The following is a 72,089-nucleotide window of genomic DNA, read 5'->3' as shown; positions in this document are numbered from 1 at the left end:
GGCCATTTGGTCTAAGTAGCTAATTTGAATGAATGTCTCAATCATGTTCAAGAGTACTAATGTTACATGTAGCCTTGATTAAGAACTAAGACAAGTTCTAGAGAGTATAAGAGACAAGTGAATACACACAGAAGAAATGAATATAAAGGCCCAAAGAATCCTTCCAACTAGGCTTTGTCTTCCATATTCATTCACTTCAGCTAAAGAACACATCATGCTTAATCTTTATGGATTAGAAAATTTCACTTCATGATGTTGATTTCCAAATCAAGATTAATCACAAATGCAATATTAAACCCTTGAAACAAGCTTAAACCTTCAAAAGGTTTTTGAAAAACTGAGGTTTTTACAAAAGACACAGAACACACACACAAAACACACAAAAACACAGCATTCACTCCCCCACACTTGATCCTTACATTGCCCTCAATGCAAATCTGAACAAAAGATAAGCAAGGAAAAGTGGGGAAAGGAATAATGGACAAAAACAATACACCACACAAAACAAACTGAAAACAATTTACACTTGCTACTGGTCATGCCCCTCCCCCACACTTATTCACAAGTGAAGTTCAAGAATGATAAAAGTCAAATAAACATCGACTAAGGTATGTGAGGTAAGGAAGGGGACAACCTGAGATTATAGTGGATCAAAATTCTCCTTGTAAATTTTGAGCAGGTAGCCATTGACCTTGAAAGTCTTACCGCTCATCTCATCTAGCAACTCTATCATGCCAAAATTATACACTTTAGTGACCAAGTATGGTCCTTCCCATCTAGTGCTTAACTTCCTAGGTTTAAATGTGAACTGTGCCTTATATAGCAGCACTTTATCTCCAATCTTGAAAGTCTTCCTTAGAATTTGCTTGTCATGAATCATCTTTGTCTTCTTCTTGTAAAACTTGGAATTCTCATAGGCTTCAAGTCTCAATTCTTCAAGTTCCTATAGTTGCAATAACCTTTCTATGCCAGCAGAATCAAAATCAAGGTTACAAGCTTTTACGGCCCAAAGAGACTTATGTTCAATCTCAACCGGTAGGTGACACATTTTACTATAAACCAACCTATAAGGAGACATGACTATGGGAGTTTTAAATGCAATTCTATATGCCCACAAAGCATCATCTAATCTGGCACTCCAATCCTTCCTAGATGGTTTAACTATTCTTTCCAACACCTTCTTAATTTCTTTATTTGCATTTTCAACTTGCCCATTACTTTGGGGATGATAAGGTGTGTATGTCTTATGTGTCACACCATACTTAGTGAATAACCCTTGCAGTAATTTATTACAAAAATGAGTTCCATTATCACTAACTATTGCTCTAGGGATGCCAAACCTAGAAAAGATGTTATTTTTTAGAAATTTTAAAACAGTGGCAGCATCATTCTTTTTGGTTGCTATAGCCTCTACCCATCGTGAAAGATAATCAACTGCAAGAAGGATGTATGTAAAACCCATAGAAGGAAGAAAAGGGCCTATAAAGTCAATACCCCATACTTCAAACACCTCACAGAAAAGCATTGGGTGTTGGGGTAATTCATGTTTCTTAGTTAGGCTACCAAATCTTTGGCAAATATCACAATTCTTGCAATACTCATAAGAGTCTTTAAAGAGTGATGGCCAATACAAACCAAATTCTAATATTTTCCTTGCAGTCTTTTGAGCACTAAAATGGCCTCCACAAGTTTGAGAGTGGCAAGCATGCATGATGTCTTGGAATTCTTCATTTGGCACACATCTTCGAATGATTTGGTCGCTGCATACCTTCCAAAAGATTGGAGGGTCCCAAATATAGTGTTTAGACACACTCTTAATCTTCTGCATCTGAAAATGAGACAATAAAGAAGGGATTAGACTAGCAACTAAAAAGTTGACAATGTGACAATACCAAGGTTCCATGAGAGACAATATAGAAACAGAACAATCCTTAAACTCATCACAAACAAAATCTGAATCAATTACTCCCCTTGTAGTTTCTGGTAAGCGACTTAGATGGTTAGCCACCACATTTTCTGCACCCGGCTTGTCTCTGATATCAATATCAAATTCTTAGATCAACAACATCCACCTTAAGAGCCTTGGTTTGGATTGTGGTTTGCTGAAAAGATACTTAACAGCAGAATGATCAGTGAAAACAGTGACTTTAGAGTTAATTAGGTAAGGTCTAAACTTGTCTAATGCGAAAACAATAGAGAAGAGCTCCTTTTCAGTAGTTGTATAATTAGTTTGAGCTTTATCTAGTGTTTTTGAAGCATAAGCAATAACTTTGGAAGCCTTACCATCTTTTTGTCCCAGAACTGCACCCACTGCATTGTTAGAGGCATCACAACATAATTCAAATGGTAAATTCCAATTAGGGCAAGTCAAAACAGGTGGAGAAGTCAATCTGGATTTAATCTCATCAAAAGACATTTTACACTCATAAGTGAAATCAAAGGAAGTATCTTTTTGTAGTAATTTAGACATTGGAAAAGTCACTTTACTAAAATCTTTTATGAACCTTCTATAAAATCCAGCATGGCTAGGAAAGATCTAAGTTCCTTAAGATTTGTTGGATAAGGTAAAGATGAAATTACTTCAATTTTTGCCTTGTCTACATCTATTCCCTTTTCAGAAATTAGGTGACCTAAACCTATTCCTTGTTGGACCATAAAGTGATATTTTTCAAAATTCAAGATAAGGTCCTTTTCAACACATTTAGATAGAGCTTTTTTCAAGTTCACTAAGCATTTATCAAAATTATTTCCATAGATGGTAAAGTCATCCATAAACAACTCAATCCCATTTTCTAGAAAATCACTAAAGATGGATAGCATACACCTTTGGAATGTGCCCGGTGCATTGCAAAGTCCAAATGGCATTCTTCTATATGCAAATGTGCCAAAGGGACAAGTGAATGTAGTCTTCTCTTGATCTTGGGGTGTAATGTGTCACACCTTACTATCAGATCCACTTAGGGTTTAATTAAAACCATTTCAGACCACATTGGATGGTCTTGGGCTCAAAAATTCATGAAAAATGCTGATTTTCGGATTTTTACTGTTCATCAGGTAAAAATCCAGTTTTCTAGCCCAACTTAAAAAATTCATAACTTAATTTAGAAAAATCAAAACGGAGTGGTTCAAAATTATATAAAAAGATCTTTGAATTTTATTTGAAGGAAAAATAATATTATGAACCAATTCCATTTGAAAAAGTATCAGGTTTTTGTGAAAGTCACCTCTATCCATTTGGCAAAAATCCTTTTTCCAGATTCTGAACCTTAACTTTGAAAAATCATTAAAAATCGTGTAGTTGGCTATTTTTAATGTTTTGCCTATCAATTTGAAGCTCATCACGTGAAATTTAAGCATACTAAATTTTGTGCAGAAAATCATTCAGTAACATAATAAAACGTGGCTCTAAACTGGCGTCCTGCTTAGGGATTACAGACCAACCATTAATACTTATACATAACCAAATACAAATATTTCCTCATGGTTCATCACCATATTTATCCTTGGATTTATAGCCTCCCTTTTGATGATTCAGTGCCTAAAATATTAGTTACATATGGGGGATGAGATTTCAATAAAATTCTAGTAGCAAGATCAATCAACCAAAACATCAACATGCATCAATTACAAGCATTCCAACCTTTTGCTATTAATAGGGAACTATTTTACCTCATACATGTAGCACTCTAATATGCAATAGCCAAGACACATAAAGCAAGGAGTATAGCTACACAATCATCATCATCATCATCATTTAGTGTAACCACATAACAGCACATGAAATTGCATAGCAATCAATGCAACACTCAACATTAAGGTTAATTAAATCTTACTACCTTGATCCAATGCTCTTTGATTTTCTTGTTCTTCTTTCTTGCTTCCACAAATGCCAAACCCTAACATGGCAATCTACAAAAAGGACAGCAAGAATCATCAACCATTCCTCATAAAAATCAATAATATAACTCAAGGACAACCTTTGTCCCTTAAAGCTTCCACCTTTGTTCTTTAAATTTTAGAGTTTATTTCCTTAAAACCTAAAAAAATTCCCTCTTGACTCATTCCTACATGATTTTTCATGTAGATTCCAAATATCTACTTAGATTTAATAAAATAAAATCTCCTTTTTCAGTTTTGAACTGACCGAACCATTAGGGTTCATTATCCAAAAATTACAACTTTGATTCTATGGCCTTCAATACTTGTTCTTTAGGTTTACCCTACACTATTTTCCATTTTGAACACAATGAAAGCCTCAAAAATTTGAAAAAAACATCCTAGGGTCCAGTTTTGAAAGTGGCGGAACCATACCTCTTGGAGTTCAACCATGAAAAACTTTTCAAAACAACACTAAACCACTTGAAACCACCTTGATTCATAGTATCCTAACTATGTTTAACAACAAAACCTCCTTCCCTACACTATACCCATTTTGGCGAGCAACAAGAAGGGACAAGAAGTGATTTTTCCAACCATACAACTCAATAAAACAAAGCAAGGAACATCTTAGAATAACTTACCAAGCTTGAATCTTAGTTGGAAGATCAAATATGCTTGCTTTTGCTTGATCCCTTCACAAAATACCTCTTGCTCTCTCTCTTTTCCCTCTAGGCAGAAATGAAATCTGATTATGGGGGGGGGGGAGGAGTGTGTTGATTAAGGCCAAAAATATCTCACCAACCAACATTAATGCTCTGCCATGTGTCAAATGCTTACTTAGTCTTAATCCTCTCTCTTAACTAACTTAATGCCAAATGAAATTAATTTCAAAAGTCAAGATCCTCTCTATTGGTGGCTTAACACTTGGAAAGATTTAATTACCATCCATTAGAGGCTTGACAAGTGGCAACTTGTGGGCCAAGTAAAGTGCAAGACTCTAAACTTCACTTTATCGGTGCACTTTTACTTCGGGTTTAACTTTTTTTTCTATAATTATAGTGTTCTGGCCTCTGTAATTATTTTCTATCAGATCCATAAATTATTCTCCTTATTTTATCTTCTCAAATTTCTCTCTTTGTCTCAAATTTAATTTCCCAATAATTAAATAAAAAGGAAAACTATTTTCCTTCTCTTTAGTGATTTTTCCACTTTCCAAAGGAATTGGAAAAAATCTTGGATACTTGAGGGTCTTCTTTTAATTCCATAATCTCTTATAATTCCTTGGAATATCATAGAAATTTTCTTAGGATTTTATCCTTCTTAAAAATATTTATTTGGAATTTTCTAAGTAAAAGACGTTAAACTAACTTAAATCGCCCTTAAATTCCTTTGTAATTTCTCTAAAGGCAATTTGATCATAAAACCAATTTTATAATCCCATATAATTCTCAAGAAACATTGTCCTTATTTTTTCTTAATTTTTTGAGACTTGAAAATATTTTTTCATAATTATTCTTGACCAATTTTCCTTAATTAGTCAAATTTCCATAATTGGCTTAGAAAACTATAATAATTATTTTCGACCATCAATCTTCTATTTCTCCTTATCCTTTTTAACCCTTAATTATTTAGGAATATCCCTATTCCTAGATGCCATATTACTGGATGTGACACAATGGGAACCTGAAAATAGCCACTGAAACCATCAAGAAACAATAGTGATATTTACAAGCTAATCTTTCAAGCATTTGATCTATAAAGGGTAGGGGAAAGTGATCTTTTCTTGTAGAATCATTAAGCTTTCTATAGTCAATGCAAACACGCCAAGAATTCTATATTCTAGTGGGGATTAATTCATTTTTCTCATTCCTAACCACAGTGATTCCGGTTTTCTTAGGAACAACCTGAACTGGACTTACCCATTCACTATCTGAAACAGGATATATAATATCAGCACTAAGCAGCTTTGTTACTTCCTTTTTAACAACATCAAATATGAGTGGGTTAAGTCTTCTTTGAGGTTGCCTTATGGGCTTTGCACTTTCATTTAACAAGATTCTGTGAGTGCAAATTGAAGCACTAATACCAGGAATATCTGCTAGAGACCACCCAATTGCACTTTTATACCTCTTCAAAATAGCAAGTAACTAAGACTCTTCAAGATCAGTCAAAGAGTTAGAGATTATCACCGGTAGTCTTTCATTTTCAGCTAAAAATGCATATTTTAGTGTTGATGGCAGGGGTTTAAGATCCAATTCAGGAGGTTGAACTACTGAGGGCATCAGTTTCTTGAGCTCTAAGGTAGTGCAATCATTTTCAGATTGCTTCAAAGCTTCAACACTAAAAACTGCAATTGTGCATTCATCCTCATGTGAGCAATGCTCTTTAATGGGTCCCTACAATAATGCATTTAAAACATTTGTAAATCCATGTGAAAACTCAAAATTAGATGCAACATAGACTTGAGGAATTCCAATTTCACAAGTAAAAATAGATTGCGAAAGAACACTCCTTATACTGCATATTTCAGCAAATTTGATTGGTGTCATGTCTAATTTCCCAAGTTTGGGAGTAGTTGCACTTTGCATGATTTCCAAGAGATATTCTAGTTCTGCACAATTAAAGAAATTAAGATCAAGTACTTGTAAACAGGATTGGAATACAAAATATGATAAGAATTTAAAGAAAAATCCTATTGTTTAGAAAGTTCAACTTTATGCTCCTTGAATGGGGGTTTGTCCATGAGAGTTGGGCTAGCCTTGCAATCATGATTCTTTTGCCCTTCACCTTCCTCTTTTTGTATAGGAATTGATTCACTTTCTTGTGCTGTTGAGAAATCTACAAGCAATCTTCTTGCAAGTTGTTCATCACTTGATAGTGTGGAATTAACATCAATTGAAGACTTAATAGATGAAACTGAAGACAATTCACTCCAAGTAGAAAGCCAGCCATCAATTTTAGAATCAATGCTAGACACATCATCTAGGTGTAAAGAAAAAGAAGATGAAGGATAGTATATGGAAGAGAAAGAAACAAAAGAATCTTCAGTATCATCATTGCTATCATGCTCAAAAATAGATTCACACTCATTTTCAAGTGAAAAATCAATCCATATTAAGCCCCAACAGAGAATAATCCTCATGTGGATGTTTCATCATCTCATACATATTAAATTGAATTTCTTGACCACCAAATTCCATTTTTATAATCCCATCTTTCATGCAAATCATGGTATTGGCAGTTCTTAGAAATGTTCTATCCAAAATCAATGTGCTTTCACTTATGACCTCATTAGTCATATCTAGCACATAAAAATCAGCAGGAAATACAAGGTCTTTTACTTGGACCAAAATGTCTTCTAAGATTCCTTTGGGATTCCTAATAGACTTATCAGCTAGTTGCACTAAGACACTTGTAGGTTTCATGATTTCAACTCCCAAAGCATAGTAAACAGAACTTGGCATCACATTAATAGCAGCATCTAAATCCAGCAAAGCTTTAGAGATGTGAAATTTACTAATTTGACAAGGCATGGAGAAAGCTCCTGGATCTTGACATTTCACAGGTAATTGAGCTTTAAAAAGAGCTAAAACACAGGGTCAACTTGCACCAATTCATTAGTTTTAAACTTCCTTTTGTTAGTGCAAATGTCTTTCAAGAATTTTGCATATTCAGATACTTTCTTCAATAAATCCAGCAAGGGAATATTAATTTCTATTTTACTAAAGAAATCTAAGACTTCTTTATTCTGTTTTTCTTTTGCAACCTTCTGTCCAAACATAAAAGCTTTAGGGAATGGTAGATCTTTCAAGCTTACCTCTTTACCTTTACTTCTCGGTTTGTTGCTCATGTGAGAATCTTCAACTTTATCTTGCTCCATCTTTTCTTTGTCCTAGTTAAGCTTTGAAATTCTTGAAAAAGATTGCTCCAAGTTTTCTCCAGATAGTGTTTCATGGACTACTTTATCAATCTGAACTGAAGGACCAGCTTGAGTTGTGCAACCTTCAGTAGTTACACTTCTAGATCCGATTTCCTTTCTATCATGCAATAGTTGTTTCTTTCTTAAGCTTTCAGATTTCATACTTGCTGGTTTCTTTTTCTGGACAGAGTTCCCTCTAGTGTAGTGATCTTCCTCCAAGTGAGATTCTTCATCATTCTCATTGAATGTCACTTTCCTTCCACTTCTCAAATTTATGTCATTCAATGACTTGGGATTAATCAGTATTCGAAGGTAAAGCTCCACTTGTTTTTGCTTGGAAACTGCTAAAATTGTCTGAAAGTTGGGTAACAAAGTTAGACAAGTTTGAAGCCTTTGTCTCCCATTGTTCAACCTTATTCTCTATAGCAGCCATCCTTGCATCAGATGCAGTAGTATGCTTATCAATTATGTCCATTTGAGATGCCATAGCACTAATGTTAGCATTCATACTGTTCATGCTTTTTAACAAGAGGGTCATATCATCATTTCTTGAATTACTAACTTCTTGAGCAGTTTGGGAAGAAGCCATAGCTTGTTCTGAATGTTGACGTTGCTGGACTTATTCTGCATGAACCTCTCCTTGTTGTTCTCCCCTCCTCCCCATCTAAGATTGGGATGATCTTTCTATCCCTCATTATAAGTGTTGGAGAAAGGATTTCTTTGCTGATATTGATTGGATCTTTGCTGATACATGGCTGCCACTTCTTCAAACTGAGAAGGGCAAGATTCAGTCCAATGCATCATGGAACCACAAAAGTCATAAGAGGGAGATACCAAGGTTTGTGATGTTCCCACAGCACCACATTGTTTACTTGACAAGAGTTGCTCCATCCTAGTCATTCTCTTGTCCATCTTTTCTGACAAGGCAGCAAATTGAGAGTTGAAGTTAATAGGATTTGACCTCAAAATCTCATTAACAAACTGGTTATTCCTTGTGCTGAATTGTTGGTTGTTGGTTGTTGGTTGTTGTTAGCCATCTTGTTCAATAATTCCCAAGTATTGTGAGGGGTCAAATCAAACAGTGAACCATGGGCTGCAGCATCTATTGTGTTCTTGTGATGAGATAGCAAGCCCTCATAGAAACACTGGACTAGATTAGACTTGCTGATTTGATGATTTGGACATTTAGAAAGCATGGCTAGAAATCTCGTCCAATATACAAGGTCTCCCTACTATCTTGTTGAACTCCATAGATAGCCTTCCTCAATTTAGATGTCCTTGATGCAGGAAAATACTTCTCTAAAAAGGCCTTCTTAAGTTGTTCCCATGTAAGTGTTGTGAAGTGTTGAGGTAGACTTTGCAACCATTCTTTAGCATTTCCTTTTAATGTGAAGTGAAAAGCTCTCCTTAGCACACCCTCCAATTGAGCACCATGAGGCTTTATAGAGGAACAAACAGCATGCATGTTTTGAAGATGTCTACATGGATCATCCCCTGCAAGACCAAGAAATCTTGGTAAGGTATTAATCAAGGTACCCTTAAGTTCAAAATCAGCTTCAAAGTTATAAAAACCACATGGATCACAGTTCACACTTGAGTTATTAATTTCTCTAATGCTCCTATTCTCCTCATCTCTATTCAATTGAAGATTAGCATTATGAAGAACATTTTCAGCTTGTCTTCCATTTTGAGGTCTATTTGCAGCATCACCTCTCTCAGTTTGAGCATTGTTATTATCTTGATCCATCACAAAATGATTGTCTATAAACCCTCCTAAAGTAGATTCAGATTCAGAGAAAGAGCAAGATTCAACTTGAGGAAAAGGTTCACTCAATATAGGTTGCTTACTAGATTCAGTTATTTGTTTGGTTTTCCTGATTTGCCTTAGAGTTCTATTGATTTCCCAATCAAAAGGTAAAAAGGTCTTATCCTGGGACATACAACTAGGGAACAAGAAGAAAAACTAAAGAAATAAATGCCAAAAAGCAAATAGACAAAAGAAAAGGATCAGAGAAAAGCCAAGTTAAGAGGGAAGTATGTGTAATCCGCCGCAACACTTGCTTAAATCCGCCGCAACTCTTATTACAGAGACAATTCCTAAGCCAGATTGTGTAGGCACTGTGGCGTCTGATAAGATCCGCTGCGGTGCCTTCTTCTGATAAACCTGATAAACAAATTTCTAGCAGCTTCTGACACTTCTCACACCTCCACTCTTGCAAATTGAGCCCTTAACACAATAGTATTAGTTTTCCTACTAGAAGGAGATCTCAAAAACATAAGAACAATCAACTATCATCAGATTTAGTGGAAGAACAACTAAAAGGAAAAGGTTGCTACAGCAAGGATTCAAACAATTCACAACTGACCAAATTTTTTTTAACTCCTTGGCAACCTACGAAATGAATTTAGAATGCAACAATAAAGGAAGCAACTCAACAACAATGCAAAAAGTGATGAAAATGCAGAAACAACTCAGAAACACTAAAGCTACTTTTTATGTGGTTTTAGGTTTTCTATTTTTTTTCCTTAGCAAACCAGCAAATTGCTGAGAACCTTAACAAGTAAGGCTCCCTAGCAACGGCGCCATTTGATGAACCTTGTCCCTAGGTAATCAAAATTATACTAGGAAAATGCAGCAAGTGAGGCAATACCTAGGTCATTCTTCTCAAGGAGCCTTAAATTGGAATTCAATTCTTAACAATTCACTTTAATTATCAAATTACCAAGTTAAAAGATTGAGTTTCAGAATGGAGAAATCGAAGCAAGAAACAAATTCAAATGAAAGGTAACAGTAAAGGTTCTAAAATGCAAAAGAGATTCAGATAAGAGATAGCAGTTCCCCTAGCAATTCATCCTTCCTTCCTTGTTCAATCTTATAATTTGGAGATCTCTTAGAGTCAATTAAATGGATAGATTCAGCTACTGCTCAAATCTCTCTAAACACAGGTCAATAACAACTATCTTACTAGATTCATTGTCTTGCTCTGTAGAGAAGGAAAATCAATTGATAAGAACACTTGAGAAGCAAGTTGCAATTCTCTAAAGATGACCACAACTGTGAATCATCAAAATCATTCAATCAATTTTCAGAATTACAGAACAACAGTCCAAGTAAAACGAATTAGATTTACAAATTAACAGAGAATCCTCTATTCAACTGAATCAAAGGACACAAATCACATCTGAATGTTCAATCAGATCTAAATTCCAAGAAACATAAATCTAATCCCTCAACTTTCATTCTAATCACAAATGTTCAACTGATACAAATGAATCTTAGAATAGAAAGTGGAAATCAGATCTGAAAAGACTCCCTGTTTAGCTCCATGAACTCAGGTCAGCTTTATTGCTAGGAGAACTTGGGAATTCAGCCGCTCGTGCTTTGAATTGCAGTAGAAACAGCAAGAATCAATGAAAGATTTACATATGATCGGTAAAAGATTATGGTTTTGGATGAAAATGGGAGAGAGAGTTGAGAGAAGGCTGAGAGAATAAGAAAATCCGTGATCTGGAGGGTAAAGAACTGAATCTGGACTCCCTCGTTTGAGTGCACGACTTCTGTATTTAAATCTGAAGTTTTTTGTCATCCGCTGCGGTGCCTTATGATATCCGTCACGATGCCTAGCCTATACGGCGTCAATTCAATTAGTGATCCTGAGCTCCTTGTGAAACTTGGTCTGCTGTGGCGCCTCTGATCATTCGCCGCGATATCTTTGGAAATCCACCGCGGCGCCTTCCCCTATTCGTCGTGGCTCCTATGATAGAATGGCGAGAATGCTAGTGAAGCTCCCTGAAATTCATACCAAACAAGGATCAAAAGTACACACAATAAAATCACATAAAATCATGCAAAAAACACAAAGAAAACCTCACAACTTCCTTCACCAACTCTTATGCACAATGAAAGCTAATTATACGCAAAATATGCAAATATAAAAGGCAAAAGCATGAGTTTAGGGCTAGAAATATATGCAAATAATGAGGCTTATCAGTTACCTTTCACTAAAGTAAGAAAAATTACCACAAGAAATAAAACCCCATGCTCAAGCCAACAAATTCACAATTCAATCTACATAAATGAACATTACCACCATTAGTTTTAACACTAATTAATTAAGTAGTTAATAACGATAAGTAAAAGTTCTAAGTGATTAAACAACTAAACTAAACTGATCATTAACTTACTTAAATTAATCAAAATCCCTAATTTCTTAACTTAGAGTTCTACCTTGTAACATATCTTCAAACTTAACACCAAACATTTCCATCATTTAATGCACAACGACGATATAAAAGGCACAAGGTAATACTATCCACGATGCACCATATCATGGTTATGAAAGCTTCCCCTTAGCTTAAAATATATAATCATGTTAGGAAAAAAATTTAACCGTTAACATGGTTATAAGGAACTTGTGTTGCATTTAATGAACACAGTTAAGATAACATAAAAGATAAGTACGAAAAGAAACAAATCATCAAACTAAATTCACTTATTTGCTAAATAATGAGTAGTCGTAAGTAATACGGATCGAGCTACTCAACAAAAATCCATTTTAAACCAAAAATACAACTTGGTATAGAAATGACTATAGCCAATAAGTCTTGCAAAAATAAACGAAAGTCAACATAATCAAAAGACGTGTGAGGTAGAGTTACTTTGCCACGTGACCTCTGACCTCAGGTTCCTTTCTTGCAACAACTTCCTTGCTGATCTCACTTATAAAAAGTAATAGAGTAAGACACAATGTCCCAATAACAGAACTCTTACCCACCACACTTATAAGCACCACTACAAGGTACCCAGGTGGGACTAATAGTTAAATTAACTATTGCTTATACTCATATTTCATGGCAAGATATAGATATTAAAGATCAAAAATAATAAACAACAAAAGAAAGTCAAGCAATGAGTCATGATCGTTAATCACTATTTAATAGTTAAATTCAATTCATACCTTATATCCTCCTAATGCCTGCTAACTTAAACCTATGGGCTTATTCCTACCTTGTGACTAGTAATCCTTACGAGCTTCCCTTACAAGTGATATAGATAAGCCAAAGTCAACAGAACACATATAGGCCATAGGCTCCTCTAAAAAAGGGGTATATTGCCTTAATGGGTTTACTGTTAATATCCTAGTAGGGATGTTGCCCTTGGGGTACATTGCCTTGGGATATTTCTAAAGTGTCACAAATGAGAGTGTAATACTTTCTCTAGAAGTTCTAACTATAGTGTGCTCTATAGAGGTGAACCACATAGTGCTATAATGCGTCTCATCATGGTACCTTTCCTTAGGTTACACAATTCACTTTTGATTAGGGCATGTTTTAATTTCTCATCAAGTAGTACCAACATATTATCACATAAGGGATTCAATTGACATATCTACTAGTTTCTAGTATGCTATAGTACTATATTCATCTCACATATAAACATTACACAAGCATACAAAGGATGGAAGAACCAACATACAAACTAAGTTCTTTACTACGATGACACATGTTCTTTATTGCCGTATTAGGAACTCTCACCAAGGCATCCTTCACGTACTTTATCACAGTGAGGAAAGATTTTTGCCATGGTAACCATCACAGTGTCATGATAACAGAGGAAGGAAACAAAAATCACAATTTAAGGCTTCTATCCTGTCCTAAAGTTCTAGAAAGAGCTTTCTTTGACAATTGGTCACACAAAATTAAACTCTTGATACACTCAATGATTTTAGAAATTTTTTTATGTAATTTGCCTATTCCTTGTCATTTAATTCTCTTATTATCACAAATGGAGTTCTCAGAATTCTATAAGGTTGCCCTAGGTGTGCCCTACCAGAGAAAACCCTATCTTAGAACTTTAAAACTCTACTAATGACAACAATACAATGCTTACCTGTATTTATAGAAAATTTTGACTTTTTGCCATGGTGACCGGGTGGCATTGTTATGATGACCTCACTTTAATGATATGTCATATTTTAGGCATTCATTGTGGTGATGTTACCTCTTATTGTGGCGAACTATCCAGAAAAGTAGGTATTGCACACCCCACAATAACCATTTGATAAAAGCAGGCCAAATTAACATTTTAAACTAATTAAACTTGAAATCTAACACATACTAATATCATACTCCCTCCATTCCTTATTATAAGAGACAAATAACCGAATTACGTTGATCAAAAAAGCAGTTAAAATTAGTTAAGAACAATCAATGTGTAAAAAATATAATTTTTTTTCCCAAAAATGCCCTCATTAATAAGGAGAGAGAGCATGAGAGAGAACAATTAAATTATTAAAAGAAAGAGAAGTAGGAGGGAGAGAGAGTGTGAGTTGGAGACAATAAATATGGGTAAAATAGGAAATCAACACAAAAAAGTAGAGACAACTTTTAAGTGTCTCTTATATATAGGAACATGCAATAAGCATCAAATGTCTCTTATAATAAGGAACGGAGGGAGTAACAAAAATCTAACTCTAATATCAACCTAGCTCAAAACTTCATATAATCTCAAATCCAACAAAACTAAACTAATTATATATTTTATCTAGTCCATATAATCCATTTAATTTCATAAGATTAATTAAAAATATCCCATATTTTGAAATCCATAAAGAAACCTAGATTCTAAACTTTTGAAAATCTGAAAAACCAAGAAAGAATGAAAGAAATCAAGTTTGGGAAGCTTATTAAGTGTTAGAGAGCTTGAATTTACTCCTAAATAGACAAAAACCAAAGACTCAACAGAATCCAAGCTGTCTCTTGTAACACCTTAACTTTAGAAAATACTTGAAGCCAAAATAGCTCAATTAGAACCACTTTACATGGAATTAGGCTTAGAAAACCATATTTTGAAAAAAATTTCGCTCAGGTTACTACTCATTTGGTAACTTAAAAATGTTGACAACTTTGAAAATTCATGATTAATTATACAAAAAACAAAATAACATGATCCAAGTTCTATTTGAAGTTCATTCAATTCCCTATGAAGAAAAAAAATACTCATTGGTCAATTACTAAATCCATTCATGTTCCATTTTCTTCCCAAAAATCATTGTTCATTTGGTCAATTTTTATTTTTTAACTTTTTGTCTTAAATTCAAAAATTCATATATTTTTATGCAAAACTCCAATTCAAGTGATCTACCACTTCATCTGAAGCTAAAAATATTATCTCTAAGTCCACCAAATTTCAAAGCCAGATTCCACCATTTGGTCATAAAACTTGTAGCCCCAAACTTAGGGTTTTACAAGCCATTTTACCTCATTTAATTTTCCTAACTTGTGAAATTTGATTCCTAGCTTCTATTTTTACTAAAATCTCTTCATACCATCATGGATGTTATATCTTAATACCTCCCAAGAAGCGGGAGCTACCATCTATACAAGCATCCATCAATATACAAACATTACATCATCCACATAATTCATTATCCAAACATATAGAACTTCATAACATGTCATGCAAGATTCCCTCTCAACTTCCAAACTCTTCCTTTTGTCCTTTAATGAGCCATCTCCTAGAAGGGTCAATTGTATATAAAAAGGGGTTAGATTTTAAAAAAATCTTAGTAGCACAAAACAACGATTGTAATATTAATAATACAAGGTTACTCATGCCATACATAATCAAATTTTCTCACATATCAATTCACATTTTTATGCCATGGAAAGGGAGCATAACATCATCTTATTAACAACTCAACTATACATACTTTCAAGGCATAAATGCAAGGAGTTAAACACATATTATCATGCATAACTCAACCACGTCATCGCATAATATACATAGCAAAACAGCCAATACAAATCAATACTAAAATTGTAAAGTCATGCTACCTCTTATCAAGCTTTTACTCCTTGATCCCCTTAGCTTGTTCTTAAGCCTTCTCTTCCTCAAATCTAATGCCTATTAATCACATAGCAATGGCATTCCACATTACTCAAACAATTCCACCAAACACCTAACTTAAAACCCTAACCCTTAATCCTTGACTTTAGGGTTTTTGCATTATCTTTTCCAACATAATTCTCTTAGGCTTTTCCTACATATTTTTCATGTAGAATCCATATTTGAACTTAGTTTTATAAAAATGCAATTCCTTCCCACCTATCTTGACTTGGCCAAAACATAGGGTTAGGATTTTAAAAATTTTATTTTCAATTTTAATATTTCTAAACACATTTTCTCTACATGGCCTGACCTAATTGCACCTTTTAAACTCATTGGAAGCATCAAATTAACAAGAAGAAAACTCTAACCCTACAATCTCAACTTGGCCGAATGGTATCCACATATTTCACACATTGGAATTACTTTAAAACCTAAGTTAAAATATCAATTTCCAACCATTCTCTATCATCTAATCCATATACAGTCCTTAAATCATTCATTGCTCAATATATAACAACTTGAACAAAAGCTAGACTTAGGGTTTCAAGCTTTTCAACTTTCATCAAAACCCCATATAAAACCAACAATTCAATGGCATCATAGACTGGGTTAATTTTTATGATCTTACCTTGATTAAGTGTTTAATTCTGCCTAGTTTTTTGTTGTTATTCTCTTCTTCCTTCTTCCCCCTTTCTTGGCTGAAACTTTCCTCCCCTTTTGCTCTTAAGTTGGCCAAAAATTTTGGCCTAAAGGGAGGGGAAGGGGTATTTATAGATGAGCTTGAAAAATTCACCATATGGTAATCTTTAAGTCACCATTTACCCTTGCCATAACACTTGGCTTCATCTTGTGCTTGCTCTCTTATGATTTTGCCAAGTAAACACATGAGATGGCTTGCTCATGTACAACTTTGCTTCTAGACATGCAAACTCATGTAACACCTAATTAACCATATGAAAAAAAGCCTAATTTTTATTAGATAATTCCATTCTTCCAAGCTTAACCCCTTAACAAAATGTATTATTCTATATATGTCCTCCCCCCTATTTTGGTGCCAAACCATATAAAAAAATTGGAAACAATTTTGCTCCACTAAGTTTTTGGTTATCATGTTGTATAACTCCCTAATATCAGTTAAACTTTTCCTGGCCCTTGTTGAATTTAATACTTTTAAAATTTATTTCTTTGCACCAATAGCTTCTTTTTTATGGGTGGAAGTTTTTCTATTTTTTTCAAATTTAATTTTGACCTATGATGAAACTCCTTAATTACATTTTGCTTGTATAAAATAAATGGGAGTTTGGAAGAATTTTAACTGAAATTAATAGAAAAAATGATATTTTGAAGGCCTTAATATTGTTTCAGATTGCATTTTTTTAGGGGCAAATTGGGAAGTACAAAGCCAATTTTGGAGCAGCAAAACGTGGAGTTTTTTTTTTTAAAAAAAGAAAGTCTGAAACCAATTATACTAGCCAGCTGTACACAAATTCAACTGCATTGAGGGACACGTGGGTAGTTATTTTTTGACCAAGAATTGAAGTTGAAAATGAAGGGGGGCCGAATAAAAACTGTACGGAAATAAAAAGATCAAGTGGGCACCGAATGATGGGAGAATAGATATTATTAAAGGAAGGAGGGACCACACGGGGGGATATACATTCTTTCGCTTGCACCTTTTTCTCTCTCTCAACTTCGGATTATCTCACTTTCTCCGCCGCACCTCCCCGTTCGCATCAGTTCTGCAATGGCGAAGCAAATCGAAAGATCTACCCAAGCCATTCCTGCAGCCATGAGGAGCTGAAACTCTTCTTCCTTTGGAGATTCAACCGAAGCCTGAGTCATGGAGCTTGAAAGGGAGTTTGTTCAAATTATTTTTTTTTCTGGATTTGGAAATACTCTTCTCTGGTCAGAGCGTGTGATTTCTGATCTTATTAGCTGAGTTTATGTACTTCTTTATGATTGTTAAATCAGGATTTTGAATGTGCTATGTGTTTAGGTGTCTAATGCTCTTTGTTTTGGAGTAGATTCGGTTATGATTTTCGATTTGTTCAAATCAGATTGTAACTGAGTTGATTAAAAATCTAATGGATGCTGTTAGTATTCATCTAGGAGCTCTGAATGCATTTCATGTTCTTAATCTGAGAAGGCATATTTAGATTTATCTTTCTAATTAGTGCAAACGAAATATGAATAGACAATGAAGGCTAGGGAATTCTCCGAAGGAAGTTTTCTCAATCTGTTGATTTCAATTCTACTCTTTTGATATTCTGCTTCTGATCATTTTCTTTCTTATTCTACTCTTCAAAGAAATTTCTGAACAAACAATTTGCATAGGATAATTTTCTTCAACTTAATTTGTTGAACACTCTTTTAACTGATTTTCAAGGAATCTTAGCTCCTCAAGAGATCGACCTAGGACTTGCACAATTACTACATATTTTTTTTTGTAAACTAGAATTTTTGATAAGCTCCTACGACAGAGTCTATCAATTGGCGCCGTTGCCGGGGAGCTTTGTCTCCTTGGTTCTCAGTTGCTAGAGTGTTTTGTAATCTGCCTTGAATTTTTTTTTATAGAATTTTTGCTCTTCAATCTGTTATTAAAAAAAATTCTGGTTTCTGTTTTGCTGTGATTCTGCTTAGAGTTGCATTATTTTGGAGATTTTGATTCTGCTATCATTTAGTTTTATTGCTGCTATTTTTGAAAAAAAAAAAAGAGGAGAGAAAAGTTTATGACCAGAAATAGGGAACTTTTACCTTTAGATCCAGATCTTAATAAGACTTTAAGGGAATTGAAAAAGAGCAAACACGTTAGAACTGTAGGTTTGGAAAATAGGGAGGAAACATCTCACATAACACCCACTAGCCAATCAAGTGATTCTAATAATTTTTCTGACTCAGATTCTGCTGCAGGTGAATTTATAGACAACCATTTCATTATGGCTCAAAGAAACAATGCAAATGAGGATGATACTAGAAGCATCAGAGACATAAACAATACTGCTGCCCATTGTACTCCTAGAGGTTTCTATGCCAATGCTGCGAATTTTGAAATCAAGGGATCTTTGATTAGTGCTCTTCCAAGGTTTTATGGCCTGGCTGGGAATGATGCTTATTTGCATTTGGATACTTTATATTCAGTGTGTTCAGCCATGAAACCTCCTGAAGCTAAGCTGGAAGATGTGCTAATGAAGGTTTTTCATTTCTCACTAGAGGGAGGAGCTAAGGAATGGCTTCATACCCTACCTCAACATTATGCTACACTCACATGGGAACAATTGCAGAAAACCTTCTTAGACAAATATTTTCCAGCCTCACGTATCTCCAAGCTAAGAAAGGCCATTTATGGGATTTCACAAAGAGACCAAGAATCCTTGTATGACTATTGGACAAGGTATTTGACTCTAATAAATCGCTGTCCAAATCATCAGTGTAGTAAGTCAAACCTTGTGCAATATTTCTATGAAGGCTTACTGCCCTCTTATAAGATGAGTATAGATGCTGCTACAAATGGCTCTATTTTTGCTCTTACACCTAATAAGGCCTGGGAATTATTGGAGACTATGGCTAACAGCAATCAACAATTTTACACAAGAGATACTGCAGGTGTTAGTGAAGTTACTACAGATAACTCTCAAGATATGCTGGTTCAGTTGTTGTCAAAAATGGATAAAAGGCTAGAAAGGTTGGAAAATGAAAGACAACCGAAGGCTTGTAATGCTGTAAATACTTCCCAAGCTCTAGTGGGACCTTCTTGTACTCACTGTGCATCACCTATGCATACTAGTGAGACCTGTCCTGCACACTATGAAGACCTAGTAGCCATGTATCCGAATAGACCAAATCAGTTTCAACAAAGAAATCCCTTTTCCAATACATACAATGAAGGATGGAGAGATCATCCAAATTTGAGATGGAGAGAAGGAGGGGAAAGGGCATCTCAAGGGCTGAATAGGTTTCAAGAGAGTAGAAATTCTGCAGAAAATCAAAGGGCTATGGTACCTCTACAAGGAGCTTCTTCATCAAAGAATGATGAGAATTTGACCAAGATATTGTCAACTATGGAAGAATTGGGGTCTAAATTGGATTGTACAAATGCAGTGAGTAATTCTAGGTTTGCTGCCTTGGAAAATAAGTTTGAGCAGTGGGAGACAAAGTCATCAAATCTGAATAGTTTTGTTACACAAATAGCTAATACACTCAATGAAGTTCAAGCAAAAATAGGAGGTGCACTGCCATCTAATACTGTAATCAATCCAAAGTCCTTAAATGCTATAACATTGAGAAGTGGAAAGCAAGTGAAATTTGCCACTGATGACAAGGAGGATTATAATTCTCAAGTTGCTGCCCATTTTAATGAAGGAGAGAGTGATTGTGAAGAAGGGTGTATGAAAGAGAATAGTGCTTAAGGACATTTATTGAAGTCTGAAAGTGGGAAGGAGAATCAATTACGACCAAGGGCAAGAAAGATGATAAATCAATCTGATATGGATGAAGTTGAAGATTCTGAACATCAAACCTGCACACATCACCACTTTAGTAAGGATGAGGGAACTGTCAAGGAAGAAAAGGAGCAGCAACTGAAGAGGAAAAATAAGGAGCAATTAAACTCTACTGCATCTGAAGCTGTCCAAAATCCAGAAAAAGAGGTAAGAATTTCAGAACTTCCATTTCCTAATTCCTTTCTGCTTAATAAAAAAATTTCAAATGAAAAATTAGAAAAAGAAGCTTTGAATTTGTTTAGCAAGCTAGAAGTCAATGTTCCATTGCTGGATTTCTTGAAAAGCATGCCTAAATACATGAGATTCTTGAAGGATTTGTGCACTAATAAAAGAAAATGTAAACCTAATGAGATGGTGCAGATTGGTTCTAGTGTTTCAGCTTTATTCAAGCCACAAATTCCTGTAAAATGTGCTGATCCTGGAGCATTTAGTATTCCTTGTACCATAGGTAAATTGAACATTGCTAGTGCCCTTTTAGATTTAGGGGCAGCAATCAATGTAATGCCTATGTCTATCTACACATCTTTAGGCATTGATTCTATAAAAAATACTAGCATGATTGTTCAGTTAGCAGACAGAACCACTAGAAAACCTTTTGGACTGTTAGAAGACATATTAGTAAAGGTAAAAGATTTGGTTTTTCCAGTAGATTTTTATGTCCTTGATATGTCACGTGAGTCAGTCTTTGAAGGACCTTTAATCTTGGGAAGGCCATTTCTTCGAACAGCAAATACAGTCATTAGCATGAAGGATGGGTATATTACAATGGAAGTAGGTGATCATGTAATCAAATTTAATGTCTATGAAGCTATGAGACACCCTTTTGAGGATTATTCTCTTCTTGATCTAAGGGTTATTGATGTTTTCATTGATGAATCTGCTGCTGAACATGCATTGACATTGTGTGATGAAGATAATTTGGAAATAGTAGAACCTGAATTGACTACAACTGAGATTGATTCCTTCTTCTTCTCTGATTATTTTTTGGACAGCAATGATGACGTGTGTAGTATTAGCCAATTCTCGGTTGATAGCTCACTTTCCATCTTGCAGTCTTTTTCTTTTGATACTACTTCTTTTATTAGTGCCACTAACTCTTTACTTTCAAGTGATGATTGTGGAAGACAAATTTTAGCTGAGTTTGCAGAGGCTGAATCTATTGCAAAGAATGAGTTGAAAGACTTTAAAGCCTCTTGTGATGAAGTTTTAAAAGATGCTGTCATGGATGATTTGGACAAGGATAAGCAAGCAATTGTTTCAACAAGAGATGATGTTAATGACAAGTCTACATTGCAGCTACCTCTAGCATTGGGTTTAGAGAAAACCCAATCTGATTTAATGCTTGATTTAAATTCTAAAATTTCATTTCAAACTATTAAACACTTTTATGATTTACTTTCTGAATTTGTTTTAGGTCCAGAACAGTTTAAGAACAATTGGAGTTTGCCTCTGATGAAGTTCATTCAAGAAGCAAATCAGTAGCAGAGGCATCAATAAGAAAACTAAACAAGACCTAAGTGTTTTAAATTGGTTACATTCATTTGAGTTTGATTCCCCTCTAGATCACTCACTTGCTGTTTCTGATCTGAACAGGGTGAAAAAGTTTCCAGAACAGATGAAGACTTGGGTAGGAGCTTTGGAACTGCAAGAACTGATTCCATCAGTCATCAAACCACCAGATTTGGATCTTAAACCTTTACCTTCTAATCTGAAATATGTGTTTCTGGCTGAAAACAATAAATTGCCTGTTATAGTAGCTAATTCACTATCTGAATTTGAAGAGCAACAATTAGTCACAGTTCTAAAAAAAAATATGAGAGCTATAGGCTGGTCTTTAGCTGATATTCCAAGCTTAAATGCTTCCATTTGTACCCATAGAATCTTATTAACAGAAGGTGCTAAGCCTATAAGACAGCCACAAAGAAGATTAAACCCCTTAATTCTTGAAGTGGTCAAAAAGGAAGTGACTAAGCTACTTAGTGCAGGAATTATATACCCTATTTCAGATAGTGAATGGGTTAGTCCAGTGCATGTAGTACCCAAAAAAAGTGGCATAACTGTAATAAAAAATGAGAAAAATGAATTAATACCCACTAGGGTGCAAAATTCATGGAGGGTATGTATTGACTATAGAAAATTAAATGATGCAACAAGAAAAGATCACTTTCCTTTACCTTTTATTGACCAAATGCTTGAAAAGCTAGCTGGAAAAACTAACTATTGTTTTCTTGATGGATTTTCAGGTTATTTCCAGATTCCTATAGCACCTGAAGATCAAGACAAGACCACTTTTACTTGTCCCTATGGGACCTTTGCCTATCGAAGAATGCCCTTTGGGCTATGCAATGCTCCGGGAACATTTCAAAGGGCTATGATGGCCATATTTCAAGAGTTTTTGGGGTCATCCATGGAAGTTTTCATGGATGATTTCACTGTGTATGGTGATGACTTTAATTCTTGTTTAGAAAATCTGGATAAGATTTTAGCTAGATGCATAGAGAAGAACCTCATCTTAAATTTTGAAAAGTGCCATTTTATGGTTGAACAAGGCATAGTGTTAGGGCATCTTGTTTCTAGGAATGGTATAGAAGTAGATAAAGCAAAAATAGAAGTTATATCATCTTTACCATATCCTAAAACCTTGAAAGAACTTAGGTCTTTTCTTGGTCACTGTGGTTTTTATAGAAGATTTGTGAAAGACTTTAGTAAAATTGCCTCTCCACTATCCAAACTTTTGCAAAAAGATGCTGATTTCAATTTTGATGAGGAATGTAAATTTGCATTTGATAATCTGAAGAATATGCTTGTTTCACCACCCATACTCACTGCACCAAATTGGGACTTTCCATTTGAGTTGTCTTGTGATGCCTCTCATGCTGCAGTAGGTGCTATGTTAAGTCAAAAGATTGATAAACTATCCAAAGTAATTTCATATGCTTCAAAAACTTTAGATAATGCTCAAATGAATTATACAACAACCGAAAAAGAGCTTTTTGCTATTGTGTTTGCTTTGGACAAGTTTAGAGCTCATCTTATTACTTCTAAGGTGGTTATATATACTGATCATTCTGCTATTAAATTTTTGTTCAAGAAACCACAATCAAAACCAAGGTTGTTAAGGTGGATGCTTTTATTGCAAGAGTTTGATGTTGACATTAGAGATAGAAGTGGAGCAGAAAATACTGTTGCTGACCATTTAAGTCGTTTACCACCTGGAACTCAGGGAGTTTATGCTCCTGACATAACCTGTGATGATTTTCTAGATGCTGTTTTGCTTGCTTTAGCAGTTAACTCCTTCTATTTAATTTTTCTCAAAATCAGCCTTTTATCAACATAATTTGGCTTTTATTATTTTAAAGCTAACCTCTATACTTTCAAAGGTCAAGAACAATTTTAAAATTTATAATAACAACTCGAAATAATTTTTCTCATTTTTTCATGAATTATTGAGGCCTCTAGATTTTTAAAATAATTCATTTGGGCCAATTTTTCTTAATTAGCCAAAAATACTAGTAATTACAAAGAATTCTAAAATAAATTATTTTTTTACTCCATTTTTCATGAATTTTTGAGAATCTATAGAAATTTTGGGCATAAATTTCAGTTTTGCTGTGTTTTGACTAGAACTTTTCAAAATGACAGTCCGGTCCTTTCCTGGGTTTTATCTCAAAAATTGTTTCATCATTGTTTCGACTACACTACCTAACCCTTGCTTAGTCCTAACTTCCTCATCTTCTAGGTGACAATTAATAGGATATGACATTTCTCCTACATTCACTTTTAGAAAATTGTGTTCTAGCCAGATTTTATAAACCAAAGCCCAATGTGTGCCTTAGCAAACCTATAGTGAATGGCACAGAAAAAGTGGTTATTTTTCAATACAAAAAAGAATTACCTAAATGTAAGATCATTTGACCCTCTAAAACTCCTAATTTCCCAGACTGGTCAAAAGGTCTAGAGATATGAACTCCAATTATCAATCTTAGTGATTTCTAAATTCAACCACTTAATACCTCAATTTTCTCCCTAATCAAATCTTAATTACCTCTAAATCTTGAGATTAAATTCTTGGATGTCACACTCTTGATGACACATAGCCTATTACCACTTTCTTTGCCAGTGCTTGAAATCAAATAAAATATGCATCAAATTTAATATATTGTTTGTGCATGGAACATTAGGTTGCTAGCCAAGGACTTTCGTACTTTTGTGTTTTCATGCTAGATTTTAGAAACTATGGTTAAGGAAAATTATAACTCCTTTAATAATTATTGCAACCAAGCTAATTATGCTACCAAATCAGTCAAGTCATGATACTATGATTTAGTACTTGAGTGTGCTTGATAAAACCTTGATATAAGGGCTCTCAAAAATTCTAGAATTAAGCTATGTAATACAATGGCTTAACCCTATGTCAATTCTCTAAGAAGGTTAGTTTCTTGGGATTTTAGTCAATTAAATTCCAAAGACAAATTATTGAAATAAAAAGGGTATGTAGATTACCTAAGTAACCTAGTCACCTAAACTATTGTTTATTTCATTTTCTGATTAACATAAATAAGAATGACATAATATGAATGAGATCTTCCTGAGATTAGTACATAGCTCTCACTGCCTTATAGAATTTATGGAGTTTATACTTAGTTCTTAACCTAACCAAGACACCAAAGCAATTATCAATCAATTCAATCCCACAATCAGGTTTAAATGAGCCATAAAGCACAACTGAATCTACTTTAGATCAAGCAGCATTAGACACGTAAATGCACTATAAATCATACTTTGAGTTCAAAAATCTAAATGGAGAATATAATCTAAATCATGCTTAACAAGACAACTCAAACACACATGAATCATAAATCTAGAGGAATGAATTTGATATAAAACTCCTGATTCTAGTCGAAGCTCTAACATCACCTACTCCTCTTAGGAAGAAGAAGACAAATTACCATAGATGGCTTAAAGATGTCCTCCTCTGAGCTTGGATACTTTATCAGCCATGGCTGATTTGGACACAGAAAACTAGTTCGACTGGAAGGAAAGGTGGGTTAAATCAAAAGAGGTGATGATAGAGAGTAGAAGAGATAATGAGACGATGATAGTTGAAAAGATGATAGAAGTAATGATTTGTCAATCAAAGATAGAGTACACAAGGTGAATCTAATTTAGAGAGGTTTAAAGCATTGCGTATAAGTTGGTTGTTAATTTTCATTTTTGCAAGTCTTTTCAATTCTCCATATCCTTTTCATGAAGAGTTTTCAGAGTCAAGCCCTTAGACTCCTAGAAGTGGCCCTACTTCACTCTTACATAGGTAGACTCTATTAAGAGCACCACCATGATTAATACGCCAATAAATATATGCTTATAGGTCCATTAAGAGGCAAATTAAATCTCAACCTTTCCCTTTTGGATCTCATGGTTACCAAGTACTCTTCAACCTTGGGATGTATGAAAATATCAAATACTTGTAATTGCTCTAATAGCGTACTTTTGCCATTGAACTTAAAACTTGATATGATGGTCAAGTGTGAGTTGGGTTTCCACTATCGGTGATCAAGGGTTATAGGGCTTCAATTCCATCCCCTTCGATGTTTTCATCACTATTCCCCTTACTAGGCCTTTCGTCAGAGAATCTACAAGATTTAATTTAGAACTTATGGATATTACTCCATTCATTATTACATCCTTCACAAAATTATATTTCAATCCAATATGTTATAACTTCACATTATAAACTTAGATATTTGACTATTGCAATGAATAAGCATTAGTACAAACTTCATACCGTAGTCAAATAATGAAGAAACATAATAAAATCAAAATTATTATCATGTCAAAGGTATACAAACAAACCATGACACATTTTCTATTAAATTTACCATCACAAATAAAATATGAATTTTACCTTTATTCTTTCATCTATTTACCAAAGTCTTACGGACCACCCTTCCTCCGCTACTTTTACTCTCTCATAAGCGTTGGCTAGTGTCTTTCATATAAACTCATTTACCGAGTCCATCTTTTTGACAAGATGATTTCCAAATTACTCAAGAGAGAATCTTCTTTCTCTTTTTTTGATGCTTTGAGACTCTTTCCAAAGTCTCCTTGTGAAGGAGGAAGTTTATCTATGATTGATGAGATAATAGTAGATTCTCCCATATGCGTATTGCTTTAAAATTAATCAAAACATGCTCAATTTCACGCATATGTCTTACAATAAAATTTTCACCAATCATTCCAATCAAAATTAGAAAACAGCATAATCACCAATTTAATAAAATCAAAATCTATCATGTTCCTTTATCATGATTAAAATTGCATGATTTCACACGCAAAACCCATATGATTTAAAGTAAAGTAATTGCGTCAAACCAGATCATGAATAGACTACATGAATCTATAAAATACATTCATTTATAAATCATATGAAATAAATAGAGGCAAACCGAAACTTATCTGTTTCTTTTGCCATTGAGCATATAAATTTATGCGATACAACTCCGCTGTAAAGTCGTTGGATCTAACCATCCATTTCTTCTAGCAAGCAAGATCACACCATTTCATCAAAAAGTTTCCTGCTTCAAATCTTTCCAACTTCACAACATTTGTAGTCAACTCTTTCAAAGAAGCAATTTGTACTTGCAAATACTAAGCCTAAAGATTGTTAGCAGGACTAGTTCTCTAAAGAGTATAAGAAGAAGAGATGAAGAAGAATGTCACGCAGAATGTTTTCAAGACGTGGGCAGTACTTTTCTTTAGGTCTAATTCATCTCCACCTATTCTTATCTTATAGGGTACAAGTTGTATTGACCAGCAAATTTCTTTCAGGATACAATGAAGATCCTTGAATATATATTGCACTTCCAAGATTCAAGCAAAGACAATAATGACCTTTATAAAGTGATAATTTGACTTCATATCTGCGTACACTCAAAGACAAAGGCAATGGATTTGATCTTAATATGTTTGTGTTTGTGTTGTATTGTGTTATGCGCAAATAAAGTGATGGTGAGGGGTTTATATAAACCATGGAATGATATCTTGAAGAAATGCCTTTTTGGAATAATACCTCATTAATTAAAAAGTCACAAGCATATGTTGGTTCATAAATCAAGATATTTAAATAAAGGGAGAATTGCAATTAGGTCTCATTCAAGGGAATTAAATGTAAAAAGGTCCTTTGAAATCATGAAATTATTCTGAAGTCCCAAGAGACCTTTTTGCAATAAATTTTATTTGTTTAATTACCAAATTACCCTTCTTCTTTTTTTTTTAAATTTGTATTGACAACTGAAAGAGCAATGGTTGACAACTCAGGATACAAGGATTGACAACTATCGCGGCTGGTTTGACAACACATTTTCTCAGCATATCACACCATAAGTTGTCAAACCAGTCGCGATAGTTGTCAATCCTTACACCCTGAGTTGTCAGCCACTGCTCTTTCAGTTATCAATGCAAACTTTAAAAAAAAAAAAAGAGAAGGGTAATTTGGTAATTAAACAAATAAAATTTATTGCAAAAAAAATTTTTGGGACTTTAAAATAATTTTATGATTTCAAGGGACCTTTTTGTGTTTAATTTCCTTGAGTGGGACCTAATTGCCATTTTCCCTTAAATAAATAAAAGATATTTAATTTGTAGAATTTTTTAGTATTGTAACTTTCTACATAACTCTTCGTATAAATATATTATTTTATATGAAGACACAACCTTCCAAATAAATTTATTAAATTATATGAAGATATAACCCTGTATACAAATTTACTAATTTAATAAATTTACATAAAGACATGACTTTTTAAAAATACATCTCTTTGTTTTAAAAATATTTCAACAACTCGCATGAAATTTGAGATTGGGATGCAAAAAGAGTTTTTGAGTGCAAAATGTAACTCATATTTGCATCGTGCGCGGGGTTTGTACTGGTTTTATTAATAAATAGTGCGAGTAATTAGTTATCTTCTAATATATATAATTCCAATTTTAGAATATTCAAAGTATTAAAAGAGTTTTATCTCACTAGCTAGCGCATCTACCTTACTCAACCCCGGTCGGTGGGATCTGATTCTGCTTTTTGAAGACCGAAAAATGCAAATTCCCCAAAAAAAAAAAAAATCATAGACTTGCATCATTTGTTTGGAAAAGTAACAATACCTTTTTCCGATGATTTTTCAGAATATATATATATATATATATATATATTAGTTTGGAAGGTGCTGCCGAGGTACAGCGTGTGCGTTTTTCTTTCTTTTTCTTTAAATGTTAAAGACTTATTAATAGTTAATATAACAAAATTATTTAAATAATAATTAATATCAAATTGATTTCGTAATTTTAAATATTTTTGTTTGCCATATATTGTTTTTTGCCAAAATATGAGATACAGTAGTACTACCTCTGGTTTTAATTATAAGACCTCGTTTGTAGACTATAAACAAGATCTTATAATTAGGACTGGAGTTACGTAGTACATGTTGCTGTTTTATCTGAAAACTTGTATGGATATTCAATACATTATGCAGTTCAAAACTAATGATATCGCTTAAGGCTAATGAATATTGTGATTTGTTAGAACATTTATATCATACATGGATATGTTTTGGAAAATTTATCATACACGATATGTTAAAAATCTATTATATATGTTAGAAAATTTAGTTATCTTATATCATTTAGTTATACTCACACATCAAATATCATAAAAAGTCTAATAATATTGGGTTAGATATTTGACCATTGGAGTAGTTTCGTAAAAACGTGTTCTACATTAATTAGTCATAACTCGTTTTATTAGGATTTAGCTCAAGCCAATGCGTATTATTAAAATCTTGTGATCTATTTTACTATCTCTTGTTTTTAATATAAGATCTAATTGACTAATTTGAAAATATTAGAAAAACTAACCAAATTACTTTAAAATATTTATATTAATTATTTTTCTTCAAACTAAGTTGTTACAGATTTATAAATTGATATATAATCTAACCATATACATAAATATTTCAAAAAAGATTATATAACATATGATATAATTAAGTAATTTATTTAGCTTCCTTAATCACTCCAAATTAGTTAATTAAATCTTATATCAAGTAGAGGTATTATCATTTTAGAATACAAACTTGGCAAGTCAAAATTAGAGCCCAACCACCCAAGCAATTATTTTGTCAAATTCTTAATCAATGCCTAACCAGACCATGATTCAAGTTTGACTTAATTTCAGTTCATAATTAAGCTGTTCATAGTTTGAAAGGCATTCAAAAATATTCAACATCTATGATTAGGAGAATAGAATAAAATCCACTAAATCTTATCATTAATGATATGATCTGATACCATGCAAACACTTAATCTTAAAACTTGGATGTCGGTGACTTTAGTAATGATGTGATGGAAATGTCTCAAGTTCTTTTCCTCTACCCAATTCAATGAACAACAGATTACCATGAAAAAGGACCTGCTGAATATTCTTAGGGGAACTTTCGTGTTAGTTTCCGATGTACGTATTTCCATATTTCTTGTTAAATATCATTCTCCTTTTTTGCCTTTTAATTTGATTACTTTGAGCCTGTGTGATTGATATTATATTGTCGTAAAACTCGTGAATTGACTTACTAAATTTATGGTTTTTATATTTTTTAGCTTATAACATGTCAGTTTGCTCTAAAACTTCTTGTTAGTTGCAAACTTCGTTGAACTTACGAATTGATTCATCAAGTTTATTGTTTTGGTATTTTTAGTTTACTAAATTGTGCCAACTCACTATTTATAAACTTATGTGCTAGCTACACACTCAATGGAACTTGTGAGTGACTCGGTCAAACTTATTAAACTCATTGATTTTTTAACGAGTTGAATGAGTCAAACACATATTACGTGGAATTTGGTTTACGAAATGTGTACGAGGACCTGACCCAAAGAAAAGTGAAAACTAAAAGGCAAAAACAAATGTTAATACCCAAAAAAAAAAAAAACAAATGGTCCCATTTTGAAGTTGTGAAGTTGTGCTTCTTTATAGTCTTCTACCCTGTTTTATCGCCATAAGCGCGGCTCTTTGGTTGAAATCGGGACCTAAAAAGAAGATAGTGAAAAGAAAGATTGAAATAGTTAGAAGTATAGATCTGAATTGTATTGAAACCAATTGTCATCTCTTTCTATGTTTTAATTATTTAATCATATACTTTTAATATTTATTAAAATATCTAAACTCTTACAAACTTGTAATCTGACATTTTTGTCACGAGTTTGGTTAAAGTCATGAGTGTCACAACCTTCCATGAAATCATGATATTTATATGATATAAATAAAATTTAGTTAATCAAATATAAAATATTTCCCTAAATTAATTATAACTAAAAATAAGACAATTAAAAATGTACATAAGATAGGGATAATGACATTTGAATAATTCTACTTCTAAACAAACAAAACTGACTAGAAAATTTATTTCCAAAAAAAGAAAAGAAAAATTACTTGAAAATTCACCATAATAACGCGTGAAAAGAAATTAAATTTCATGAAGCGATTTGAATATACCGACAAAAGCAGGGCAGAGCCATGATGTAAAGCAACATTGCATGTGAAAGAAGGCCGAAAGCTGGTAAGTCAAAATTCTGGTCTCAACCACTCTGAATGAGAGCTTAATTAATATTTTAATCTCTTAAAATAGGACGATAATCTATATCTCTTTTTGCAATATTTATATATTATAGAGATAGCTATCCCACTTTCACAACGCATGCCGAGAAAAAGCGGTAACTAACTTCTATGGTGACTAGATATAAACGGTATACTTATTTTTGGTTGGGTCCGGCCATCCACTGCGGATAGCAATAACCACTCCCTTCGCACTGTAGATTTCTGAAAAGACTTTAGTACTAACCAGGGGACCCTCTCTATATATATTATTAGGGATTGAACCCCCGGCAAAATGCTTAAGAAACCTAGCTAAGTGCCTATTTGGGTGACCTGGTGGCAGGTAAGTTGTAGAGTCAACATTCCCCATCATCATTATAAATCATAGAACACAAAATTTTTAGGAAGTGGTGATATTCGCAAGGTATTATAATGGTGTAGTTAATTCCAATCGGCGTCCATGCAGTTCTCTTTTTTTTTTTTTTTAATTCTTTAAATATTAACATTATTCGCTTTGACTTCTATAATATTTTACAATATTTCGACGCATATTTTTAATTGAATCTTGGTGTTAGGAAGAAAAGCATAATGTTCCAAATGATTTTAAAATTCTAAATTTTACATACATATGAAAAAGATGTGTTTAATTATGTTTAATTATCTTTCTATGAATTATTTATGTTTAAAGACGTGGCTTATTCCAAATATGTCAATATTTCTGAATGTGTTGTCAATATTTAAAATTTTAATGTTTTGATTTTTTTTAATTAATAAGACTTATTACAGTGTTAGGGATTAGAAAACTAAAAAAGACATTATATAAAAATAAATAAAATAAATTTTTGTGAAAATTTAAAGGATATGTGCACTGTGCTTTTGCCTTTATTTCAATGTAGGAATTTCTAATAATCAGCTTTGAATCTGACATGTTAGTCTAAGTTAATATTCGTGTGTTGGCCGGCTTTGAATATAATGTTGGTCTAAGTTAATATTTTGATCTTAGGATAAGTTACATATTTAACTTATCCTTTTAGCTAGGTTGAAGTTAAACCTGGACTAGTTGATAGCGATAAATACCAGATAAAAAGAGAGAAATTAAATTACCACTATTTCTAAATGCGATCTAAACTAAATTTTTGTGACAGATCAGGTTTAAGATTTTTCACCTAGATTTTAAATGTTAAACCACATAAACCTTAGTTAATGCTACCTCCTGTTATAATTATAAGACCCCGTTTATAATCTACAAATGAGGTTTTATAAATAGGACTGGAGGTAGTATATCTTAACAAGCACTACATGAAATTAAATGGGTTAAATCCATGCCAATGGTAAGAAGACACCATATATTGGCTATACATATATGAAGTTTGGTCTACAAGTGCGCTTTAGGGAAAGCCTCAAGCCAAGGCTTTTATAGATAAATAATAATAAATTTTTCTTTCAAGGAGGTCACATTCATTTAAAATTATTTTCCACTCTTGTTGAAATAAAGTCTAATTATAATTTGACAATGACATCAGTGAGAAATGATTTAGAGACAAAAATTGGAAATTAGACGTTATTTATGATTGTATAAAGTAAAAAAAATTGCTATAAGACTAGTAGTGTTGTCTGCGTGTGTGTGTGTGTAGCAGTGACCAATGCTGAGTATTAATAGAAGATCAGCGTGTTATATGATAAGAAATGTTATATAGTACTGAATATTCGATGAATCAATAATGTATTTTTTGTTTCAATATTTTTTTAAATTTGATCCATTTTTTGCCTAATTAGTTCATGTTTTAAAGTTATAGTTTATACATATCTATATCAAACTTGAGATAATTTTTAAAGGAGATAAAAGGTTATTTTTGCCACGAAAGTTTCCACAAAATAGCAGTGGTCATCAAGGAAAAAAATTTTTTGAAGCAAAGTCGTCTTGGAAGTTGTAAAATGGATGGATTCCTAGCATTTTCTGTTAAGTGACAAAGTGTCACTCCAAAATACAACACTGGCAAGTAGTTGGCTAAGGAATGTCCTGGTAGCAAGTACATGTGTAATATGGAATGGAAAGCCACCTCTTCAGTCGACTAAATCCCAAAATTCACCATCACTCACTGTCATCTTCTCTTTCACTGGCGAGCATCCCTCATTCCAAAAAACAAAAATTTACCTTCCCCCCGATTGTGCTTCTAGTTCCCAATTTCCTTCCACCATTGTTACAAACTTCATTAAATCAACAAAGACATCAACAAAGATTATGATATCCAATTTTTTTCCCTCAAACAGCAAACACCTAACAGGAAATCCTAACATAATCTAAACAGCAAATATGAACAAAAACCTACAGAGATTATGCAACAACAAGAAGAACATAGCTCAACTCAAGCAACAGCTAGAGGAATACAATCATATCAAATGCAAGACCCTAACCGTCACTGGCAAGAGGAAAATTAGGGGGGGAAATTTAGAAATATCATACCCTGTTAATTTTAATTAAGAAAATGAAGAAATTAGAATTGATCAAAGGCTAGGTAGTGTAGTAGAAACATAGACAGAACAACTTTTGAACTGAGATCAGATCAAGGACCAGACTGTCATTTTTAAAATATCTAGTCAATATTGATCATAGTAGGAAGGTACACCTAAAATTCCCAAAAATTTTCAAAAAAATCATGAAAAATAGAATAAAAGGCATGGAATAGTATTTGAGGTCTGAAGGATAAAAATAGAATAAGAATAATTTATTTTGGAATTTTCAGTATTTTCTTAGAATTTTGGCTAATTAAGAAAAAATTGGCCAAATTGAATTATTTAAAATGATTAGGGGCCTCAATAATTCATGAAAAATTTACAAAAATTCTTTGGGGGAATTTTAAAATTGTTCCAAGCCTTTGAAAGTGCAGAAGATAGCTTTAAAAATATTTAAAACTTAATTTCTATAGGTAGAAAGCTGATTTCGAGAAAATTTTAATTTAAAGAGTTAGAGGTTGAAATAAATTCTGGGAAAATTAAGAAAACCTCTCCTCATTAAAAGGAAGCTATTCACCCAAGGAAATAAAGTTTTAAAAGCAATGGATTTAACAAGATCTAAGAAAAATTCAACTGATAATGGGAGATTATACAATGTAATGAGTATATGGTTGGTGAGACAAAATTTCTCCCTTTTTTTTTTTGATGAAATTGGTGCCAATTTGAGAGGGGAAGGACCTAATCGAAATAATACAAATTATTGAAGGATAAACTTGAAAAAATGTATTATTGACTAAAAATTAACAATTCTTGCATATGATATATTCGGTGTCCATTTGAGTTGGCATTTTGCGTTCAATTAAGGGACACATAAGGGGGAGTAGGTGGCTAAATCATGAAGGAAGATGGACCAAGATGATTCCATGTGTTAAGGGTTAATCTCATGGTAAATGGAAGAGTTACCAGGAGGCAAATTTTGGCTCTTTTATAAATATGATCTCTCCCTCTCCCATATGACATTTTCGGCCAAACAAGAGAGAAAGAAAGGGAGAAAGTTTCAGCCAACCAAGCGAGAATGAAGAGGAGAAGAAGATCAAACCAATCTTAGACCAAATCAAGTGCCAAATCAAGGTAAAAACTTGGATTTGTCTTCTAATTTAAGTTACTTAATGGTTTGATGGTTTAAAATGTAGTTTTGATGGAGTTTGAAGTGTGAAATGGTTAGGGTTGGATGCTGTTCATTTTGGTTGATGTTGAGCTATGGATGATTTAAAGTTTGTTTATGGATTAGAAAGTATAAAATGCTTGGATTATGGTGTTTAAATTTTGTTTTGAAAAGAATTTTAACTTGTGAAACCAAGGAGTCATTTTCAGCCAACCAGGGATCATGGAGCTCGGGTTTGATCCTTGTTGATTTGATACTTCCAATGAGTTTAGAAGGTGAAATTTTGTAGGAATATGTGAAAAGCATGTGTTCGGAAGCATTAAAATTGAAAATAGAATTTTTGAACCCTAAATACCCCTATTCGGCCAAGAGAAGAAATGATAGGAGGGATTAGATTTTGGTAAATCTAAGTTCATATTTGGATTCTACATGAAAAATCATGTAGGAGAAACATGTGAAAATTAAATTAAAATAGATAATACTAAAACCCTAAAATAAAGGTTAAAGGGTTAGGGTTTTAGGTTAAAGCATTAATGAAGATTGTCGAAATTAATTGGAATGCCATTGTGTGATTTGATTCTTAGGCTTTGTCACTAGATAAAGAGGAGTTCAAGAGCAGGAGAGGGAAGCCAAGAAATCAAAGCCAGTAAGAGGTAGTAGGAACTTTCAATTTTAGTATTAAATTGCCTTGGCTATTTTTGTTATGTGTACATGCCATGATATGGTTGAGTTATGTATGTGCAAATGTGATTAATTCCTTACATTGATGTCTTAACAAATGTGTTTAGTTGAGTTGTTGAATGGTATGATATATACTCCCTTTCCATGGCATATTAGTGGCATGTTTATGGTATGGTTAATGCTTGCATATAACATGAATTTACCTTGCACTTTAATCCTTTAATTGATATTCTTTGCTATTGGGATTCTTTGCAATCTCACTTCATTATATTTGAATCATAATCATTTAGGGGATGGAAGCTCTAAGTTAAAGGGCAAGGAGATGGCTTTAATTTGAAGACCTTGGATATGCTTTAGTATTTTGAAACTTTGTTATGCATAATGTGTAATTATGAATGGTTGACTCTTTGAATATTATGTGCTACAAACTTTTGTTAAAGTATGATTTTGAGTTGATTAGTATGAAAGTTAATGGTTTTGAGGTGATAAAGTGCTATGATAAAAGATTTGGTATTGAATAATTGAAGTTTGACCTAATTGTGCCTAAACTTTGACCTACAAAATTTTGAGCAATTAGATGAGTTGGAGTCTGAAACTTAACAGTCTAATAGATCTCATTTTTAGCTTTAAAATGAGTGATAATTCATTAAAATTAGATTTTTGTGCAAAAATTTATGCTTTTCTAAAATTAGGCATAAATTCTAAAAAATTGAAAAAATGACCAAATGAATAATACATCTTTGCTTAGAAACTAAGCTTGAATAAGATTGATTCATAACCTAAAAGTATTTTTCCCTTAAAGATCTCTTTGAAAGATTCAAAGATAACTTAGAAACAATTCATTTTAATTTTTCTAGAATTAGCTATGATTTTCAAAGATGGTCAAATTTTAGGGTTATGTGGATAGTAACTTAAGACAAAAGTTTTGAAATTTGAAATTCACTAACTTGAAAGCTTAATGAATTGTTCCATTTGCTTCTATTTGATATAATAAGGGGTTTGAAGTTAAGGTCTTACAAGAAACAAATTGTATCTAAAACCTAAAAATCAAGCAAACTATTGACAACGAGCCAACGAATAGAGCTTCCTCAATTCATCAAGCCAAGGGGACACGGTTACTGTTGTCACTGGTTGTTAGGTTACCCAGATCCATAATTGCATGGCATTCAACCCAAGTCAAAAATTTCTTACTCAAAACATCTGAGTAAAGCCTAACTTGAACAACCTCGGAACCTTAGGTGATATTGACTAGTATTGTATCTGGACCATCCTCTAAGTCGTCAATTTCGACCTCCCAACCTTCGTCCTCGCACTCCTCGACACCATCCACAACAATGTTGGAGTCATCAACTGTGATGGCACTTAAATCTTAAAGAAAATGAATTCATAGGGAAAAAAAGATAAAGGAAGAAGGAATCTGATTGAACAATCAATAACAAAAAAGAAGGTAGCAGTAGATCAAAGGGTCTAGTGATGGTGTCACCTCTCTACTTTGATCAACCAATCTCTTCTAGTTCTATACAAATTATATCCTCTATTTTGCTTGTTCTATCCCTAGCCAAGTTAGAGCAAAATCTCCTACGAAAAAATCCTTGCATTTTGAACTCACTTAGAAGAAGGAGTAAGAGGCAGAGATTGATAGATATGGGTAAAAAATATCTAGAGGGATTAAGAGGTAGAGATTAATAGAGGCATGATGGATATTGATGGTATTGATGAAGAGTAGCTTGTAGAGATCTAATGATGGGGCTTTGAATCCTTATGACACAAGACATTTGACAGTGATTGAGACTAAACCCAATAGAGGAGGCTTGTTGGAGTTGATGATAACGATGAGACGGGAGACTAGCAGTGTAAGTGTCTAAGGGAGAGGATGAGTTGAGGTGTCAGTGTTTGGGTAGGGTATGAATTTGTTTTTTAACTTTCACTTAAGAAAAAAATGAGGCGGATGCCAGGTTGGCATGCCACCTCAGTATAATTGGATAACATTGCTAATTTATTACTTTCTGGGTAATGTTGCTTAAAAAAAAAAATTCCTCCTGACCCACGCTCTTTTGTGGAAACTTTGGAGGTAAAGATGAACTGTGACCCTTTGTACTTCTTTTAAGAGGGAAGTAGACATTTTTGAGGACAACCACAATAAACTGTTACATTATTCAACAAATAAATCACACGTGACGGTTGGTTATAGTGGTTTGTCAACAACTGCTACAAAGTTATGCGTGTTAGATATGATTAGTTTTGATAATGTCAAATATTAGAGTAAAAAGTTTGCAGATGATTATCTCATGGTTTGACTAACTGCTATACTTAATGAGAATATCTTCTGTAGATTGGTTAAATAAAGAAATGAGGTATCACTATGTCGAATGACTAGGAAGAAGAAGAAATGAGAGAGCTTGACTAAGGAGTGTGACTTTGAGTAAAGGTGGCTGAGAATAGAAAAGCTGAAATCAAGTAATCTAAGCAACAATACTTGATAAAGCAATCAATTAATATCTAAGTCGACAAAGCTTTCAAGTAAAGGCATGGACAATAGAAAGAAGAACCTACAAAATCAAATGAGAATATCAAGATTCAAGTTATTAGATTTGATATTGAAGGTTAATATGCTCAACAAGAAGTTAGAGTGGCTCAATCAGAAGTTAAAGTGGCCCAATTGGAAGTTATATCATCATACTTGAGTCACCCATCATATAAACTCAAATATAAGCTTTAGAGATGATTTTCACATATATTTCTCGAGTACATTTTTGAGTTCTATGTTTCTTCAACACATTATTGAGAAAACATATACTATATTATGCTCTGTTCTTCATTTAGCTCTAATACATGTTTGGTATTTCTCAAATATCTGCTAGAATACAAATATGTTGAGGTGAAACTTGGTTCATATGAAGCTAAACTCAGAACACGATTTATGGACACCAAGATCAACTCCAATAAGTTTCATATGAAGGAGGTGTATAGCTCAAAAATTGCTACTAAGGTTTCACGCCTTGTCCTTGATCTTTAATCTTTGTGATGAAGTAACTCTAAAAATACAAAGAATTTTGCAGTGGAACTTACTACGTTTGAAATTAGACTTGAAGACCTCTCTGTTTATAGGTCATTTACAACATTTGAAGTTGAATTAAAATATTTATGATCACTCATAATTGACCTTCATTTTATTTGCATTAGAAGTTCTTTTATAAGATTCCTTAGTAAAAATGTCATCAAGAATTTGTCTTCTTAAGTAACAACTCGAGTTAAGGACCTCTAAATTGAAGGATCTTATTCAAGAGATCGATAAGCTTCTCGAATGCCTTATCGGTAAGCCTACTTCTCAAAAACTTTATCAAGTAAGGTTATTCAGTCTGACAGATTTAATCTCTTGGATAACTTAAGGATTTTATGTTGTAATTCAAGGCGATAATCATCCTTTGATGTTAATGAATTGATAAGCCACTGATGACATATTTTGGACAAAATTATTGTGAGATTAAAGGGTCAATGGAAAAAATGACGATGGTTAGCTACTTTATATCAAAATCCTCCAACGATTAGTTTCAACAGTCATATTCTTCAAGCCAAACAGGAAGAAGAATCTCAACAGTCATATGCTCAATATCATCTACAAATAGAAGGAGCATTCAAAGACAGAAAAGAAAAAAGAGAGCTTGTGCTTGTAATGTCAAAGTGTTGAAATGCCGAATCAACATATCTTTATTTAGAACTCCTAGAGAATACTCTCTTTCCTTGTGCTTCAAAGATTATGCACATATAATTGTGAGATAGAAAGGAGAATTTTCTATGTGCTTAAGACTCAGTTATCATTTCTTTGAGAGAATAAATATTTGAATTTCATTCTAATCTTCATATTGTAACCTTATAATGTGTAAGGGGGAGTGAATCCTTATGGGATGTAAGGAGGAGTGTTTATCTTGGTGTGAGGTTGTTATGCATTATATTGGTTCTCAAGTACCTAAGGAAAACTTGAGGGAGTTGTAGTGGTTCTTAAGTACTCGATTAAAACTTGAGAGAGATAGTAGATTGAAAATCTCAGGTGGAGCCTGGATGGGATAAATCATATTTTTTATCTTCTCTCCCCTTCCCTCTTTGTATTTCTAGCCAAACTATTTTACTTTTGTGATTGCCTATATCTTGTTCATTAATTTTTTTTTACTTTGAGTTTCTTATGGTTTTCACTATATTCCAAAAAGGTTTTTTATTTTAATCAATACCTAATTTACCCCTCCTCTTGGGTGACCAGCCATTCTAACCTTTGGTATCAAAGCAAGCCACTTGTTCAAAGAATTTAACAATCTAAAGTGCAAAGATCATGGCTGATTTTGAAGGTTTTGACTATATTGTTCCACCTCTTCTCAAAAATAGTGATTTTTGGTCTTGGAAAGCTCGTATGACATTTTTTTTTTAAAAAAACCATTGATTTTGATATGAAATATATATTTACAAATGATTTTGATTTCAAGCCAAGAAAGGATTAGACTAAAAAGGAAAAGAAAAGAAAATATTTTCTTTAAACATTAGAGCAATGAAAATTTTGTATAGTGGTTTAACTGAAAGTGATTATAAGAAAATCAAATTTTACTCTCTTGATTCCATTTATACTTCTGACACTTGTGATGAAGCTAAATGTGTTGACAGTTAGTATGAAACTACAAGCTACATATCTCCTCTTGATGAACAAATGGAAGTTGAAATCGAAGAAGGAAAAATCACAAAACACTTTCATAAGTTGGTCAACACAAATAAATAAGAGGAAGATGAGTATCAAGAAGAGCTAAGTATGGACAAATCAAATGAATCATTCTTTGGAGCTCATGATGCACATAAGATCATATGGAAAGAAAGAGTTTACCAAGATCAATCATATGAGATTGCTTTCACTCAACCAACAAAATACTTGCAAAAATGTTCATAATAAACATTATTCTGCAGATTGCAATTATTGTGGAAAACCAGGTCATATTTCTCACACATGCTATTTCAGGAGAAATTCTAATGTGAGAAATATATTTGTTTGGGTTCCAAAGAATACTACTAACCCTCTTGGACCCAAATATAAGTCGGTGCCAAAATGTCCTATTAGTGTTTCAAATGTATAAGATGTTTCCAAGAATAGACAAATTGCCCTAGTAAAAAAGATAGTGCCTAAGAGAGTTATTCACACAATCAAAAGAAGACTCTTAAAGTCTAAATCAGTTAAGAGAACTCTTAGAGCACCCATTGCTGAATCAACAAAGTCCAATAATAAGAAGCAATGGATACAAGCCAAAGGAGTACATTACGCCTCAAGGATGGACTATCACTACCTTGAGAAAAACAAAAGGAGGAGGATCTCTCAAGCTTTAAAAAAAATGACTCTTAGAGTTAGCATCATATGAGAAAGCATTGCAAGCACCCAAAGCAAGAAAAATTAAGGCTGGACATCATAGGAAAATGCAATGGGCATACAAAAAACAATTCTTCAAGCATCTAAGGTAAAGATATACGATGGTAAAACCTCCTATACTATTATCCTTAATATCTATTGAGGTTTATCTTATTGCGACCTTAGGAATGAGCATTACATGACATTCTAAAAATAATTATTTTATACCCTTTGAAAATCATATTTGAAAAATATTTTCACAAAAGGGTTGCAATGTTTGATAGTTTAAAAGAAAATATTTCTCTTATGTATAAAGTCATGCTTAGCTCATTATGCTCAATTGTTTTGAATCGATTATATTCTTAGAGTATGTTAATTTTGTTATGCATCCCACAAACTAACCATGGGTGGATCCAAATAAAGTTGGATACCAATAAAGAAAAAGTGTTACATTATTTTGTAGGAAGGAGAGAGAAAGCCTTTCCTCAAGATCATGACCACAAAAGAATTGATGAACAAATCTTGAGAAAGCTTATCTAATATGGATTTTGGTGCTAAATGCGCAAAAATAAAATATCGACACTAATCTGCCAAAATCAAGTGAGTTGTCACAAGGATAAGAGGAAATATAGTGATATCTAATCTTTACCCTATCTTGTGCTTTCATGAATTGTATATTTGGGTGATCGATACTTGTTCCTTATTGCATTGCATTAGTAATCAATCTTTCATGGTCTTCAAGTTGTTTTCAGATTGCTAACTGGACCAATAGTGGATTTTCGCATGTTTTCTTTGTGTTTTCATTTTCCAAATGCACAATTCAAATTTTTGTTTCAACTCATGAGTTCATTTTGATTTTTGAAATTGCAAACACATTATTTCAAAAATATCTATATTTTAACTTGCATTCAAATGGATTTCAAAGTTAGAAGTCAATATTTTGTGCTAAAAGTCAGAAATGCTTCAAATCTTCATAATAGTTTTTTTCCCATCACTAATGTGATAATTCTTTATCTTAATATACTATCCTATGCTTGAACTGCTAAATCTTATCTTCTAACAAGTTAGACCTTCAGACTAACAAGTGAACCATCTATATAAGTTTCAACCCTATCTTTACAGAAATTTTCCAATACATCAAAGCCTTACGCTTAACATGTTCATCCTTATTGGTCAAGTTATTCTAAGCATGATAATTTATTAACTATTTCAATGGAATAACTTATATACTTTTTAGAACCTATTTAACATACTAATCATTTCAACTAACAAGTTAATGTGTTGTGCCGTTCAAAAATTTCAGAATTTGAGTATGCTCTTTGAACCTTTATTTTGCAAAGCCCTTTTGACTAATACATTATCCATATGACTTCTGCCTTAGGAAATTTTTCTAAATGTGTTAACACTATTTCTTAACATGTTATTCGATCTGATCTTACAAAGTGAAGCTATCTGATATTTTTTTCCTCAAATTGTTGGCTTCCTTTTTTTTTATAACAAAAGTATTTGCTTTTAACAAGCTTCAAAAGGTAGTTTTCAACATTCATATTTTAAATAATTGCATTAAAAACCTTATTTCAAAAGAAAGATATCAAAGTAGAATTCATTTCTACTAATCATCAACTTGCAGACTTTTTCACAAAACCTCTTGCCCAATAATAGTTTATTTTCATAAGAAGAGAATTGATAATGGTAAATCTCAATGAGTTAGTTTGTAAAAGATTGTGTTGCAAGAATTCTCTATTTCCTTTTGAGAAGGATGAGTTACTCCAATACTTTATCAAAATTCAGTAAAGCAAGAAGAGAAGATTCTCGAAGAATCACTTGAGAAGCATATTTCAGGAACACTTATTTGAGAATGAAAAGAGAAATGTTCTAAAGAAAAGAGGGAGAATTTCTGGAGAATAATCTCGAGAATTGTATTATTGGAGAACATAATCAAGAATAAGAAAGGAGATAGTAATTTGGTTTTTAGTGACTTTTTAAGAATGTGTTTGAGACAATTGTTTCAAATTTGAAGAAGAATAAGGATTTCTTGAGAACTTATTCGAGAAACAAAATTATCAAGCATATTGTTGAACAACTACCTTCTCGATATGCTATTCGAAGAATTTACATGGCACAGGCAATATCTTTTTATGATCTCAATATTTTTCCCTCTATCTATTCTCGACAACTTCTTCAAGAAAGGAACTTCTCGAGAACATCATTGAGAACTATCTGCTCATATATAACTTCTTTGTATTTTCTTCCCACACTTTTTAAAACCCTATCTCAATAGTCTCTTCAAGAATCTCCACTGTTCATTATCCTTATTTCAACTTCCTCCACTTCCCTTTCCCTTTACAATCTCTTAATTTTGTCTTTATGCACTAATTAAGGGAAAGCTTCACATGTGTCTTATATCTTAAAAACTCATCTCCTTTGTCAAAAACTACATACTCATCTACATTACTATCAATTGATTAGTTTTGATGATGCGTTGTTTTCACATTTTCCGTTCATGATCTAATTTGAAAGCACTTTAAAGAAAGGATTATTTATACATCTAATATTTGATTGTACTAACTATTCTCCTTACAAGAAAATTGTTGAATTTATGATAGGACAATTTGTAACTAAATTATATTAATTTTAAAAAAAATTCACTGACACACTTTGTAGTGGTTTCTAAAACTGCAACAAAAGTAAAACCGTTTCAAAATTTAAAACCGCTACAATCCCATAATACCCACTAAAAATTACACCCACCCTATATAAATATCCCCACTCCCTCTCATTTTTTTCTCACATCTTCTCCTCTCCTCCTCTCTTTCTCTCCATTGCAATTTCTTTTTTTTGCCTTATAAAGTTATTTTTATTTTGTTGCATTATTAATTTTATTTTGCTAATATTTCTTTTTAATTTTTTCATGCAAGACTTATTCGCTATTATCTACTCTTTCTAATCCATTTCTTATCTTCATAAATAACATCTCAATAATTTTTATATTTTAAATTCTAAATATTATAATAAGTATTTTTCATTTAATATTTAAAATGTTAACAAAATTTTCCTAACATAAAATTTAATGAAATTCCATCTCCCAACTATATAAACCATATTTAATTTATGAATTTTACCTTATAAATTTAATTGCAAACCCAATAATGAAAATAATTTTTTAAGATCAATTCAACATTTGTAGCGGTTATAAAACCGCTACAACGGACATAGATGGCGCTATTTTTCTTAAATTTGGACATTTGTAGCGGTTTTTTATACCGTTGTAAATTCCTTTCGCGTCTTTTTTTTCTTCAAATTTTTGCAATTTGTAGCGGTTCTATAAGCGCTACAAATTTTGGTGCCATTGTAAATTTTTTTGGAAAATTTTGTGTCATTCATTGTAGCAGTTTTATGTACTGTGATAAATTTTCAAATTTCATTTCCCGTTGTACATTTGCATTTGTAGTGGTTTTGCTACAAATTGTCACAAAGTGACCTCATCCATGACGTTATTACTAGCGGTTAAGAAACTACAACAAAATTACTGTTGCTGTTAAACTTCTTGCACAATAGTTTCTGCAAATTGCTACAAGACCATTTGTTTTGGTGGGTTTTGTAGTCATTCATAGCAGTTAAAACCGCTACCAATCAATCACTAAATTAAACTGTGACAAATTGCCATTTTGTTCGGTAGTACATATACGTGTTTAAATGGGTTGGTCTTGTATTGACAAGCTTAGGTTTAAATGCGCTAAGCTTGAAGCCCACTTAGGCTACAAGAATGCTTTTTCGGGAGCCTAACCCTTAATGAGCTTGGATTTAAACAGGCTCGGTCCATTTTTCTTGCTACATTATAATGTTATTGGATTTCTTTCTCTTTTGATCACCTCTAGAGGTTAGGAGCGGACCTACATTGGTTGTAAAATATAATAATAATCAAGTCTCATAATAAAAATATTTTGAAAAAGTTACCACTAATTTAGAATCTTATATTCCTTTTAGTCAAATTGGTAATATTTATATTGGACAATTGCCACAAAGACTACTAATTTAAAATTTTAAATAATCTTCAGTTATTTAGGTGATATGAATAGTTTATATGGACTTTAAAATAACGTATCATTTATCATAAAAATAGTAATTATTCTGGCGTAAAAAAAATTCTGGATTTGATGGTAAGGGAGAAAATGATTTTTCTTTTATTTCTTTTTTCGGTGTGAAAAAGATAAAGATTCTAGTAGGTAGGGTCCCATTCCCATTTCCTTAAATTATCTTCTTTTCCATAGCTCATATCAATGGGAGCAGATAGGCATGAAACACACACCCACTTGTTCTTTAATAAAACAAACAAAATGCATATACTAAAAGGAAGTTTAATTCCATAATTTTATAAACTATTAGTATTTTTTCCAGTTTTTTTTTAACCATAACCCTAATAACTCTCAAACGATGTTCTTTTTGGTGCCAACCATTATTATTTAAAAAAAGATAAACTTAGCATTTGTGAATATTTCGTTAACATTAAAATTTCAATGTGGATATTTTTCTAATTAAACTAACAATGTTAGGGTTAAACTTAAAAACTAGAAAAACACTTTATAAAATTAAAGGATGAAAATAAAAATAGTTAATTATAAGATGAAAGATGCACTTTTACTAATAAAAAAATTTAATTTAACACCAATACACAAGCTTTCAACATTTAAAATTAACTACTATCTCTGGTTATTAATATAAGAGCTGGATAACTAATTTATAAATATTAAGAAAATTAATTAGGTTAGTTATTTTGTTATCAATGAGCATTACTTTCCTAAAATATTGTTATTAATCATGTCCATTAGAATGAAAACTTTTTAACACGTGTAATCATCATGGAGACTACTTTGGAAAAAATATAAATAATTATAGGAGACAAAATAGATTGAAATCTTATATTTAGAACAAAATTGAATTTCCAACTAGCTCTTATATTTAGAATTAGAGATAGTATAAAGTTTTTAAGATGTTATATTTCTTTCCCAATTAATAAATCATACTGGTACTTATAAATAATTCGTGAGTAATACAACATTTAATCCTTAATATAAGAGCTAAATAACTAATTTGCAAAAATTACTGAAATTAGTTAAATGAGTTATTTGTAATAAATAAGTATTGTCTTTTCTAATATATTTTTGCTAATCATGTGCATTAGAATGAGAAACTTTTAACATATGCAATCACTATGAGACTGCTTTGGAAAAAATGAATAAATATAAGAGACAATATAAATTGATATCTTATAGTACTACTTCTGGTCCTTAATATATGAGCTAGTTGACTAATTTGAGTAGATTAAAAAAACTAATTAAGTTAGTTATTTGTAATAAATAGGTATTGTCTTTCCTAAAATATCCTTATTAATCAAATGTATTGGCTAGAGCTACTATTATTACAAGGACTACTTTGAGGGAAAAAATAGATAAATATGAGAGATAAAGTTAATTGAGGTCTTATAATTAGGATCAAAATAAAAGTTAAATGAGCTCTTATATTAAGGAATGGAGGTAGTAGTATTTATGATCAAATTGAATTTCTAACTAACTCTTATATTTAGGACAAAAGATAGTGTAAAATTTCATGCCTTGATAAAGCTCATTTAAGTCCAAGTAAAAAGTGAAAGAACCCGTGAAAATATGAAATCCATGATCCATCACGCCTCTCTCTCTCTCTCTCTCTCTCTCAAGCACACACAAATATTAAATATTATATATATTAAATTTATTCTTTCCGACACTTATCCCTTCCTTCACGGCCTATAAATTGCACCTTACATCACTTCACTCCTCACATATCTCAGAGAGAGTTTGAGTGAGAGATGGAAGCAAAAATGGAGAGCTTTCCGGTTATTGACATGGGGAAACTTAAAACTCAAGAGAGATCTTCAGCCATGGACCAAATAAAAGATGCTTGTGAGAACTGGGGTTTCTTTCAGGTAATTAAATTATATTCATATTTCATTCCTCTTCCATTAGTATTACTATGGTTTTTTATTACTTCTTTATTACTTAAATAATCACTCGAATCTTTCCCACTTTAATTAGCATCACACTAAAATAATAATCAATTTGATCGATTTGATAAGCCTTTGTTAGTGATAACTAAGTTTGTTCTGGCTCTCTCTCTCAATATTCTTGAAGTTGGTGAACCATGGGATATCAAAAGAGCTGATGGACACTGTGGAGAGGCTGACAAAAGAGCACTACAAGAAGTGTATGGAAGAAAGGTTCAATGAGATGTTGGCTACCAAAGGCTCAGAATTTGCTCATCAATCTGAAATAATAATCAATGACTTGGACTGGGAAAGCACTTTCTTCCTACGCCATCTTCCCCACTCCAACATCGCAGAGATCCCTGATCTTCATGATGATTACAGGTATAACTTCCATATTATTTAAGGTATTTTATGAAATTATAAGGACAATTTCACTAAATTATATAACACTCTTCTGAACTTTATGTCATACGTAAATAACCTCCCTGATCTTGGAAACTTTACAATAAACATCGCTGAACTTTTACTAGTTTTGTTTATTATTATTATTTATGTACAAATAGCTTAAAGTTTAAGAGGTTTTCTGCATATAACTTAAAGTTTGAGAGGTGATGTGCATGCCCAAATGGTATAAAAGTGATAGTTTTGGGGTTAGAAAATAAAGAGACTTGAAAGTTTAGGGGTTTATTATTAAATTTTAAAGATTAAGAAAGTTATTTGTACTTTATTCTAAGTTAAACAGAATTTTTTTTGGTAGCTTAGCCTATTTTTTTAACCTAATATTTCAACTAAAGTATATCAAAATCACTTGCATCCCGTTAGAAACAAATAATTAATTGATATTCCATAAAATAATTTACATATTGAATCCTAGGACTTCATTTAAGGAAAATTCTTATATTTGAATAATAATTTTTGAATTTTTCAAACATAGAAAAACTTACAACTTTGTAATTTTATGGTAGTTTTAAAACTCTGTCTCAAAATAATGAATTCAAATCTGAGACAAGGATACTAATTAATAAAGTTTATTTGTACTTTCTTTTGTGTTCAGGAAGGCAATGAAAGAATTTGCTACTGAATTGGAGAAACTAGCAGAGTTACTTTGTGACTTATTATGTGAGAATCTGGGTTTGGAAAAAGGTTACTTAAAGAAGGTATTCTATGGGACAAAGGGCCCTAACTTTGGGACCAAAGTGAGTAACTACCCTCCATGTCCCAAACCAGAACTCTTCAAAGGACTTAGGGCTCACACAGATGCCGGTGGCATCATCCTTCTCTTTCAAGATCCCAAGGTCAGTGGACTTCAGCTTCTCAAGGATAATCACTGGATTGATGTCCCTCCATTGCCCCACGCCATTGTCGTCAACCTCGGAGATCAGCTTGAGGTATGTGCATTATTATCAAATTCAATATATTCAATTCTTCAGTGTGATACATATTTGAAGGCTAGAATTAGTTTCTTTCTTTACACCAAGCTATATTGAAATCGGACATATTATTGAATCAATCAAGACAGTGGTTCAAGAATTAACAATTCAACTGTGTTTGACGCAATAAACCCCATTATAATTAAAATAATATAATTTAATCAAAAATATAAAAATATTCATATATAACCCTAAAAAATTAATATTTAAATAAAATGCATTAATCTACGGGTAAGCATAACATTCATGTTTAAATTACACATAATCTAACAAAACAAATTTACTAAAGTGTAAATTTAATTTGACGTAGTTTTATTTTTTAAACTCAAAATGATGTTATTTTAGGCTCAAGAAAGAGATAAAAAATAATCTACTAGTCGACTTGTCAAAAACTTTTGACTGAACTAGTCAGGGGATTGGTTCATCGATTCACAAGTATGACTGGCTGGCATGGGTTGGGTTGGGGCAATCTCAGCCATAAACATATACATAAGCACATGATTGCACCAAAATAAAAAATTGCAGAAAAAATAGATTAGGAGTAAAATTGTTCCACTAAAAAAATTAGGGTGCTGAATGCATATGAAAAATAAGATTATTGGTAAAATTTCTCTTTCACCTTTCTTTTTCCTTTTTTAATGGTGCCTAAATCCTAATTGATGTAATTTTTGGTGGTTAATTGTATCATCTCAGGTCATTACAAATGGAAAATACAAAAGTGTGATGCACCGTGTGATCACTCAAACAGATGGAAACAGAATGTCAATAGCCTCCTTCTACAATCCAGGAAACGACGCCGTTATATCACCAGCTCCATCCTTGGGGATGATGAAGGAAGATGACAAGATAATAAACCAACAAGTTTACCCAAAATTTATCTTTGACGATTACATGAAGCATTATGTTAGCCATAAATTCGATGCTAAAGAACCAAGATTTGAAGCCATGAAGGCCATACCAACTCTGTGATTCTGCTTGCTTACAGGGAAACATTATATTATGTCATCCCAATACCATCTTTAGTCTTTGAAATTTAACTTTGTTTTGGTTTTGATGGTCTCAAAATTTAAAACCAGTTGTTTTGGTCCCTAAACTTTGATTTTATTTTGGTCTACCTAAAAATTTCTGGTCATTTCAAGGAATAAAACCACTGATTTCAAATTTCAGGGATCAAAATCAAAACAAGATCAAATTTCAGGTACTAGAGATAATATTAACCCTATATCATATTGTAGATTCTGTATGGTTATATATGGAAGTCTATTGTGGATGGTGGAATATAATCTACCGACTTTTATAGGTGAAAATAAGTTTTGGTGTGAGTGTGAAGCCTTTGTGGTGGTTATGTTAGTGGCTTGTACTGTACTTATGTTTGGAAGGTATATATGATAATAACTACTAAAGTCTTACCCGTTGTGCAAGAAACTCTCTCATAATAATTCCTTTTTGGCTTGATTATGATTTATGAATTGTGATTATAATAATGCAGCAGAGAGGCTTGAAGTGATCTATAGTGGATCTTGATCCGTATGCTTTTTCTTTAATAAATCTTTTGCAAGTTCTCTCTTTGGATTCCTCTCATGCATGATCAGTTATGAGAACTCTCAGTTTGGTTTTTAAAAAGAAAAAATCAAATAGCCCTATACATGTCAAAATTAATTATGAACTCGAAAGTAACTAAACCCCTTAATACAAGCCATAATCAATTATGAACTCAAAGTTTGGTGAAAAAGACAATTATGAATCCAAAGTCATGGTTGTGTCATAAATTACCAAACACCCCTATACACATGCCAAAATTAATTACAAAATTTTAAAAAATTGAAAATAGTAACTTATGAGATAATCTTTTTTTTTTTTCTGGTTCATTTGATTTTGGCATGCATAACTACGGTTGATTATACTTAATTTTTATCAACAACAAATATATTTTTGAAGACAAATTTTTTTTTATCCAGGACCATAAAATTGAATTACCATCAGGACTTCTCAAGATTATACTTTTAATTTTCTCTCTAAGTTATTGAGTGATGAATGCATAAAAATGGTAACTTTGAAATATTGCTAATTCTAAAGTATTTTGAAAACACTTCTACTTTTTCATATCATAAATTATAAATTATAAATGACATGAACTCTAGGTCCTCAACCGCTATTTCTTTCCAAAATGTATAGCTTTTGACTGTGAGAAACTGACAGGAATCCTAAAATATTATCTTTTTTTGGCCAAAGAATCCTAAAACTATTATAACGACCATGGATATTGGAAAGCAACCAACCTATGATTAATATAATGTTGAGAACTTAAAGTTGGTCGAAGAGCAACACGGATGTCTCTGAAAAACAAAACTAAAATACAAGCTACTATCATAAAAGAATGGAAATAATGAGTTCCTTAGTCAATTGATGTATTATTAAAATTTTGACTCTACCTGGCAATTTTATTGGTTACTGATTATTAATAATCCAAAATGTAACAAAACTGTCTATCTGTAGTTGTTCATAAAATATTGAGATACAACTAATGGAGTTGAGTCTTACAGAAGTGGCAAATCCTCCACAATGTGGTGAATTAATATTTAAAATTTTGTTTGGAGACATGTCTACATGTAGTGTCCATAACGTCTTGAACATAATTATTTTCAATAGGAAGATGCCCATGCCTACAAAAAAAAAAAAAACAGGGGGGGAGAGAGAGAGATACAATTATTATCGCTACTGTTTGTGGTCATTATGCCTTTAAAGATTAGAATGCATTTATAGGCCCTTTGATTCGTGGAATTAGTGAGAGTATACTCGAATGTAGTGGTTAATTTGAAATAAAATATAAAATAAAAGGGATTACCATAAGTATGATTGGTATATATGACTTCAAATAAATGTATTATGTATATAATTAAATATAAATTAATGTACGATGATTAAAATAGCATTATCAAATTAGAAAATTCCAACTCTCCTATTCTTTTTGTCCTTCTTTCTCATCACCTCTTTCCTCCTTCCAAGATTATATTTGAAAAAAATGTAAATGAGGCTGTTATTTAAAAAATAAAAAAAAGAAGAAACAAAGCATGATGTTGTCGTTTACCTCCTTCCATATTTATATTTCAGAAAACTGAAAAATAACAAAGTGCTCCCTCAAGTCCTTATTATAAGGCATCAACTAACAAGTATTTTTTTGTCATTTTTATGAGGCATTTGCTTAGTTTCAAGAAGCGTTAAATGTTTTTTTTTTTTTTTGCCATATATGCCCATATTTAATAAGGATACTGAGAAAGTAAAAATTTATATGATGTTTGAGTTTAGCATAGTTAAGAAAGGTAATACTAAAAAATACTTGAATTTTATGACAAGTTTAATGGTTTAATTGCTTTTACTGGTATGCGTGGATTAGTTAGAAATGAATTTTAATAGCCAGCGACAGGTTTGCTATGGGTTTTGAGAAAGAGCCCAACTAGGATGAAGCTCTAGAATGAAAATCGAGACTAATGGATTCAAGGAAAATTTGAAAGGGGCACCATGCGCAAAAAGATTGAGTTTCTCTGTAAATTAGGAGGAGGGAGAGAGAACATGACGTCTAATCACCGCTAGAGATAGCACAATATCAAGCCCTGCTTCAGGGAGGCTGAAAGGCAACGGCATAGAGGAAAAAGATTATTGTGTTGTGTAGCTAGGAGAACTCTCAAATATATTTCATGAAAGACGACAATGATGTTGTCACATCCTAAAAATTTTCATCTGGCAATAAAGAATCAAAAATTAGGATGAGGGTCAATGTAGGAACTAAAAGGGGAGATGAAACAACTTTTAATATGAAACCTTGAAAAGATGTGGACTGACATTTTCGTAATTATCGGTTTAGGAAGGGCAAAACAGGAAAATTTCAAAAAAATTTCAAAAAAATCCCCAAAAAATGAGAAAATTCTAGAGTAGAGGTCTTGGAAACTCAGTTGAGGCCCGAAAAGTGAAATTTCGGTGAAAATGAATTATTACGAAATTTTCCGTAAACAAAGGTTTTCCGGGAATTTATTAGGAAATTGAAGGAAAATAATTATTTTAATTTGTTAGAGGCCTCAATAAATTTGGAAGATTGATGAAAAATTCATCTAAATATTTATTTGAATTTATAAAATTTGTTTTAGGCCTTGAAAACTCAGAAATTAATTTTAGAAAATTTATTTTCTCCCAAAACTACTGATAGAGGCCTAATCGGAGAAAATTAAAAATAAATATCTAGAGGTGATAAAAAATTCTGAAAATTTTCAGATCATATTACCATATTAAGAGGTGAATTATCATGGAGAGAAATAAATTTTTAAAGGTCTGAAAAAATTTTGAAATGATACCAGTGAATAGTGACCGATAAAGTTTCTAATTAGTCTGAGATAGTGATTTGGTTTGCAGGCCATCTTTTTGGGCCAGCCCAAAATATTTGTGGGGCCCACAATGGAGCCATTAAAGGCTCAATTTCATGCACTTTTCAGATTCCATCATTTTTATTAAATAAAAAGTAAAAATCAAGAGAAAATGTTTGGACAAATCTAGTGCAAGGCCACATGTTCAAATCTAATCAATTCCCACACTTGATGGCTGCCACATAACCCCATTGAGCTGTCCCAATTTGGTCAAATCAGGAGGGAGGAGGAGCAGCTCATTTTCTCTATAAATACCGCTTGAAAATACAAAGAAAATGTGAGAAAATTGGAAAAATAAGGGGAGACTCTGCCACTGTTCATCGAGCCCTATTTTTTGAAAATCTTGAGGTGTTTTAGGCAAGGAATCATCCAACTTACTTGAAGAAAACACTAAGGTATGTCTAAGCATCAACACCCCTAAGTTTTATATTGATTGGTTAAGATTTTGCTTCGAAAAATGCTAGAAATTCTACCAAAATTCGGTTTGAATGTGTGATGCTTAGGAAAGGATAGAAATCTTAATAATCAAGTGGAATAAGTAAGATTAAGTGATCTATGGATTGATTTTTGGATGAAATCAAAGTTAGGGTTTAAGGGGAGAATTTTGGACAGCACTATTCATGCAGGAGCTTATTGATTTTTCTTGATTTGATGATTGCAATGGCTTTAAAACATGTTTTTGTGTAGGGATATGATGTTAGAAAGTGTTTAAAATCATTGGAATCAAAAATAGAATTTTTAGAAATAAATACCCCCTATTCGGCCAGTCACTATTCACAAGGGAGGAGTTTGGATTTTAAAAAATCTAATTGCACCATTGAATTCCTCATGAAAAATTGTGCAGGATTGACTCAAGAGATGATTGATTCTAAAGAAGAAATCAATTTGTTGAAAATCCAAGAAAGGGGGGGAATTGTTAAGTTAATGTTAGTGTTGAAACCAAGTTGTTTTGTGATTAATACGGCCTATGTTTAATAGGCATCGAGAGGAGGAATTAAGGAGAACCATTGCTCCTTGGAGGAATTAATTGGACAAGCTTTACAAAGGTAACTTTGAATTATAATTTGATTGTTTATCTTGCTTGTTTTTTGTGATTGTTGTTGCTTGGATTGGAGGAACTTTGTGGTGACCTTGATTGTTTGATTGACAAGGGTTATGTTTTGGCCAAATGCTTTCTGATATGTCAATGTGGATAATATGATGTTTCTCTCGTTGCATGATATGTGGCATGAATTCCTATGAGTTGGGAATGGTTTGGAGTGCATGAACATGTCACAATTAAACTTGTATTGATTTACATGATAATTATAATTCATATGTTACAGTGATTTCTTTGAAATCTCATTCCTCCTATGTTATTTTATGTACTAATTAGGAAGTTGACCAAGTATGGAGCAAGGAAAGGAATTGACCTTGGGATAAAGAAATTTTATGAACATTATATTATGGTGAATTGTTTTGCAATGTATAATGAACTTTACATGGATTTTATAACAAGCTATGGATGATATTACAATGTAATTTGTATGGTTATTCCATGTTTCAATGTTGGAATTATGCTTGATGCATTGTGGTAAGGATGTGGATGAAGGAAAAAGAAGAAATAAATCAAGAAAATGGAAATTAGGGGATAGAAATTCCCTAAAAAGTGTCAAACTTGTGGCATATAAAATAATAATCAATTGTTGGAGTTTGGACATGAAATTTTGCAGGAAATTAGATCTCATTTTTAGCTTTAAAAAAAGTGGTAATTCATTAAATTTGGAGTTGTGTGCTAAGAGTTATGCGCTTCCAAAATTGAGCAAAAATATTAAAAATTCGAAAATTTACCAAATAAACAGTATACTTTGACAAATTTTCTGAAATTAGTCTAGATGGAATTGGACCTAATGATTATTTTTTATCCATATAACTCTTAGTAAGCTTTGTGTGAAAATTGGAACCACTTCGTTTTGATTTTTCTAGATTTAGTTATGAATTTTCAAAGTTAGCCCATTTTCGATGAACAGTGTACGGATAGGATGAATAGTAAAATTCTGAAATTTAAAATTTTTCATCAGGAAATGTTACGAAACGTCTTATATTGGTTCCAATTGACATATAATGGATTATAAAGAGAGGTGTGATAGATATCATCAAAAAACCGCGGCCAAAGAGGTTCATTAGCAGAAGAGTATTGTCGATGGAAGCCTTGGATAGCAATAGCAGACGAGTGGTCAATTGGAGGAAGACTATGGAGGAGGTAAGAACAAATGGTGTTTTTTTTTTTAAATATTCCAATACGTTGTAATGTCCATTCTTTTTTTTTTTTTTGTATTGTGTTGTAATCTGTAACATTCTGAATTTTGGGCTTAGAATCACCAAAATTAGCCTGAAATTGGGAGGCTATCAAACCCTTTTGGCAGAAGTCCCAGAGGTTTCCCAAAGAGATAGACCGATTCTCAGGGACCAAATTACAAAGCGAAAGTTTTCTGGGAGTGAGAAAAGAGAAAATTAGAGACTCTAGTGAAGTCTTGAGGTCCAAAAATGAGAAATAGATATGAATGTAAGCCAAAGGTTATGTTAGAGGCCTCAATGAGGTGAATTATGGGGTTAAACCAAACTAGAGATAAAATCATAATTTTGTAAAGTGTCGGGTTGGTGAAGGAAAAAATAAAAATTATGCCCGAAAATTGCAAGAAAATCCTAGAAAATAGTAAATGGCATGTTAAGGTCTGCATGTGAAGTTCGGGGGGGTTCTAGTATAAGGATTTGATGTAATTAAGGACTAAAGGTTATGCTAGGAACCGCAATAAGAGAATTCCTGAGACTAAACCTAAGCAGGGGACTAAAACACAAATTTGGAAAGTTTTAGGTTGAAAAAGGATAGTGATGGAAAGTAGGCCTGATACTTTAGAAAAATTTCAGAAAAATAGGAATAATGCCTAGAGGGCCATATGAGGCTGACAATGATGAAAATACCCTTGGAAGGAATTTGTGGAATTCCAGGGTTTTGACTAATTTTGAATATTAGAGGAAATGGAATTATTTAAAATACAGGGAGACCTTGGATAATTGGACAAAAATGGGAGAAAATACTTGAGGAATTATTATAGGTTTTAACAATAATTTCATCCCCAGAAAGTAAAGAGGTTGGCTTTAATAGAATTTAAAGTCTATTTATACACTATCTGGGGAAAAGTCAAAGTAAACTGTCTAGAAGTTTACTTTTAACTTAAGAAAAATTATAGAAATTCCCTGTGATAAATAAACAATATTGGTATCCAAAGACAGATTCTTGGAGTCATGGATCGGTAGAAAAAATCTGGTCAAATTTACTCTGAAATAAATATTATTACTTGTTTTAATGGAAGAACAAGGGAAGAGCATCACTTCCTCTTTAGGCATGTTTTATAATGCTATGTGCACTTATTTAAGGTATGAAGATAGTATTAGAACATGTCCTAATGGTCAGAGGGAAGACCCGAAAAAGCACCTGATACAGTGCAGAATAACAAGATAGGTGGAGGAATACCTAAAGGCTACATTTTGCATGAATTTCTTATTAATTTCCTCCCTATTTTAATGCCAAAATGATGAAGGGACATACAGGAGACACGTGTACAGTTGGATGCAAGACATATGTACGATTATATTAAAGACATGTGACTGGATAATGTAAGCAAGATGAAGTAAGTATGATGTCATGAGAACACTTGTCACCACAAGACGAAGAGGCAAAATGGATGGTTAAGATTAAAACACCTATTTACAAGATCAAGGGCCAAGATTCAATCTTTTTTTCTATAAATACTACTCCCCTACCCTTATTTTTGTCCATGACTCATGAAAACCATATGAAAACTCTTACAAAATAAATTCTAGAGAGAGAAAGAAGAAGGAAAGAGAAAGATCAAGTGATTCTATGTAAGATCAAGCTCTAAAATAAGATATGTTCATGGTTTTTGATGTAGTTTTCACTACCCTTGTTGTTGTTGAACTTGGTTATGGCTTTTAATGATTTTTGGGAGCTTGAAACCCTTGGGAGGTATGCTGCATGAAATCCTTAAGTGTAGGAAAAGATGAAATTGATGTTAGAATAAGATTTAAAGGCTTGAAAGGAAGAAGAATCAAGTGGTTTTATGTTAAAATTGGTTAAATTTTATGACTGTGTAACTTGAGGAACATTTCGGTCAGGCTGAGTTTAATGCCTTAGGGTTAGATTTTGATGATTTTGATGAGTTTAGAATGAAAAATTGTGTGGGGTAAAGGTGAGAAAATAAGTTTGGAAGCATTATAATTGAAAATGAAAATCTTAGACCCTAAATGCATATTGTTCGGCCAACTAGAATTTAAAGGGAAGGAGTTGAATTTTGATAAATTCAGGCTCATATTTGGATTCCTCATGAAAAATTATGTGGGAAATGACTAAGGAAATGATTTTAAAGGCTATTAAAAAAAAGGTGAAATTTTAAGATTAAAGAAGAGCGAGTTTAAGAGTTAACATGATTAATGATTTTTCATGGTCTTAATAGACTGGATATTATTGTGTATTGTGAACTTAGGATTATGAGACACTAAAATAGAGGAATGGAAAGATTTTTCAAACAATATTGGTGGTTGGAAAGTAAAGAGAGCAAGAGGAAAGCTTAAGGATAAAAGGTAGTGAACTTACCTTTCTTATGTGTTTGATATGTATACTTGTGTCTTGATGTGCATTATGTGATTTGATGATAATATGTGATGTAAATGTAAGTATGATGCTTTGTTTCTTTATGTTTCCTATGACCATACATATTAATGTGAAACACTGAGTATGAGAACATGTTATAAATAAGCATGAGTTAGATCAAGTAAGCATGTTATACACTTACATCCATCTCGTATATATTGATGGTAATGTTTACTACTGAGATTCTCCTTAATCTCACCTCCTTTAATCAATCATAATAGGTGACAAGACTATGGGAGAAGAAACCAAGAAGTAAAAGTGCAAGGATGAAGAGAAGAAGATAGAAACAAATATTACATTATGTCATGTAATATGTTATGATGATATATATTCTTAAATACATTATAGACGGCATGCATTAATATACGATGATATTGACATGTATGACTAAATGAGATAATGTATAAGAATAGTTAATGCATGAATGGAATGGTATTATGCAAAGAAAGAATTAATCATGAATTGTTAATACAAGTTAGGGAGATAAAACATTCCTATAGGAGCCACAAAATAGTGACGGTATGGAATTGAGGCAAACGATTGATTCCATTCGTGAAATTTGTTAAAATGAATATGCACATCCTAGTTTTAAAAACAAGCATAGATCACTAAAAATAGATGTGTGTGCTAAGAGTTATGCTTGATCAAAGTTAGGGCAAAAAAACCAGAAAGTACATTGTTTACCAAATAAACAGTAAATTTCAACGAATAAACTGTACTAATTGGTAAGGGTTGAGTCCAGTTTTATTTTTTTTTTCCTATAGAAAACTGAAAGAGCTTCAAATATAATTTTGAACCACCTTAATACAATTTTCTTATAATTAGTTATGATTTTTCGAAGTTAGACTGAAAATCTAAAATTTAACTAGTGAACAGAAACCCGAGAATCACTTGCAAATTTTCAATCCACGGGCTTGTTTCATTATTCGCTTGAATCATAACACTTTTGAATGCATACTAAAAGAGGTTTAAGGAAGGATGTTTCATAATGTCCATTCACATGTTCTAATAGTATTATCATAATGCATCTACTTAAAGTAATCAACATTACAAAATGTAACCTCTTTTACATATTAGACAAGCTCAATCAAACATCTGATAACACCATTTGCATTAGAATTATAAGTAATATCCTCTCATGTAATCAACACAATCAAGTCATTAGTCTCTAATGAATTAGTTGCGAACTTCATAGATTTTGATTAGATGAAAAATCAATATGTGAAGGCTTAATAAGGACTCAATGTGCTACTAATTACTCTATAGATTGGGTATGTGATAAATTAGTCCATAAAATAAATAACACACTAGATATATAATATCAATGCGTAACCTTGATGGATTTCCAATTATTAAGAAAATCTGCTATTAAAATGTTTGTAAGCAGTGAATAGCAACATCTCATAATTTGACATATCATTCTTTCCAACTTCAAATAAAGGAGTTAGATAACTAAGATCTTTTAATAAGACCCATTAGGAATGTCACAACGATTGAAGTAGATTAGAATCCCATTAATATACATATTAAGAAGCTTAATATAATGATGTAGCTGCATAACATTAATAAGTTTGTCTCTTATGGATCTAGAAAATTATTATACTAATTAGAGCATCAGTAAAGTTATTTCAATATTTGATTAGTATAACCACTTTGTAATATAGGACTACCACACATTTCTATGTCGGAAATGTGATAAAGGCTTACAAAGTCTAATGGATCATAAGATAAGTTGTTCCCTAACTTTTATACAATTTTGTTTCCTTCCTTATCAAAACCTTATATTTGATATGCTACACATAATTATGTGTATATAAATAGAAGGAGAAAAAAAAAAAGAAAAATGGTGAATGGATGATAATGCAAATATTTTTACTTAGTTCATTATCATGGCATCATTGTACATAATTGTGTGCTGTAGTACAAATAATGAAAGAAACAAAAAAATACATGTGTAAAGGATTAATTGACATTGCAAAAGAGGACAAGGATCAGTAAAAAAATATCTCAACTGCTAATACTTCTAGTATTTTCTGATAGACCAGGCTTGGGTTTCTTAGAGATGTCTTGTGTAGTCTCGTCATATGTGAGCCAGATAGATGTATTCTGAACATCTCCCCATAAATGACACTACAAAAAAATAGTAAATTACCAGCGGTCCATTTCTAGCGATTGAAATAAACCGCTACAAAAGTAGACATTTCTAGCAATTATAACACAAACTGCAAGAAATTTGAAGTGCTTTAACCAAAAAGTGAGTGGGACCCACACATTTCTAGCGGTTTTGAATTGATCGCTAGAAACTGACGGCTACAACTGTTGTTGCCATTTGGCGCGAAGTTGTCGCCATATTTTTAGCGTTTAATTTCTAGCAGTTTTGTTGCTGCAACCGCTAGAGAATACAAATCGTCGTTGCATTTTCTAGTGGTTATGGAACCGCTAGAAAGTTCAACGAATTTCTAGCAGTTTTCATTGGAGCCGCTAGAAATGTTTTATTTTTCCCGAGGAGGCTTGACACATGACTGCATCTAGGTGGAGGCAAATGGGCAGCGCTACAAATTTTTAGTAGTTTTCATAGAACTGCTAAAAAATCGTGGCCTATATATACCCCCCACCACCTCAATTGCACAGTTTTGGTGAATTGTGCAGTGAAACTCTACCGATTTATCTAGATCCAAATAGTATTCTATATTTCAAGTAAGAACAGAAATTTATTTATAAATTATTTTTTATTTTTATTTTATTTGTTTTATTATACTTTTTATATTGAGTTTAATTGACTGGTTTAGTTAGAGTTAATAGAAATATTTTTTTATATAATAGACTAGTTTATTTAGAGGTAATAAAAATAATTATTTTTTAATGAGTTGATGGCAAATTTAAATGAACAAATATCTGTTTTTCAATTATTATTATTTGATATTATTATTTAGAGTTAATAGAAATAATTACTATTTCATATAATTGTTTGTTTTTTTATAATTACTAGTTGTAAAATATATTTTTCATTACAATTGCTATTTGTTATTATTAGGATGATTCTTCGACCAGGGAAGGAGCTGGTCGATCCTGATAGAGGAGGACCCAGCAAAGATCATGGTGCTGGGCTGATGATGCTAGTGAGTTGTTCCCAAGCATTCATGACTACGATTTGAACGAGGAGGATATCTTGAGCTTCATGGAGCGTGATGATATCCAACCTATTGAGGAGACTCATTTCTCGAGGAATGAACAATCCCATGATGATGTTAAGGAGGAGGAGAAGGAGGAGGCTCAGGAGAATGAGAATCCCCATAATGAGCAACGTCCTACTTCAAGATGCCAGACCGGTTTTGAAGTAGAGTTTATGGGTAAGTATTTATTTAATTTTTTTAATTTGACAACTATTTGATTTATATAAAAATTGTTTTAATTTAATTAATATAAATTAATTTTTTAATTAAATTTTGTAGATTCTGAAGAGAACAGGTCCTATAGGAGGCTGAGAGCTAGAGAGCTGTCCATGATGACGAGCGGATGGGTGGTTGTGCCGCTAAGTGAATTGGGCCAACCGACTAAGAAAGGTAGCTAGCTATATAATAAGTATGTGCACCTTCTTGGTCAGCAGTGGACTTTGTTCCCTATTTATGTGAAGGATTGGAAGAAAATCACTGCGAAGAAGAAGCAGCAAGGTTGGGAAGTGATGAAGGTAATATAAATTTGTTATTTATAATTTTTTTAAATTAGTTAAATGAATATATATTTTTAATTTAAATTATTTAATCGTTTGATTATAACTTTTTATTTATATAATTAATTTGTTATTTATAATTTTTTTAAATTAGTGAAATGAATATATATTTTATACTTAAATTACTTAATTGTTTGATTATAATTTTTTATTTCTTTAATTAATTTGTTATTTATAATTTTACTTAATTGATATAAAATAATTTTTTATTTATTTAATTTATTTTTATTTAAATTAGTGAAATGAATATAATTTGTTATTTTTTTAATTACAAAGTAAATTTATATTGGGAGATGAGTTGAGGGCGGATACCATTAAGAGAATTGGGGTGGCATGGAAGAACAAGAGGGCTAACCTGTGGTGGGAGAAGAAGGGTGATGGGACGAGACCCCTACAAGAGATATTGGCAGATATACCTGGTAGTCCCGGAGTAAGACTGGTTAAGTTTTGTGTATTTTAGGATGTTGGTTGAGTAGATGGTATGATATTATTGCATTAATTATAAAAATTTTATATTTTTTATCCAATTTGACTAATTTAATTTTTATATATTTTGTTTCAGGCCCTTTCCTAGAGAAATACTGGGAACGTCAAGCAGCAAACAATGTGTCGTAGGGCTAGATCCAAGAGATTTGCTATTACCTATGATGAGATTGTAAGTACTTAAAAAGAATTTGTATGTTGTGTATATATTTTTAATTTGTAATTAATAATTTTTTTCATTTCATTTACAAAGGAAAAAGACACGACAGAAGCAGAGATACATGCCCATCTATGGCGAGATGTGGCTGATTCTGTACAGGCCTCGAGACGGGTCTCCTGCATCGGATAAGGTTGAGGAGATGGCAGTAAGTAATTAATTAATTAAATATTAATATCGTAGTATAAATATTTCATACTAATATTTTTATATTAATTTTGATAGACGCGGATGACTCAAGTCGATACCAAGCTGTGAGAGTCTCAGGGGTCTGTCTTGGATCCCACCGCCTCACTTTTAGCGTGTCGTGGCCGAGTGCAGCACCCTGGCTGAGTTAACAGGCTCAGTCTTAGATCCACACCTAGTAGGCTGCCCCACTCAGGTTACGCTGGCCCTTCATACACTACGGGGAGCTTTCAATCAGCAGCAACGTCCCATCAGGCGAGCGCAGGAGTAAAGCGGCCAAGTTCCTTGTCCTTAGATGAGCTACGAGAGGAGATTAGGTGAGAGATAAAGGCCACGATGGAGGCTAGGATGGAGGAGCGTGGTCATCAGTTACAGTTACAGCTTGACCAATTGAAGGCAGCTACTATGGCCATGCATAATGCAATGATCAGTTCGCTCCAAACATCCTGATTCTCGAGATCCCTGACATACGCCTGACACCAGTCTAACCCCTGTACGACAGCAACCAGCCCAGCTCCAGCCCGATCAGCAACCTGCCTAGCCCCAGCAAGAGGATACAGCGCCTAACGACGATGATGATGCTATTTCTGTCCCTCACCCCTAATTTCCCCAATTTCCTTATATTGGATTTTATTTGGATTTTATTATGTTATGTTTTATGTGGATATTTATTTAAATTTTATTTTTATTTATTTGAAACCATAGTTTTTTAATTTTATTATTAGTCACTCATTTGTTTTTTTAATTTGTTAATGTTTTATTTTTTTTTGGGGCAGAAGAAATTTCTAGCGGTTACAAACCGCTATAAAGGTTGCAAGAAATTTTAAATGCTAGCTGACAATTTCTAGCGATTAATAACCGCTAGAAATTTCTCATTGTTATAGTGAAATTCCTCCCACCTTGACATTTCTAGCAGTTACAAAACCGCTAGAAAGGTTGCAAGAAATTGTAAACCCTAGCTGACAATTTCTAGCAGTTAATAACTACTAGAAATTTCTTACCACTACACTGGAATTCAAATTTCCGTGCCACCTAGAAAAGTCTTGCCGTTGGCAAATTCAAATTTCCCTCCCACCTCAAAATTTCTAGTGGTTACGAACTGCTAGAAAATTCTTCTAAATTCAAATTTCTAGTGGTTTTAACCACTAGAAAATCTATATCAGTGCTAGAAATTTCTAGCGGTTTGTAACCGCTACAAAATATTGACGGTTAACTACCCGTTGGCAGTTTCCTTTATACGCTGAATAACTTCATTTGAAATTCATTTTAGCTTCTCTTTCAGCTTTTCATCTCATATGTTCATGAAATTTGAGCAATATTAGTGATGGATAGATTGTGGATCAACTTGCACTGGTCAACTCTGCAATACTTGACTGGTCTAAACTATTTCTTAGATTTTGCTTTCACCAATGTTGCCATAAACAGTAAGATTCAATGTCCATGTCCTAAATGTGATTCTAAGAAGTGGCATCCAAGAGATACTGTTAGAGAGCATTTGATATTTAAGCCCTTCCCATGAGAGTATGTATTTTGGCAACTACATGGGGAACGACCAGATATGATTGCTGAGTCAAGTCCAGTAGTTTCACGGATGGGAGTTCGAGCAAAAAAAGCTAATGCTGTGCGTGATGCTTTCGGCGTTCACGAAAGTGAGGATCCCAATGAAGATGAAGTAGAGAGGCCTCAACCGGAGTTTTTTAGAAATGAAACTGCCTGAGAATTTTTTGACCTCATGAACGAAGTTGATAAGCCTCTTTATTCTAGGTGCACAAAATATTCTAAACTGTCATTCTTGATGAAGTTTTATCATATCAAATGCTTGTGTGGTATGACTGACAAGGCAATGTCCATGCTATTGGAATTACTAGGAGATGTTTTTCCTCAAGCTGAATTCCCTTCATCTTTTTATGAAGCAAAGGAGATTATTAACAAGTTTGGCTTGAACTACAAGAAGATAGATGCATGCCTAAATGACTGTATGTTATACTGGGGAGATGATGCAAACAATGAGATTTGTAGAAATGTAACACATCTCGCTATAAGTCTGTACGGAAGGGGGAAAAGCAAAAGAAGAAACCAGCCAAAATTCTCAGGCATTCATTATGATGTGTTACTTGTTCCGTCTCTAAATATTCTATATTTAAAATTCTCAATACGGTTCATTATAATGTGTTACTTGTTCTGTCTGTAAATATTCAATATTTGAAATTCTTAATACAATTCATTATAATATGTTACTTGTTCTGTCTCTAAATATTTAATATTTGAAATCCTTAACACATTATTTTGTTAGATACTTTCCTTTGAAACCGCGGTTGCAAAGAATATATATATATATGTCATCAAAATGGTTGAGCACATGAGGTGGCATGTAACTGAGGAAAATCCAGTTGGCAGGTTAAGACACCCACGAGATTTAGAGGCATGAAAAACGTTTGATGTAAAATTTTCAAACTTTGCCAGTGACCCTAGAAATGTACGTCTTGCGTTGGTAACCGATGGTTTTAATCCCTTCAGAAGTATGAGTACAACCTACAGTATCTGGCTAGTGGTGTTAATTCCATACAATCTCTCACCTTGGATGTGCATGAAACAAAGCTCATTTTTGCTTTCCATGATCATTCGTGGCAAGAAGGCACCAGGAAATGATATAGATGTGTACTTACAACCCTTGATACACGAACTGATCAACCTGTGGATGAATGGTGTTGAGACATATGACTCATATGACAAGCAACAATTCAATCTTCGTGTAGCCTTGATGTGGATAATAAGTGATTTTCCGGTTTGGGAACTTTGTCTGGCTGGAACATGTATACGAGGTTGGCCTATCCTGAGTGCAATTTTAACCCCGTATCATGTCGACTTCCACACAGTCTCAAGTGGTGCTTCATAGGTTAGATTGTAACAGATTTGCTTTGATAGAAAACAAGAAAAGAGAGTCCTTCTGTTACTTTGTCTGGTGTGGATATTTTGCAGTAGTTAAAAGATGTTGATGTCCAGTCGGGCAAGAATGTAGATCCCGAACGACTAGGACGATGGTCTCGTGGGCCATCTAATGCGTAACCTATGCAATAGCTGAAGAGAAGCATATTTTTCACTCTTCGTTATTAGGAATCTAATTTTCTATGACACAGTTTGGATGTTATGCACATTAAAAAAAAATGAGTGCGACAATGTGCTATATATGTTGTTCAACGAAGCTGGAAAGTCCAAAGACCATCTCATAGCTAGAAAAGATTTACGAGGCCTAGGGAATTCGTGAAAGGCTTAGCCTGATGAAAATGACAAGTTTCAACCAACTAAATTCACCTTGATGAAGCAGAACAAGGATATTTTCCTTTTGATGCTGAAGAACATAAAAGTACCTGATGGATATTCTAGCAACATCTCAAGGCGTATCGATCTGCAGGCTCAAAAGGTTACTGGGTTAAAAAGTCATGACTCCCATGTTCTTATGTAACAGTTACTTCAATTGGCTTTAAGAAACACACTTCCTTCTGATGTATCAGTAGTTTTGGTGGAACTGTGTTCATTTTTCAAGAAGTTGTGTGTGAAGGTGTTAATACCGGAAGAGCTCGATCAGCTGGAAAATAAAATAATTCTTACACTTTGTCACTTAGAGATGATATTTCCTCCATCATTCTTCACTATCATGGTTCACTTTACTGTCAACCTTGCTTGAGAAGCAAAGATTGCTGGCCTAGTTCAATATCGATGGATGTACCCTATAGAGAGGTACTAGATTATCTTTTATCCTTGCATCTTTAAATTTGACATTGTTATTTCAATTGCTCATAATTATTAATGGAATATTAACCTGCAGGTATTTCAGAAAATTAAAATAATATGTTAGGAATAAGGCGTAGCCTGAGGGATCAATAGCATAAGGTTATTCTGGAGATGAGGTCCTAACTTTCTGTTTAAGGTGCTTTGATGACATCGAGACATCTTTTAACTGCCCACGTCGCGTAGATGATTCTCCTCATGGTCGTTCCATGTCAACTTTATTTCCTCCTGTTGAGAAACCAGTTGGAGGATATGAATTCTTCAGATTTGCTCCTACAGAGAAACTCCAGGCACATAGACATGTTTTGATAAATTGCAGCCAAGTTGAACCCTTCATGCAATAAGTATTATATAAGCTTACTAACTTTCACACTTTATATTTGTTTCTCACTGACTCTTTTAACAAATTACACTTCATTGTAGTGAGTTTAGAAATTACCTCGGGCGACAATTACGAGGGCGTGCTCGTTCTGCTAACATTGATAAAAAATTCCACAAAGTTTTTCAGTTGGTTTACATGTCGAATATGTAATGACAACAACTTATATACAGATGAATTCAAATCTCTTTCCCTCAGTTTGTTAGACCATGCACGAAGGTTTACCGTATATAATGTCAACGGGTTCAAGTTCTGTACAGTTGGATGTGATCAGGGATTACTCACACAAAACTCTGGAGTTTGCGGGACATTCAAGATGAGATTTTATGTAACAGTAGTAACCGCAATATGCGCTTTGGAGGCATCACTTACTATGGAAAGCTAATTGACATCGTTGAGTTAAGTTACTAGCTTTTTACTGTAACTCTATTCAAGTGCTCCTGGGCAAATACGACAACTTCACAGGGACTTACTACTGACCACTTGGGCATCACCTCTATTAATTTCTCTAGACTCATTCATAGGAGAGAATTTGAAAATGATGAACCATATATTCTTGCCTCTGAGGCATACCAGGTTTACTATGTCGAGGGCGAGAAACATAAAGACTGGAATATGATCGTTCACCTCAAACAACAAAATCTTTATGATATGGGTGATGGTGACATTATTTACGACAGCGAATCCTTCCAACCCACGAATTTTGAAAACTTCTTTCCTCAAGGACACGATAATTTGGCCATTATTAGGTATATGTCTTTTCTTAAATTATTTAAATAATTAACAACTAATTACTAATTTTTTCTAAATATATTATAATTCTAACAATAATTTTTTTAATATCTCCTTTCAAGCAAGATGATGATCAAGAATAGCAGTTTTTATAACTTTTATCATTCATATAATTTGTTTTTCATAAATAAATATGTACAAATTAAAGTTGGTTTAGTTTTTTAAAAATTAAAAAATTGCAATTTGTAGCGGTTACAAAACCACTAGAAAATGAGGAACTGCTACAAATTGAAATAAACGGCTAGAAATGTAAGAAACCGCTAGAAACGTCTCACTGATCTCTATAAATACCATATCACCTCCTCATTCATTTATCCTATCTCTTTTCCTTCCTTTCCTTTTCTTCTTTATAATTCTCTCTTTTCTTCTTACTCTCTCATATGGTGGTTCTTTCCTCTTTTTTATATGGTAAGACGATACTCATTTTATAAATCTTAATTTCTTTTATTTATCTTTATTTATAATTTACTAACATATTTATTTATCTTTTTCTTTCAGATTTTTCTTCTTCACATATGTGATGTCCTCCTCAACTAATTCAACTACTTTTTAACATAAGATTTAAGGTTCAATATTATAAACTATCCCATCTCCAATTCAATTATCTTATTAAATTCAATTCAATTCATTTGACATCATAATTTAATTACTTATTAGTGATCAAAAAATTCAAATATATAACATGTAATACATTGGTAAAATATACATATTAACAAAAATTCTCTAATATAATCGATTTAATGATTTTTTTAATTTATAAAATTATATTTTTTTAATAATGAAATATTTGAATTTTTTTTTTTTGGCCTCGAATGAACTTTCTACCAATTCAAAACCACTAGAAATTTTAAAAAAAAAAGGGAAAAATTTAACAAAATTTAAATTTGGTTCCACCTGACGCCAAATTTCTAGCGGTTAAAAATCTGTAGAAATTTTTTGAGCCCATTTAAAAATTTCGATTCCCAATAAAATGTAATTTCATGCCAAACTTTGTAGCAGTTAACAACTGCTAGAAATTTTGGTGCCAATATGAAAGTTTTGTTTCCCGGCAAAATGTAATTTCGTCCAAAAATTTCTAGCGGTTTACGTAACTGCTACAAATATTTTTAAAATTTTCTAGCAGTTTTTAACTGCTACAAATGTCATCTCATTCACCTTTGCCTGCTTGTTTTTTCTAGCGGTTATGTTAACCACTAGAAAATTTCTGGTGTTTTGACCATACTGTGTGGCAGTTCCCTTAACTCCTAGAAAACTATTTCTTACACTTGATTTTCTAGCAGTATGGCTAACCGCTACAAATGTTGTTTGTTACAGTTTAAACCGCTAGAAACGTCATAATTTAACTGCTAAAAAATACATATTTTTTTGTAGTGTGAAAGGGTATCCATTAGACCTCAAGTTTTGACCAAAGATATGTAAAGTGAGCATGAGTCAAAGGCTTAGTAAAAAGATTCAGTTATCTTCTCAAGAGAAGGAACATATTTGATGGATAAATATTTACCTAACACCTGATCATGAACAAAATGCATATCAATATCGATCTGCTTTGTATGAGCATGATATATGGAATTTTTAGCCAAAGCACTTGTACTCATATTATCATATTAGATCCCTTGTTATCTTGTTATGGGAATTTCGAGTTCACCAAGCAATAATTTTACCCACGTAACTACAATAGTTGTATTTGCTAAGTGTCTATACTATGATTGAGTACTTAATCTTGCAACGATACTTTGCTTGTTAGAAGACCAAGGAATTAAAGTTTTTCCTAAGTAAGCACAGTAATTAGAAACTAACTTAAGATCAATTTGGCAAGCAACCCAATTTGCATATGCAAAAGCTTCAATATCAAGATGATTTGTTAACTGAATGTATGTAGACTCAAAGTTGTTGTATCTTTGATAAAGCACATCAAACATTTTATATATCTCTAGTGTTATATTATTGGAACATTCATGAATTGACTTGAGTAATTGATAGTGAATGAGATATCATGTTTGGTATTCATCAAATACTGTAGGCTGCCTATAAAACTTCTATATTTAGATAAATGTTCTAATGATTATCATTTTATTGAGCAAAATGTTTTCTAGTTGTCATAAGAGAATTGCATGGTAAGGCATAGAGCATTCCAAATCTTCTTAGAATATCTTTAATGAGTTTTTCCTAATGCAAAAATAGCCCATTACCGTCTCTTTGAACTTTAAAACCCAAGATGTAATATAGATCACTTGAGACCTACAAGGCAAACATCACATTAAGTTTATCAATGAATTTCTTGAGTCTTCTATCATCTTTTCCTATAGTACGTATGTCATCTACATATATTAATATTATAATAACAAACTCTGAGGTATTGAAAACAAACAAAGAGTTGTCACTCTTAAAACTATAAAAATCCAACTAACTAAAACATTTCTTAGACAATAAAACCAAGCTCGTTGAGCTTATTTCAAGCTATATATGGCTTTTCTCAGTCTATGAACATGATGTGGTCTCTTTGCATCCAAAAAACCTTCTAGCTGTGACATGTAGACTTTTTCCATAAAATTTTATTCAAAAAGGCATTGTTGATGTCTATTTGTTTAATAACCAATTTAGAGTTATAAAAATAATACTAATGATCCTTATGATTGTCAACTTTGCAATAGGATTAAAGGTTTCTCCCAACATCTTGTTGAAAACCTTTTACAATAAGTCTTGCTTTGTTATTTACATGAGAATTGCTTACATTAAATCTCTTCTTGAAGACCCATTTGTAGTCAACAATTAGTTGATTGATATAAAGGACTAAATCCCATATGTGATTCTTGATAAAAGCATCATATTCAATCTCCATAGCTTTTCTCTACTCTGGTGATTTTAGAGCTTTCTTTACTAAAAAAGGCTTAGTACTAGCTTTGTGTTGGCAATAAGGAAAGCCTATATAAGGATGTTTAAGCTTAAAGATATTGTGTTTTGATGTAGTGATCATGTTAATACATTTTGGTTGCTATAGAATTTGGACTTAGTTCATGATGATCATAATTCTAAAACACTTGACACTCATAAGTAGAAGAAATAGATCTTGAACCTTGCAAAGCGCCTGATGTTTCAAAGTCAGATAAGAAAATTGAAGAACATTGAATTTCTCAAGTGGAACAGATATTTGAGGCCTATAAAGATCTTGAATTTAGAAATATAGGGAGAGTTTCTTTAGCTTGATTCATGACTATGCTTGGCTATGCAACACATAGGAAACCTGTGGAAAGGAAAATTTCTTTTCACCAAATAAAAAGGAAAGTTTCTTTTCATCAAATACAACATGTCTATAAATAAATATCTTTTTAGTAGAACTTAAACATTTGTTACCTCTGTTAAATTGTAGTTTATGCTTATTATAATGCCAAAAACTCAGGAACCATGCATATTAAAGAGTTTTCAACCTAAAATGATTAGGTATCTTAATGAACAAGAGTTGATAAGTTAAGCTGCCATTCAGAACATTAGTTAATAAAATGTTAATGAGATGAAGAACTGTTTGAAAAGACTCCTGCTAATAGTAGAGTGGCATACTAGCTTGAGTGTAACATCCTAAGTTTTATTGGGTTTTAATAGCCTCTTTTTGGTTGATTTTGAGGATAGATTAGTGATTTAATGTTGATCTTGGGGTTCGGGTTGGAATTGAGGTATGTTGGAGGAATAGGTGAACAGACCCCTCTCAGGGTATGTTCGCTGCGGTGAAGTAAAACTTCGCTGATGCGAACTGGAAGTTCCAGGGGGGATATCTTTTTGGGAAGGTTTGGCCGTAGCGAAATCAGAGGGACACCGCGGCGAAGTTGTTCAAGTGAGCGAGGTTTCCCTCTCGGGAAGGTCTCGCCGCGGCGAAGTTAGGGGTATGCCGCGGTGAAATTTTTCTGGGCAAGTGAGAGTTTCCTCTCAGGAAGCTTTCGCCACGACGAAGATTGGAGTTTGCCACGGCAAAGTCAGGTTTTCAGGTGAGTAATCCCTCTCGGGATTAGTTCGCCGCGGTGAAGTTCTAGGTTCGTCGCGGCGAAAAGGGTCGAATCTATATAGTCACGGGAGGCGTCTGGTTCTACGAAAATTAGAAAATCTGAAGGAAGAAAGAGAAGCTCTACTAGGATTTCGGTGTTATGGCTGGGGAAAGGTGTTTCTAAGGATCCATTACCTCAAGTCTACTTTCTTTCTTGGAATTTCTGAGGATTTATGGTGAAACCCTAGAGTTTTCTAGGTTGTTATGGAATTGAGGTTTTTGACCGATTGTTTTGAGTTCAATTTGTTGCTTTGAGTTAGTTTAAGTATTTAATCGGTGTAGTTTTCTTGGATTTGAAGAACTTTGAGTTTTGAAATTAGGGTTTATGGAAATGGGAGGTTTGTGATTGAGGATGATAATGTGGAGGTTGATTTTGAGTTTTGTGATTTGGGTTATGTTAAAGAGGGTTAAATTGGATGTTTAATCGGTTTAGAATGTTGTTAAGACTTCTATTGTTCAAATGGAATGTTTGGGTGTTGAATTCCTATAGTGGGTCCTTGAGGTTATGAGTTTTAATTGATGTTTAGAAAGGAATTAAGGTTTTAATAGATTTTTATGACCTTGGAGTGTTGCCTTGGTGGTTATACCCTTTTGAGTTGGGTAGAGTTTGGTTGGAGTTAGGAATTTTGTGTCCCCAAATGTTGTTTTGGCCATATTATTAGTTGAAAGCTAATACATGATGGTTGTGTGCTTATGTAGACCGGTTGTGATCCTTATTGGTGCACGGGGTCGTGTTGTTGGTTTGTTATTCCTTACTCAGGCGAGAGGTAACCACTTTCCAATCCTTTGTACATGCTTTTGTGGTATTGTGAGTGGATTTATGTTTTGTGCTCCGAGTAACAACTGTGTTCAAAGTGTATGTTGTATATTAAAAAAGAAAACCATCTTGTGAGATTTAAATTGATATTGATTGAATCTGGAACTTGTGAAAGATAGGCCACTGAAAGAAGTTAATTGTGAAATGATCATTTACTCTTTGATTACGGTTTGAGCATGATGCATGAATTGGGAATTGGTGAGAGTTTTGATTGTTACTACCACGTGGTAAGGCCTCCATTAATGCATGATAGTTGGCTCTTTACGTTCCCCATAGTGAGGGATAGGCCTTTTGGCTCCCTATGTCCCCCAAAGTGAGGGATAGGCCTTTTATGGCTCCTTACGTCCCCCATAGTGAGGGATAGGCCAGGTTCGGCTCTTGAAAATCCCCCAAAATGAGGGATATGGTTGATGGGATTGTATCATTGCACTTGCATGACTTGTGTGGCTATCATTATAATATTACTTATGAACTGCCCCACTTGACACCTCACGAGCACCTATTTAGTAGTACCTTGAATTGGAAAGATTGGTTACTGGGACGTTTGTCTCACCCCATGGTTTACAATGTTTTCAGGTGAA

The 72,089-nt window shown here is 32.8% G+C and overlaps 2 protein-coding genes across 2 annotated transcripts; both read left to right on the top strand.

The window, feature by feature from the left end:
- The first annotated feature begins 18,625 nt into the window (after positions 1–18,625).
- Positions 18,626–20,095, top strand: LOC114735277 (uncharacterized). Its single transcript, XM_028922959.1, has one exon. The coding sequence runs from the start codon at positions 18,626–18,628 to the stop codon at positions 20,093–20,095; it is 1,470 nt and encodes a 489-aa protein (XP_028778792.1).
- A 26,248-nt stretch (positions 20,096–46,343) lies between these two features.
- On the top strand, positions 46,344–49,377 carry LOC114735273 (1-aminocyclopropane-1-carboxylate oxidase-like). The gene is made up of 4 exons (XM_028922956.1): positions 46,344–46,466; positions 46,672–46,907; positions 47,581–47,914; positions 48,650–49,377. The coding sequence occupies exons 1-4, from the start codon at positions 46,350–46,352 to the stop codon at positions 48,923–48,925; spliced, it is 963 nt and encodes a 320-aa protein (XP_028778789.1). The 5' UTR covers positions 46,344–46,349; the 3' UTR covers positions 48,926–49,377.
- Positions 49,378–72,089: the final 22,712 nt, after the last annotated feature.

The sequence above is a fragment of the Neltuma alba genome, unplaced genomic scaffold (assembly GCF_004799145.2).
Source record: "Neltuma alba isolate B1F8T4 unplaced genomic scaffold, ASM479914v2 tig00013196_pilon, whole genome shotgun sequence".
In the NCBI taxonomy this organism is placed as follows: Eukaryota; Viridiplantae; Streptophyta; class Magnoliopsida; order Fabales; family Fabaceae; genus Neltuma; species Neltuma alba.
Note: the sequence above shows the minus strand (reverse complement) of the source record. Positions and strands in the feature narration are given on the sequence as shown.

Coding starts and splice junctions, on each gene's coding strand:
- LOC114735277 (XM_028922959.1), top strand. CDS start 18,626: ATGGCTCAAAGAAACAATGCAAATGAGGATGATACTAGAAGCATCAGA.
- LOC114735273 (XM_028922956.1), top strand. CDS start 46,350: ATGGAAGCAAAAATGGAGAGCTTTCCGGTTATTGACATGGGGAAACTT. Junction 46,467..46,671: donor AGAACTGGGGTTTCTTTCAG/GTAATTAAATTA, acceptor ATATTCTTGAAG/TTGGTGAACCATGGGATATC. Junction 47,915..48,649: donor ACCTCGGAGATCAGCTTGAG/GTATGTGCATTA, acceptor GTATCATCTCAG/GTCATTACAAATGGAAAATA.